Raw genomic sequence first — 72,089 nt, forward strand, 5'->3', positions numbered from 1 at the left:
TCAAAAGGGAGACACTACAGAGAATACAAAAAATTTGAAATGAGGACAATCAGAATGACACACTGTAAGAAACACTCTTCCTGTGTCTGGATTAGGAGATGTAAGAGGGCTACAAAACAAGACATATAAATGGTCACCATATACTGAAAAGGCAGGAAATCAGAATGTTTCTCTCCCCAGAAGGAACTGAAACTTGATGCCAGATTGATTTTAACTTATCAAAACTATGTGGATCTCGAGCACATAGAAAACAGTTTTTTAGCAATGACGATAATGTGTTATGACAACAATAAAGTCTAACACAAGCATGTTTTGTATGCTATGTAAGTGTATACATATGTAAACATATAAAGCAAGTAGGGTCAAAATTGGATATCATCTTCAAATGCTTCTCTAATTTATTTTTTGAGACAGGGTCTCAGTCACCCATGGTATGAGTCAGTGTTCTCTAGAGAAAAAAAAAAAACTTATAGGATAAGTATATGTGTGTGTGTGTGTGTGTTTATTTGTGTGTGTTAGTATATATGTATGTGTATAAAAGAGAGAGGGGGAGAGAGAGAGAGAGAGTAGTGGGAAATTAACCAGAGTGAAAAAGAGATCCCTTTGCAACTCAGAAAGCCAAGTCCCAGTTGCCAAAGAAGAAAATGGAAATGAAATGTTCTTCACGGGCTTTTGGGATCTGCACCAGTGTGAACAGCTGTGAAGGCCCAGTTGGTGAAAAGAAGGAGCCTGGAGGCAAGGCAGTGTGGCAGGTGTATAACACAGACCCAGTTCCCGAATATGAAAAGAGAAAGGAAAAGCTCTGGGCAGGCGTTTGGGATTTTCACCAGGTGTGTTAGCTTCAGCACTAATGAATATTGTCTTCATTTCTCCCCTTTGTATACATGGATGTTCACGAATAAACATTTGTGTGTATATACATATGATTGGAAAGAGAGAGTCATTCATAGGCATAGCCATAGAGAGTTGATAGCATCTGTGTGAGTGTGCATGTGTGTGCAAGGGTGTGTGTATGTGTGTATGTGTGTGTGTGTGTGAGAGAGAGAAAGAGACAGAGACAGAGAGAGAGACAGAGAGAAAGAGTGTGTTTGGGACAGAGAGAGACAGAGAAAGACAGAGAGAGCGCAGTAGGACAGAGTCGCCTATGCATGGAGATGGAGCCACGCAAGCTCTACAAAGCCCTGAAGAAACTCGCCTCCATGCCCAGCCTGTCTGAACGTCTGGCAGAGATAGGCTTCAGGCAGACCATCAAGATCTTGAGGAAACAGCAGCTGCTAGTGCCCTTCGCCAGGGACTTGGCGGCCAAATGGGGGGACAGTTCCCCGCTGGGTCCCAGGTCTGAGCGGGACCCACTCTCCCCTGACTCTGCCTTGGTGCTGAGCGAGAAGGCAGAGCAAGGAAGAACATCTCCGGCAGAGGAGACCCAAGCATCCACGTCTAGAGGAGCCCAAGACAAGCGGGCAGAGGCCTTGCAGCTGAGCAGCACAAGGCCAGGCCCGATCAGGAAGGGAAGCACATGCAAGACAACAGAGTCAAGTGACTCTTGCAGTGAAAGCCTGGACCCAGCAGCCCAGAAGATCCGAAGGTGCAGACAGGACGCCCTCCGCGGGTCCCAGGAGGATGGCCCTGCCTGCTCTTTGGGGGCTTGCCCCAACTCTGACTATGCCCGCTACCCCCTGGGTGTCCCGGAGCCCTCTTGGGGCCAGACTGACAGAGAAGTGCAGCTGGCGCCTGTCAGGGTGGATTCCAAGACGCCTGTCTACACAGGTGCCAGGAGGCCCGTTCTCCAGCAGGAATGGCCAGAAGGGCTCCTCCTTTCCCAAGATCTCGTGGGCATGTGGGAGGCTCACTGCCAAGCCAAGGAGGCCATTGCAGCCCATGCACCTGATGCCACCGAACAACCTGCTCTCCAAGGAATCTCCCAAGCCAAGGAGGCCTTTGAAGCCGCCACAGCCCAAGCAGCCCAAGAAGCAGAACATGGGCACGCAGGCGACGAGACTGAGACCCACAGCCAGACTGAGACCAAGACACAGCAGCAGATGGAAGAGGCAGACCAGGAGCTGAGGCTGCGAGCCGTCACAGCCCGCAACCGGAGCAGACAGGCCAAGAAGCTGCAAGGGCGCCGACAAACCAAGATGGTCACCTTCTTCACCCAGGCCAGGAGCCCAGGCCAGCCAGAGGTGCCTGGACCCCCGGCTCGGGGGCCCTCCTCCGAAGCGCACCTCCTCCCGCAGGCCTCTGGCCACGGCCCGACCCAGCGGGCTCTCTGCACCAAGACCCAGGCTAAGAAGGGACCCGCCCCTCACATGGCCAAGGCTCTCCGGGATTATCACAACCGGTTCTCTCACAGGTGAAACCCAGAAGGACACTCTCTGCTCAGGCATGTCTTGGGACGCCTCGGCGGCACTGGACACACCCACTCTTCTCTCACGGAAAACCCAGGCTTTCCAGAGCTTGCACCTGGGATCCCACTTGGAGCTCTGGAGACAATCTCTGGAGGCCTCTCGGCCTGATCTAAACACCCTTTGGGCGGGTTCCACCCACCCGTGAGAGCCTAGGCTGCAGCCATCTTCCCAGAGCAAGCACTGCGTCCTGCATCGGCCTACCAGACATCCACTACCCAAAGACTCTGGCCAAGGCTCAAGGTCTAGGCTTCAGGAAGAAAGACCAGCACCCACACCTCAACTCACACCTACGCCTTCACCTGCCCAACGGACTCACTGTCAGACACGCCCACCCACTGATGCACACCTGCGTGATTTGGAAGGGAAGGATGGATTTCCTGGAATTCTCACCCCCTCTTCTGGAGGGCTGTGCGGAAGCAATCATTGCCACTTCTCCAGTGCTTGGACAGATCTTCTTTCCAGAGTTAGTTTTCCTCGCCTTAGGTACACAACTGCCCGAGGGAGAACTGCTTAGGGTAAGTGTCAGGTGTGTTAGCTTCAGCACTAATGAATATTGTGTGCATTTCTCTCCTTTGTATACATAGATGTTCACGAATAAACATTTCTGTGTATATACATATGATTGGAAAGAGAGAGTCATTCATAGGCATAGTTAGAGAGACTTGATAGCCACTGTGTGAGTGTGCATGTGTGTGCAAGGGTGTGTATGTGTGTGTGTGTGTGTGTGTGTGTGTGAGTGTGTGTGTGTTTGAGACAAACAGAGAGAGAGAGAGAGAGAGAGAGAGACAGAGACAGAGACAGAGGCAGAGACAGAGAGTGCGCAGAGGGAAATTAACCAGATTGAAAAAGGGATCCTTTGGAACCCAGAAAGCTAAGACCCAGTTGCCCAGGATCAGAAGAGAAATGGAAAGCTGTGGGCCGGCTTTTGGGAACTGCACCAGTGTGAACACCTGTGAAAGCCTAGTTGGTTCAAAGATGGGCCCAGGCCGTCAAGGCGGTGTGGCAGGTGTGCAAGACAGGATTTCCAGGCTCCGAGCAGAAATCCACTTTCCCCGACAAGCTCAAATTGCTGGGGTGAAAGCGATGTGTCTCCCACCCACCCTCCATGCACTGTGCGAAATTGGAGCCCAGAGCAGATTCTCGGCTTATTTATTTATTTGTTTGTTTGTTTATTTACTTATTGATTGATTGATTGACTCGATTTTACTTCCCTCTGCTTTTGTGTGAGCATGTGCAGTCTCTGGCAGGCTCCCGAAGCTGGCGTCCTACAGCGGGGAGCAGACTATCCCGAGAGCCCCAGCAAAGACCTTGAGGAAGCCCCCATTTGCCAGAGCTCGCCTGGAAGCAAGGCAGGGCTGTGAACCCCCGGGATTTGGCCAGAGTGGGCTCTGGCGTCAGAGATCATGTTTCCTGAGCTGTGGATGGGGCGTGGCACAGGGAAGCAGAAGTCAGAAGGGGCGGGCCCAGAACCAGCAGCCTCGGCCGCTGACTGGGCAGATTTGAGCCAAGGCGTGGTCCAGCCCCTGTATATATATCTAGGGTAGGGATGCGCCCCTCCACAGTGAGGCAAAGAGAGGCAGCAGCTGGAAAACTCCCAGCAGCCTAGCCCAGAATCTGCTGCAGAGACACAGGTAGCCACCACCAGAGGAAGAGGAAAAGAGCAGTCCGACGTACTGTCTGCCCGGTGGGGCCCAGTCCTGTTCTCAGCCATGGACATGGAAGCTGGCTCTTCCCAGGCAGCCCTGCAGAAGCTGTGTGATCGCCTGTGCACGGAGACAGAGCCAAGCAAGCTCTACAAGGCCCTGAAGAAACTCGCCGCCGTGCCCAGCCTGTCTGAACGTCTGGCAGAGATAGGCTTCAGGCAGACCATCAAGATCTTGAGGAAACAGCAGCTGCTAGTGCCCTTCGCCAGGGACTTGGCGGCCAAATGGGGGGACAGTTCCCCGCTGGGTCCCAGGTCTGAGCGGGACCCACTCTCCCCTGACTCTGCCTTGGTGCTGAGCGAGAAGGCAGAGCAAGGAAGAACATCTCCGGCAGAGGAGACCCAAGCATCCACGTCCAGAGGAGCCCAAGAGAAGCGGGCAGTGGCCTTGCAGCTGAGCAGCAGCAGGCCAGTCCCGAGCAGGAAGCGAAGCACATGCCAGACGCCAGAGGCAAGTGACGCTTGCCGTGAAAGCCTGGAGCCAGCAGCCAAGAAGATCCGAAGGTGCAGACAGGATGCTCTCCGCGGGTCCCAGGATCATGGCCGCGCCTGCTCTTTGGGGGCTTGCCCCAACTCTGACCACGCCCGCTACCCCCTGGGTGTCCCGGAGCTCTCTTGGGGCCAGACTGACCGAGAAGTGCAGCTGGCGCCTGTCAGGGTGGATTCCAAGACGCCTGTCTACTCAGGTGCCAGGAAGCCCGTTCTCCAGCAGGAATGGCCAGAAGGGCTCCTCCTTTCCCAAGATCTCGTGGGCATGTGGGAGGCTCACTGCCACGCCAAGGAGGCCATTGCAGCCCATGCAGCTGATGCCACCGAACAACCTGCTCTCCAAGGAATCTCCCAAGCCAAGGAGGCCTTTGAAGCCGCCACAGCCCAAGCAGCCCAAGAAGCGGAACATGGGCACGCAGGCGACGAGACTGAGACCCACAGCCAGACTGAGACCAAGACACAGCAGCAGATGGAGGAGGCAGACCAGGAGCTGAGGCTGCAAGCAGTCACAGCCCGCATCCAGAGCAGACAGGCCAAGAAGCTGCAAGGGTGCCGACAAACCAAGATGGTCACCTTCTCCACCCAGGCCAGGAGCCCAGGCAGGCCAGAGGTGCCCGGACCCCCGCTGTGTGGGCCATCCTCCGAAGCGCACCTCCTCCCCCAGGCCTCTGGCCACGGCCCATCCTGGCGGGCTATCTTCAACAAGACCCAAGGTAAGAAGCGACCCACCCCCTCATGGCCAAGGCTCTCCGGGATTATCACAACCGGTTCTCTCACAGGTGAACCCCAGAAGGACACTCTCTGCTCAGGCATGTCTTGGGACACCCTGGCTGCACTGGACACACCCACTCTTCCCTCTCGGAAAACCCAGGCTTTTTAGAGCTTGCACCTGGAATCCTGCTTGGAGCTCTGAAGACACTCTCTGGAGGCCTCTCGGCCTGATCTCCACACCCTTTGGGCGGGTTCCACCCTCCCGTGACAGCCTAGGCTGCAGACTTCTTCCCAGAGCAAGCACTCTGTCCTGCATCGGCCCACCAGACACCCACTCCCCAACGACTCTGGCGAAGGCTCAAGGTCTAGGCTTCAGGAAGAAAGACCAGCACCCACACCTCAACTTACACCTACATCTTCACCTCCCCAACGGACTCACTGCCAGACACGCCCACCCATGCCAGTTCCTGATGCACACCTGCATGATTTGGAATGGGAAGGATGGATTTCCTGGAATTCTCACCCCCTCTTCTGGAGGGCTGTGTCCTTCTCTCTGCCTGCCAATCTGGATAAAGAACCTTCAGCTACTGTCCAACATTATATCTGCCTGCGTGTTCCCATGTCTCCCACTATGATAATGGACTAAACCTCTGAACTGTAACCAAGTTCTCGTTAAATGCTTTTCAAAAATAAGTGCTTCTGAGTCATAGCATCTCTTCATAGCAGTAGAACATTTGACTAAGAGCACATTTCTAAAGTTCTTTTAATTTCAGTTTTAATTATTTTTATAAATACATATTGATTACTTTCCTTTCACTTTTTCCAGATCTTCCCCACCAACTTTACATTCTCTTGCTTCCCCAAAAGCCCCACCAAACCCCAAAAATTAAAAAAAAATAAAGTACAAAACCACAAAAAAGAGAAACAAATCCAACAATCAAAACAACAATGAAACAATAAATGTCAAAACTGAACAAAAATGCTTCTTTGTTAAAGATGGGACCCTGGGGTGCACTTCCTCCTCTCAGTTGAGATCCTTCTCTGGCTTGAAAATACGCAGATCTTGTGCATGTCTGAGAACTTGAGAAGTTGTTTTTGAGTCAGGTTTGAATTGCAGAACCAATAACCTGATTTGAGAAGGATGATCCCAAGCAATTTGTCAATGGTTTCATTCTGGATGCTGCCTTAATGAGAAAATTAATGTTCTTTGGATAATGACAAAGAAAGATGGCACATACTGAATGCTTTCACTTACACTTGCAATTGATGTCCAACTAATACATTGCTTAGTGTCAACATAGAGACTTGCAAAATAAGGAAAAATACAAAACATAACTACTCCAGAAGTTTATACATTCTTAATAACTGATATTGAAAATAGTATAGGACCAAAATGTTAGGTATATAATTCAGTGAATGATTTTTTAAATGATCAATAAATGCAAGAAATGGGTATTGGTAGTTGCATGTATTAACTAATAAACTATAGGCTAATAAAGAACAATTGATTAAGTGATGAAGTTTCTGAACGAGAGAGAAACTCAAATCTTGGCAATGAAAATGTCAATAGACCATATGTAAAATTCAATAGAAATTTTAATCATATTCTAAATCTAATGAAAACAACAGTGTCAGGACTTGGAAAGCAATTGAAATGTCTCATGGTAAGGATTGCTTCTAAGAAGGCCCTTGCCAATATGAGGAAGGACAGCATCCTAGACTGCTCCCGTTGTGAGCAATGTGGGGGGAAATGGTGGACAAGTCTAGATACTATTTCAATGGAACCTACTTGGATACTGAACTGCCATGGGCTACATATGTGCAGGGGCCTTAGGTTATCTCCATGGATAGTGGTTGGGTGGAATAGCAGTTTCAGGAAAAACCCCTGTGCTCATATTTTTTTTTATTTTGTTTCTCTACTTATGGAGTTCCGATTGGACTGCTCTTTAATTACTTCCCCCTGAAGGTGAAGCAGCATTACCAGGCCACAGAAGAAGACAAGGCAGCCACTCCTGATGAGACCTAATTGACTAGGATCAGAAGGAAGGAAAAGAAGTCCTCCCCTCTCAGTGGACTTGGGGAGGGGCATGCAATCAGAGGGTGGAGGAAGGGATGGATTGGGAAGGGAGGAGAGAGGGAACCACCAGGTTATACAAAGTGAGTAAAGTCTAATTAATAAAGAAAAATAAATTAAAAAAGAAAAAAAAATTATGTTTTTTTTTGCAGTGTCCTCTAGTGGTGAATAGGGCTTCCTTTACTATGATCACAAGACACTTGTTTTATGAAGTTAAAGTTCAGGTAAAGGAACTGTCCACAGTCATTCCTCTCCAAGAACTTGATTTACAGGAAATATCACCCTGCATTTCACTTGGATCAGGAGGCTTCAGGACTTTTCACAGGATGGGGGATGAGCTGCTCTTTTGAGACACTTCATCGATTGACAATATATAACTGTACCATACCAAATATCCTGTCCATGCCATGCTTTTAAAATTCTCTATTTTGCTGCATTATTTAGGTAGTCATTAGAGAAAAATATTTAGTTAATGTCAAGTGGGTTGGTGTTTAATATTTGTTCAGTAAGTAAACAAACCGATTCCTAATGTAAATTTGTGTATATTGTACAAAGTTTATAGCTCTTACAATTTTATAAATAATAAAATCGCTGAATTTAGTTTGTAAACTTACTATTTTGAGTTAATATTCCAAGTTTGCTTAGCATTAAGAACACAGACTTCTAGAACTCAGAAGGCTGAAGCAGGTGAAACTTAGGTTTAAGTCCAGTCCAAGATACAAAACAGATTCTACTTCAACTTTTACAAAAGCAAAGCGATCAAAAGAGAGAAGAAACAAGTTTGACAACAAAGAAAAAAGTATTCAAAATAGTCTTACATACTAGACAAGCTCATGTTCATTGTACAGTGATTATAGTTATATGAAAATTTTAGGTATGTGAAAACAGTCAGTGAAGATTGACTTTCAAGCAACCTTTGACCTGATAAAGTTTTTATTATTATTATTACTTATATTTTATTATTTTTACAATTTGTTCACTTTCCATCATGATTGTAACCCCCTCCTTCATCTCCTCCCTGTCGCACCCTCCCTTCCTCTTCCCCCCATCCTCTTCCCCCAGTGCACTGAAAAGGGGGAGTCCTTCTCCCCTACTCTCTAACCCTAGCTTATCAAGTCTCATCAGGATGGCCTGGGTTCTCTTCCTTTGTGGCCTAGTAAGGCCATCCTCTTAGTCGGAAGTGATCAAAGAGCAGGCAACTGAGTTCATGTCAGAAACTGCCCCTGCTCCCTTTATTAGGAATCTGACTTGGATTCTGAACTGCTTATGGACTACATCTGAGCATGAGCTATAAGTTCTTTCCATGCTAGTCCTTGATTGGTGCATCAGTCTCTGCAGTCCTCCTGCAAAGAGCAATGATTTTAATGAAAATTCAAAAAGATGGATGAAATAAATACACCAATTCAAGACTCAGGTGAGAAATTCAGCAACTTAAACAACACATTCTGCAAAGGAAAAAACTGAAGATAATCAAATTAAAAGATTAGAACTTAAAAGTTCCACAAAACATATAATATCAGTGTAAAATATCTCCAGCAGTAAACACTATAAGAAAGAATGTTGAAGATAAAGCTGAAGAATTATTGCCTTTAGAGAGCACTAGTGAAAATATTAAGCAATAATGACCTTAACTTTCAAGAATTCTGGGGAAAAAAACTCAATACTAAATATATGATGAATAATACAGAACAAGGGATGCAGAGACGGCTCAGCAATTCAAAGTACATGCTGCTCATGCAGTGGACTGAAATTTTGTTTCTTGTGCGCATATGGGGGCTCACAACTTTTTGTAGTAACTCTTGTTTCAGGGGATTTCATGTCCTTTTCTTCCTCCAGGTTCTATCTGATAGGCACCGAAGCACATGTAAAATTCTCAAGCATACCTCTACACCAACTTTTCCAATTTCTTATGGATTAAACTCACAAACTCTTCACCTTCATTAAAATTATAAGTTGTAGTTCATCAATCTCTTCCTTTCCTTCCTTCTTTCCTTCCTTTTTCCTTTCTTTCCTCCTGTCTCCCTTTCTTCTTCTCTCCCTCTCTTCCTCTATCACTCTGTCCCTGACTCTCACTCACACACTCTCCTGCAATTTTGTTTATCTCTCTCCTCTCTCTCTCTCTTTCTTCCTTCCTTTCTTTTTTCTTTCCTGACAGCTTTTTTTTTTCCTAACAGCTTATCTTAGAGAATTCATGAATCAGTGCTCCATTCTAAAAACTTTGCATTTTATTGCCACAGGACTTGTAAATTCTGCAAAGAAAAAAGTCTATGTGTAGAGAGCTTTTTGGAATAGCACAGGATATGCAGCTTTGGGTAGAGATCAAGAAGTAAAATTCATAATGAAAAAAAATAAAATGTCAATGTGATCTGCTTTCTATATGGTCCTAACTGCATATTCATTGATGAAAATTATATAAGCGCTATCAAAATGTAAAATAATAATTGTAAAATAATGATTGTAATCAAAATGTAAAATAATAAATGTAAGATAATGATTGTAAATCAGTAATTCACCGAGGAATAGAAAAAAAGGAAATCAAATGGAAAAGAGGAGATACAGGTATAAGCATTATTACAAGGTTATACTTTCATATGTGTAACTTGAAATAGTATGGTAAAGCAGGCCTCAAATGAGACATATAGGAAAAGTACATTAAAATTTCAGAAGAATTTAACACAAAAAAACTTATTTTAGGTTATTGTAGATTTAGTATCCAGTAGATGGAAAAGCTATTTATACTAATTACTTTTTTGGGGGGGTCAGTTTGACAAGTCAGAATTACTGTGAAAAGGAAACCCAGAAGTCTTTCAGATGTCTTCTTAATTAATCTTTGGCACATCAGTAATAGCTCTGGGCAGGTGTGCTGAGCTGTAATAGTGGGCTGAGCAAATCATGAGGAGGAAGCCAGTAAGTAGCATTCCTCCATGGCTTCAGTGTCAGTTCCTACCCGGAAGTTCTTGCCTGCTTGAGTTCTTGTCCTGAGTTCTGTCCATAAAGGACTGTTACCTGTTTACTGTAAGATGATATAAATCCTTTCTTCACCAAGTTGCTTTTGGTCTTAGTGTTTATCATAGTGATGGAAACCCTAACTGAAGAACACTTTTAAGTGTATTGAAAGAGGAAGGATGGAGATATAGATAATATATATTAGAATATATCAGAGAGGCAAAGAAAAAAGCATATACAGAGACAATGTGGTAAAAAGATATTGGGAAAGGAAGGAAGGAAAGAAGGAATGAAGGAAGGGAGGAAGGAAGGAAGGAAGGAAGGAAGGAAGGAAGGAAGGAAGGAAGGAAAAGGGTAATGGAGGAAGATTTTAAGATATTATAGGGAATGATATGCTTTCTGCAAAGTGTGGAGTATCACTGATAAAAAAAGTTCATTTCACAAGGGTTTACCTTTATTCAGTAGCAGTTAGGCACATAAAAAGCTATAATTAAGTATTAAAATTAAATGTATCGACCTGTACATATGTGATTTTGCACTGGGCAACATACACATTTTTATGGAAGTATATTGTGTTATTAAAATTCCTCCATAATGGTACTTTTCTAAGTCACTAGATGTCAGCATCCAATAATTCTTCAGAAGAACTTACATTGTCTTTTTATTTTCCTCTGTAACAGTGTTTCTGTTTGGCCATTTTCATGTAAGACACAGGAACTAAAAATTGTATGGTGATAATAGTCTCAGACACCCGAGACAATCTTTTGATGTAACTGATTTTCTGATCATGAGTTTAACATTATGTTAGGCAGAGGTATCAATAACAATGTCAGTCTGACCCCACACACACACAAACACACACCCACACACACACACACACACACACACACACCCACACACACACACACCCCACAACAGGTTATGTATGTGTATGCATGCAAACAAATATAATTCAAATTTCCATGACAGCAGAAAACTGCCTAAATCGTGTTTTCCACTTAAATCTCTCAGCAAATGTTTCTGTATTTTATGACTTATTTCATATACTGTTTCATGAATAAAAATGAAGAGTGAACTTACCTTGCCACTTTTACTATATTGCAAATTTAATTCTTTCTACTTTTCCTGTGGCTATACTTAGATACTGGTCTGCTTCAGGATATCTATTAGTTCTTGTTCCCTAGAGAAATATCTTATGCATTGTATATGAAAGGTAAATTCATATCCTTGTTAATTGTATGGACTTGTTCATAATAAAAAAATATTTTTTGCATCAAATTTTTTCACTTAAGCTAAGTGTTGAGTTCTTGAGGAGCAATGGAGAATACCTACTATGTATATATTAAATATATTTATAATTCACAATATAATATGTATAATTAAATTTCCTTAGACAATAATTATTTAGGATACTTGAATAACAATTTTAAAATGTATATTTCCTTTCCTCTAATATCTTTACCAAGTACCCAGAGCCAAAGGGGATGAATGAAGGTAAGGAGTAATTCTATCTTTATCCTAACTAAGACACATACAATCAAAAGAGATCTTCTGAACACTTTGCCTACAGTTGGCAGTGGGAGGGTTTACACTCTCTGTATTGTGCAGGGTACAGAGAAAACTGGCTACTGTGGACACAAATGTCTTAAACTTTAGTTAGTCGATAATTTACTCTTTTGAACTGGCTGAAGTTTAGATTCATTTGTCTTTCAGGAATTTTGTGTGTTTTCTCTATCTCAGTTTTAAATACAGTCCTTTCTCTGGAAAAAGGTAGTTACAGACTGACTGTAAAATCTATCCCTTTAACAAAAATCATTTTATGCCATCTTTCTGTGAGGTGTTTTGCCAGGTTCTGTGGTGTACACAAAGATGTATTCAAAGGAATTCTTGTTCTAAGAGATTGAAATGGATCCTGCAAGTAAATCACAGTATCATATAGTCTTATATTCTATTAGTACTCCATACCCAGAAAGCACAGCTAGTTAAAAGACATTGAATCGCCTTGCAAATAACAAAATCTCACTGGTACATTTTTACATAAAGAGAAATCAAATCATACCGACAAGATTTCTGTTTTAGTTAAAGTACTTAAAATTCTTAGACTTAATGATTTGCTAAAGGCTATTGAAGAGACTGTGATTACATAACTAGTTTCAATAGCATCCTGGTAATATTCTGTACTAAGTCCTATAAAATCTTGATTGAAACCAATTGGTCAAACAACAGTAAAACACAAAATATGAATTAATGAGTATGTTTTCAATCAATATCACTGTTAGCATGTTAACAATGTGAGTTGGCTGCAGGGAATTTAATGTTTAGTGGAAGAGGCTTCATTTCAGCTTATCTCAGAAAATATGTAGGGTTTTCTTCTGCTTACACTTAACATTAATAGAATGGTGGTGAAGTTAACACTTTTTGCATTAATGTGTACCTGAATTTCTTTTCTCTCTCTTGGTGGTAAAATGAATGCTGAGAAACAGGTCTGTCACTCAGGCAGCATGAACAGATGGAATAAAATATTTTTATGTACAGACAGCTCTGAAGATCTCCTCAAAGAACATATTCAAAGGACAATTCAAACTCAATTTGCCTTAACATTATATTATGCCTTTATGGAAATGCCTCTTTCTTTACCTGAATCTTTTGTTGCACTACTCCATAACCTATTACATTAATTAGCTACTTGGTTTATCATAAGAAAAACTATCAAGGAGTTCTATCTCTTGCACATAATTTAAAGTACAATTTGGTAATGAAGTTTATTCTTCAAAAATTTTGAGATTATAATATACTTAAAATGTTTCTCTTTTCTTTCCTCCCTCCAAACCCTCCAATATACTCCTCCCCGAGGTCCAAATTAATTGCCTTGTTTTTCAATAATGGTTATTGCACAGACACACATACACACCTACCTATATACTTGGAAAGCACACACACACACACACACACACACACACACACATACACACACATATATATAATGGAACACACATACATATATATTCTTTAATTTAACTTGTTCAGTACACATACAGTTACTTGTATGTATTTTTTGCAGGTCTGGCATGGGACAACCAATTGCCATACTCTTCTCTGTGGAAAAAATCACCTTTCCTGCTCCAGCTTTTTTCAGTTGCCCACATTTCTATGTAGGGTTGAAGCCTTCTAGACTTTTCTCTATCCATGGTGGCCTGTCCCTTGGTGTTATCCAATTTCATCTCACATTTGGGCAGTCATGTTGATGAGAAATGATGGCTGTAGTCCCAGGTTTTATAAGGAAAAACAATTATAGAAAGCTCCCTGATCCTCTGGTTCTTACAGTCTTACAGTGTCCTCTTCTACAATGTTCCCTGAACCTTAAGTGCTGGATTGTTCTGTATAGGTATTCATTGGGACTGGGCTCCATACCGCTGCATTTTGATAGATCATGGTTTTCTGTAGTAGTCTGAATCTGCTTAAAGAAACATTTTCTCAATGAGAAGTGAATACTACACCGATTTCTGATAATAAGGACAAATATTTATAGTTTGCGCTATTGGTAAATTAATGACTGTAGATATTTTCCCAAAACCCACAACTTCACTAGAACTGGGACGTGAGCTAGGTTTTTAATATGAGGCATGGTATCCTTCTCATTGAGTGGGTTTTTAAGTCCAATTAGAAAGCTGTTGCTCACTGCCAAGGTATGAGTGCTATATTCCAGCCTTATGTTTACCTTGCCATGTTCATCGTTGATATGGTTCATAGGCACCAAAGCTATGAAGGAATGTTAGTTACTTCCCTCATTTGGAAGCTGGCATGGTGTCTTCTGGAAAGCTAATTCTCACAAAGGAAAATTTATTCAGGGCCAGATAATAGGTCTCTGGGTCCTATTTCTAAAGTAAGTGGTATCTTCAGGATGAAAGACTTATCTTTCACTTCTTAGCAGATGGCTAAGGGCAATAGTAGTAATCTGTTTTTGTTTTTGTTGTTGTTGTTGTTTTTTAACTTCCCTGGCCAACAACAAAGAAGAGTGTTTCTTATGTCTGATTTTTTGTTGTTGTTGTTAGGTGGCCTTTGAATCAAAGAGGGAACATCATGAGTACAGATGAAAAAAGTTGAACTTTTTTTACTCTTTGCATATTTCATAGCATGATATTAAACAGGAGCTTCAAAAGGAGAGCAACACAAGCAAAAAACCTGGACACAGGGGTCTTTTCTGAGACTGATACTCCAACCAAAGACCATTCATGATATAACATAGAACCCCTGCTCAGATGTAGCCTATGGCAGCTCAGTATCCAATTGGGTTCCCAGGGACTATCTCTGACATGAACTCAGTGGCTGGCCCCTTGATCACCTCCCCCTGAGGTGGGAGCAGCCTTACCAGACCACAGAGTAAGACAATGCAACCAGGCCTGATGAGACCTGGTAAGCTAGGATCAGATGCAAGAGGAGGAGGACCTCCCCTATCAGTGGACTTAGAAAGGGGCACAGAAGGAGATGAGAGAGGGGAGGTGGGACTTTAATGTTTATAGATAATGAAATAAAAAACGCTTTACCCTATGGAAATAGTAACATTTTTTTTTATTAATTACAGTTTATTCACTTTGTATCCCCCATAAGCCCCTCTCTCCTCCACTCCCAGGGTTTTGAATATGTATTTCAATACTTCAAGGACTTTCAAGCCTTGGTCATTATTTGGTTACTCTTATCTCTATTTTTCCATTTGGGATGGATTAAAGGGCATCATGTTTGCAAGTCTAGTGTCCTTGAGCTAGAGACTTCTTAAATTTTTTGTTGTTGTTGTTGTGAGAGAGAATCTTACTTATTTGTCCATGTTGGCCTTTAGCTCACTGTGTAGCCTAGCTGAGTCTTGAGTTTATGGTCCCGATGGAACATCCTGAGTAGCTTAGATTACAGGTCTGTGCCTCCAAATCTGGCTAGATCATGAGTCTTATTTCTTCCTATGCTTGCCAAGTTTTTCTGATCCAAGGATTTTTTTTTTTTTTTAGTGGAATCTGTTTAAGTAGCTCTGGATGTCTTGGAACTGGATATGTAGATCTGGTTGGTCTTGATCACAAAGATCCATCTGTCTCTGCCTCCAGAGTGGTGGGATTAAAGTTATGTGCAACTGCACCTCTTCGGGGATTATTTTTGATGTTTGTTTCAAATACACAACTTTCAGTTTTTCTTTTTTTTTTTTTTTTTGGCTGTCTATAAAAATAAAAAAAAAAAAACAACTTTTTTTCATGGATTCAAATTTATGCCTAAAACGAATTGGATTCAATATCTTATTCTCAGTTTTCAGACAAAAGTTAGAAACTACTTAAATAGTGATAGGATTGTCAGAGAAATCCGGTGAAATCTCTTGGAATTTTCTTCTTTTCCATGTTGAATATAATTGGCAGGAACCTATTCTTCTTCTGTGGACCCACTTGTTTTCAAACCAACACTTTTGGAAAGTTACCTTCCACTATCTTTTTTAGGATACCATGAAGCCAGTCTTCATATTTCCTTGAAAACATGTCACTTCCCCAACTTGTCATAAGCATGAAAATTTTACACTGCAGAAGAAGAAACAAGGCAAATTTAGGCAGGACATTGCTACTCTTTGAGAATAAAAATGGATTCTACATACTAAATACTAAAACATTAAGGACATGCTATTTAAATATTGTGGGAAAGGTACCATAAACTATCTGAGCTAATAATTATGAGTTTAAACTATGGAGGTAATTGAACGGCGGCAGAGTAAAGACACCTTCAAATGCAACTTTACACAGGAAACAGTTTCTGGAATGGCACTCAAGCCATTGGGTAGTAATGAACATAGCTCCCAAAGAAATACAGGCAAATAGAACCAAACAAGTAGAGGCACAATTAGCGGAATATAGAGAGGAAACAAACAAAAAAATAGAAGCCATCATTGAAAAGCAGGACCCTTGGGGTTGGGAGAGCTTCCCAGGATGGGCACATATTATTGGCTTGGTCTGGGATTTTGCCAATTTATATCGGGAAGAATTCCAGGGGCCAGGCTACTTGATTACTCCAAGAATAGCAGAGGTAGGGGGTCAAGACTACAAGTGCCAATGCATGCTGGCACAGAACAGGGAAGTAGCAATGCTTCCACCTACCCATATCAAGAATGAGATGTCCAAGGTATGAATGTCTCCACCTCACTCTAGCTCTATGCAACAATCCGTGGTGGCAATGTATGCATGCCTCACAACAAATTCTTCATTACCATTACAGCTACCATCTGTCTTTACCCTTTCCCTTTTCCCCACTTATATAAATTTTTAAAATTCTTTATTTATTACATTTTATTCCTCCCCAAGTCCACTGATAGAGGAGGTCTTCTTTTCCTTCCTTTTGATCCTAGTCAATTAGGTCTCATCAGGAGTGGCTGCATTGTCTTCTTGTGTGGCTTGGTAATGCTGCTTCCCCCTCAGGGGAGTTAATTAAAGGGCAGAAAAATCAGTTCATGTCAGAGACAGTCCCTTTTCCTATAACAATAGAACATACTTGAATACTGAACTGCCATGGGCTACATATATACAGGGATCTTAGGTTATCTCCATACATAGGCCTTGGTTGGAGTATCACTCTCAGGAAAGACCCTTGTGCTCAGCTTTTTTTTTTGGTTCTGTTGCTCTCCTTGTGGAGTTCCTGTCCTCTCCAGATCTTACTGTTTCCCATTTCTTTCCTAAGATTCCCTGCACTCTGCCCAAAGGTTTCCCATAAGTCTCAGCATCTGCATTGATAGTCTGCAGGGCAGAGACTTTAAGAGGTCCTCTGTGTCAGGCTCTTTCTTGACACAATTCAAAGTAGCCAAGCAATTATTACCTTGCAGTTCTCTTGCCCCAGAATTCTTGCCTGAGAAATGTCCTAAAAAATTAGTGTAAATTTTAAAAGGTAGGAAGTTCATGCTTAGAGGGCCCTTTGTGAAATGAATCTGATGGCTTTGAACAAAGATTGAGCAATAATACATAACTGGAATAAAATAAATTATTAAATGTAATACTCTTTCTAATTAAGATGCTATGAGAAACTTCAGTAATTGGTGGAGAAAGTGGTATGTGTTATATTCCTATTATAAGGTATGGGGAGTGGGAAAGGAAGTAAAACAAAAAGAAAAGTAAGAAGGAAGATAGAGGAAGAAGAGAAGAATTAAGGGGGGAAAAGAAAGAGTGCATCAAGCTAAAATGCAAATGCTAGGATATATACCTTTCAAAAATACAAACTCTTAGTATAAATGAAAAATATCAATGATACATTAAAATCATGAGTGAAAAATATTGTGGTATCTACAGCTACTCTGGGTAAAGCATAAAAATTTTTATTACATTTTAATGTGCTTGTGTGTGAGAGAGAGTGTGAAATTGCTTTAAATTGAAAGTATGTAAGGAAATCATGCATGCCTGAGTGGAGATGAGTATGTGGGATGACTCTGTGTATGTGTGTACAATTTGTGGAGCTTCCTTCGCTTCTCACACTATCTGTGACCTGGGTCATGGACTCAGTTGTCAGCAGGTAAAATTACCTGTCTAAGTGGAAAGAGATACAAATAATTTTTAAAAGCACTGAAAACTGTCAAAAAAAAAGGGAGGTATTAAACTTAAATGAAAGGAAAGTCTAAAATCCATGAGGTGTCAAAGGTATTTACAATGTCATTAGCTACGTGGGGAAGAGCCTAGAACTCATAGCCACAGGAAACAACTTCCTAAACAGAACACCAACAGCACAGGCTCTAAGATCAACAATCAATAAATGGGACCTCATGATTCTCAAAGCTTCTAAAAAGCAAAGGATACTGTCGTAAGAAAAAAATAACATGGCTGGATCTTGAGGAAGCAGTATTACTAGTTGTCTGAGAAAGTGCCAGATTGATTTACAGAGTGATTTTACAAGTTTACATTTCCACCAGCAGTGGAGGAGGGTTCCCCTATCTCCAGTATGTGTTGTCATTCAAGTTTTTCATCTTGACCATTCTGATTAGTATAAGGTGAAATCTCAGGGTCATTTTGATTTGCATTTTCCATATGGCTAATGATGTTGAGCATTTCTTTAAGTGTTTCTCTGCCATTCTGTATTCCTCTACTAAGAATTCTCTGTTTAGCTCTGTTCCCCATTTTTTAATTGGATTACTTTGTTTGCTGCTTTTCAACTTCTTTAGTTCTTTATATATGCTGGATATTAGCCCTCTGTCAGAAGAAGTTTTGTTGAAGATTTTTTTCCAATCTGTAGGTATTCCTTTTGTTTTGATGACACTGTCCTTGGCTTTACAGAAGCTTTTGAGTTTCATGAGGTCCCATTTATTAATTGTTGCTCTTAGAGCCTGTGCTGTTGGTGTTCTGTTCAGGAAGTTGTCTCCTGTACCAATGTGTTCTAGGGTCTTGCTCACTTTTTCTTCTAAGTGATTTAATGTCTGGATTTATGTTGAGGTCTTTGATCCACTTGGACTTCAGTTTTGTGCAGGGTGATAAGGATGGATCTATTTGCATTTTTCTACATGTAGACATCCAGTTAGACCAGAACCATTTGTTGAAGATGCCATATCTTTTCCATTATATGATCAGGTGTCCATAAGTGTGTGGGTTTATTTCTGGATCTTCTTTTTGGTTCCATTGATCCACCATTGTGTTTCTAAGCCAGTACCATGCAGTTTTTGTTACTGTTGCTCTATGATAGAGCTTAAGATAAGGGATGGAGATACCCCCAGAAGATCTTTTGTTGTAGAGGGTTGTTTTAGCAATTCTGGGTTTCTTGTTATTCTATATGATGTTGAGAATTTTTCTTTCAAAGTCGGTGAAGAATTGTGTTGGTAATTTGATGAGAATTGCATTCAATCTGGCGTTTGCTTTTGTTATCCAAAAAAAGGCTCAAGTACACATTAAAGACATTTTCACAACCGTGTTTTTAGCAGCCTTATTTGTAATAGCCAGAAGCTGGAAACAGCCCAGATGCCCCTCAACTGAAGAATGGAAGCAGAAATTCTGGTATAACTACACAATGGAATATTACTCATCAATGAAAAATAAGGAAATCTTGAAATTTGCAGGTAAATGGTGGAACCTGGAAAGGATCATCCTCAGTGAGCTGTCCCAGAAGCAGAAAGACACACACAGTATATACTCACTCATATAGACATGTAATATAGGATAAACCTACAGAAATCTGTACCTTTAAAGAAACTAATCAAGAGAGAAGACACTGACTAAAATGCTCAATCCCTATCCCAAAGGCAAAGAGGATGGACATCAGAAGAAGAAGAAAACAGGAATCAAGCTAGAAACCCGCCATGGAGGGCCTCTGTAAGGCTCTGCCCTGCAGACTGTCAAAGCAGATGCTGAGGCTTATGGCCAAACTGTTGGGCAATTAGCATGGAATCTTATGTAAGAAGTGGGAAATAGTAAGATCTGGAGAGGACAGGAACTCCACAAGGAGAAAAACAGAACAAGAAATTTGAACACAGGGGTCTTCCCAGAGTCCATACTCCAACCAAGTATCAGGGATGGAGATAACCTAGAACTCCAGCAAAGATGTAACCCATGGCAGTTTAGTGTCCAAGTGGGTTTCATAGTAATGGGAAGAGGGACTGCAACTGACATGATCTGATTGGACCGCACTTTGATCACCTCCCCCTGAGGGGGTAGCAGCCTTAGCAGGCAGCAGAAGCAGACAATGCAGCCAGTTCTGATGAGATCTGATAAACTAAGATCAGAAGGTAGGAAAGGAGGACCTCCCCTATCAGTGGACTTGGGGAGGGGCATGCATGAAGTAGGGGGTAGGGAGATTGGATCAGGAGGGGATGAGGGAGGGGCTAATGGGGGATACAAACTGAATAACATGTAATTAATAAAAATTAAAAAAAAGATACAGAAAAAAAGAACAAAACAACAGCATAGAGACTGGGAAAGTATCATCACCAACCCTACATTAAACATAGGCTAATATCTGGAATATATAAAGAATTGAAGAATTTAAACACTAACACACCAAGTAATCCAAATAAAAAATGAGGTACAGAGTTAAACAGAGAATTCTCTGTAGAGGAATATCTAATGGCAGAGAAAGACTTAAAGAAATGCTCTCCTAATTTCTTTCTCAGCCCTTTTGACTTTTGTATACAGAAGCACTATTTTTTTTTTTTTTTTTTTTTTTTTTGAGTTAATGTTGTAACTGGCCACGTTGCTGAAGGTGTTTATCAGCTATAGGAGTTCACTGGCAGAATTTTTGGGGTCACTCAGGTATGCTATCCTATCATCTACAAATAGTGACACTTTGGCTTCTTTCTTTTCAATATGTATCTGCTTGATCTTCAACTGTCATATTGCTCTAGCAAAGATTTCCAGAATAGATATGGAGAGAGTGGGCAGCCTTGCCTTGTCCCTGATTTCAGTGGGATTGTTTTAAGTTTCTCTACATAGAGTTTGATATTGGCTATAGGCTTGCTGTATATTGCCTTTACTATGTTCATTTATGTGTCTGGTATCCCTGATATCTCCAAGACTTTAAACATGAATGTATGTTGGATTTTGTCAAATGCCTTTTCAGCATCTAAGGAGATGATCATGTGGTTTTTCTCCTTCAGTTTGTTTATATGGTGGATCACACTGATGAATTTCTATATATTGAACCACCCCTGCATGCCTTCATTGAAGCAGACTTAGTCATAGTGGATGATATCTTTGATGTGTTCTTGTATTCGGTTTGCAAGTATTTTGTTGAGTATTTTTGCATCAATGTTCATAAGTGAGATTGGCCTGAAATTCTTTTTTCTTGTTGGGTCTTTGTAAGGGTTAGGTACCAAGGTGACTATGGCTTCATAGAATGAGTTTGGTAGTGTTCCTGCTGTTTCTATTTAGTTTGAAGAGAACTAGAGTTAACTCTTCTTTAAAGGTCTGGTAGAATTCTGTACTGAAACCATCTGGTCCTGGGCTTTTTTTGGATGGGAGAATTTTGATGACCACTTCTATTTTCTTAGGGCATGTAGGATTATTTAATTGATTTACCTGATCTTGATTCAGCTTTGGTAAGTGGAATCGATCGAGAAAATTGCCAATTTCATTTATATTTTCAAATTTTGTGGCATACAGACTTTGAAGTAAGTTCTAATGATTGTTTGGGTTTCCTTTGTATCTGTAGTAATGTCCCCTTTTCATTTCTGATTTTCTTGATTTGGATGGTGTCTCTCTGCCTTTTAGTTAGCTTGGCTAATGGGTTGTCTATCTTGTCGATTTTCTCGAAGAACAAGCTCTTGGTTTCATTGATTCTTTGAAGTGTTTTCTTTGTTTCTAATTTATTGATTTCAGCCATGATTTTCATTATTCCCAGCCATCTACATCTTCAAAATAGCCACAAACGACATAAAGTACCTTGGTGTAACCCTAACCAAGCAAGTCAAAGACTTGTATGAAAAAGATTTCAAGTCTCTGAAGAAAGAATTAGAAGATATCAGAAGATGGAAAGATCTCCCATGCCCATGGCTTGACAGAATTAACACAGTAAAAATCGCCATCTTACCAAAAGCAATCTACTCATTCAATGCAATTCCCATCAAATTACCAACACACTTCTTTACAGAGCTTGAAAGAAATATTCTCACCTTCATATGGAACAAGAAGAAACCCAGAATTTCTGAAACAGTCCTCTACAATAAAAGATCTTCTGGAGGCATCTCCATCCCTCATCTCAAGCTCAACTATAGAGCAACAATACTAAAAACTGCATGGTACTGGTATAGAAATAGACTGGTGGATCAATGGAATTGAATAGAAGATCCTGACATAAATACACAAACTTACGAAGATTTTTTTACAAAGATGCCAAAATCATTCAATGGAAAAAAGACAGTATCTTCAACAAATGGTGCTGGTCTAACTGGATGTCTACATGTAGAAAAATGCAAATCAATCCAGCCTTATCACCCTGCACAAAACTAAAGTCCAAATGGTTCGAAGACCTCAACATAAAACCAGATATACTAAAATGCTTAGAAGAAACAATGGGAAAGAGCCTTGAACTCATTGGCACATGAAATGACTTCCTGAAGAGAACACCAACAGCACAGGCTCTAAGAGCAACAATCAACAAATGGGACTGAAAATCTTCTGTAAAGCAAAGGGCACTGTCATCACAACAAAATGACAGCCTACAGATTGGGAAAGGATCTTCACCAACTCCATAACTGACAGAGGACTAATACCCAGTATATATAAAGGAGTAAAGAAGTTAAACAGCAAAAAATCTAGAAATCCAATTAAAAAATGGAGTACAGCACTAAACAGAGAATTCTCAATAGAGGAATATAGAATGGCAGAGAAACACTTAAAGAAATGCTCAATGTCATTAGCCATCAGGGAAATGCAAATCAAAACCATCCTAAGATTTCACCTTACAACCCTCAGAATGGCTAAGTTCAAAATCACAAGAGACAACACATGCTGCAGAGGTTGTGGAGAAAGGGGAACCCTCCTGCACTGCTGGTAGGAATGTAAACTTGTAAAACCACTCTGGAAAGCAACCTGACACTTTCTCAGACAACTAGGAATAGTGTTTCCTCAAGATCTAGCTATACCACTTCTAGGCATATAACCAAAAGAGTCTCAAGTACAAAATGAGGACATTTGCTCAACCATGTTTGTAGTAGCCATATTTTTAATAGCCAGTAGCTGGAAACAGTCCAGATGCCCCTCAGTGGAGGAATGAATGCACAAATTGTGGTATATCTACACAATGGAATATTACTCAGCAATAAAAAAAGGAAATCATGAAAATTGCAGGTAAATGCTGGAATCTGGAAAATATCATTCTGAGTGAGCTATCTCAGAAGCAGAAAGATGCACACTGTATATATTCACTCATATAGATATATGAGATAAACCTACTAAAATCTGTACACCTAAAGAAACTAATTAAGAGGGAGGACTCTTCCTAAACTGCTCAATTCCTATTCAGAAAGGCAAAGAAGATGGATATCAGAAGAAGGATAAAAGAGGTAACAAGTCAGGAGCCTGACACAGAGGACCTCTGAAAGACTCTGCCCTGCAGACTATCCATGCTTGTGTTGAGACTTATGGGCAACCTTTGGGCAGAGTGCAGGGAATCTTAGGAAAGAAGTGGGAAACAGTAAGATCTGGAGAGGACAGGAACCCCACAAAGACAGCAACAGAACAGAAATTCTGAGCACAGGGGTCTTTCCTGAGACTGATACTCCAACCAAGGACTATGCATGGAGATAACCTAAGACCCTTGCACAGATGTAGCCCATAGCAATTGAATATCCAAGTGGGTTTCATTTTATTAGGAACAGAGACTGTCTCTGACATGAACTGTTTGGCCTGCTCTTTAATTACCTCCCCCTGAGGGAGAAGCAGCATTACCAGGCCACACAAGAAGACAATGCAGCCACTCCTGGTGAGACCTAATTGACTAGTATCAGAAGGAAGGAAAAGAAGATCTTCCCTATCAGTAGACTTGGGGAGGGTCATGCATGCAGAGGGTGGAAGAAGGAAGCGATTGGGACTGGAGGAGGGAGGGAACCACAAGGGGGATACAAAGTAAATAAAGTGTAATTAATGAAGAATAAAGAAAAGTTTTAAAATGTCAAAAAAAAATTCTGAATGTGTTAGTTATCAGGGAAATGCAAATCAAAATGACCATGAGTTTTCATCTAACATCCATCAGAATGGATAAGAACAAAAAATCAAGTGACAACACATGCTGGAGAGGATGTGGAGAAAGGGGTAAAGTCCTCCATTGTTGGTGGGAATGTAAATAATTACAACCACTTTGGGAATCAATCTGCTGCTTTCTCAGAAATTTAGAAACATTGCCACTTCAAGATCCATCTACAACACTCCCAGTAATATATATCAAAAATATGAGCAAGGACATTTGCTCAAATATGTTCAAAACAGCTTTATTCATAATAACCAGAATATGGAAATAACCCAGATGTCCCTAAACTTAGGAATGGATACAGAAATGGTGGTACATTTACACAATGGAATACTACTCAGCAATTAAAAACAGGGAAATCATGAAATTTTGCAGGGCTATGGTGGGAACTAGAAAAGATGATCCTGAATGAGGTGACCTAGAAGCAGAAGGACACACATGGTATATATTCACTATAGGCATATATTACTCATATAATATGGGATAAACATCTAAAATCTATAATTCTAAAGAATCTAAATGAGAAGGAGGACCCTAGGGAGTTTGCTCAGTCCTCACTCAAAACAAATGAGATAGACATTGGGAGTAGGAGAAAACAGGGAATAGGACAGGAGCCTACCACAGAGGGCCTCTGAAGGATTCTAACTAGCAGGGTATCGAAGCAGATGCTGACACTATTTGCCAAACTTTGGGCAGATTTCAGGGAATCTTATGAAATAAAGAGGAAATAGAAAGACCTGGAAAGGATAGGAGCTCTACAAGGAGAGCAACAGAACCAAAATATCTGAGCCCATAGGTATTTGCCAAGTCTTATACTCCAACAAGGACCATGCATGCATGGTACCTAGACCTCTGGCACAGATGTTGCAAATGGCAGCTCAGCTTCCATGTGTGTTCCCAAGTAAGGGGAGTAGCAGGGGCTGTCTCTGATGTGAACTAAGTGTCTGGCTCTTTGATCACCTCACCCTAGAGGGAGTGCAACTGTACCAGACCACAGAGGAAAGCAATGCAGCCAGTCCTGATGACACCTGATAGGCTAGGGCCAGATGGAAGGGGAGGTGGACTTGGGAATTGGCATGAGAGGAGATAAGAGAGGTAGGGTGGAATTGAAGAGGACAAGGGAAGGGGTTACAACTGGGATATGAAGTGAATAAACTGTAATAATGAAAAGTAAATAAATAAAATTATAAAAGAGAAAAATCATAGGAAAAATAAGAGAAAGGAAATTGAAAGAGAGAAAGGAGAAAAAGAGAGACAGAGTCAGAGCCAAAACAAAAGAACTGTGGATTGTCTTCAGTTCTTCTGCTGTTAACCAACAAACAAACAAAATCTAAAAAAACAAATGTGGTAGAATGAACATTGTTTTTTAAAATATCTTCAGTTTGAAGCATGAAGAAATTGAAAAAAGAATAGAGGGAAGCATCCAAGATGTTATTGCCTACTATGCATGGTATCTGAACAACAGCTCAGCAGTGAAAGCAGAATGAATGGCAGGCCATACTGTAGAAAACCCAAACCACAACATCTCTCTGTTTCTCAGATGAGATGAGAATCCACAGGGATACTTGAGAGTCCATCTTTAGTCTAATACTGAGAAAAATAATTGGGCTCCTGTCCAGCACTGACACAGCCCCAGGCTACATGCGAAGCCCACTGTCTGTAGATACCTTCAGATACCAGTAGTTGGTATCTCCAACTTTGGGCACTCACTCTCACTGGTACTGGGGGTGAGGTTACAAACCCAGGTGCCCACTCTCACAGTCCTGTGGACACCTTCTGGGTACCAGTGGCTCCTAGCTTTAAACCCTGGAGCACACTTTCACCATCCAGTGGAACACCTTCCTGGTCACAGTAGCTAGTGGTGCTCACTCTCATGGTCTTATGGAGTGGATACCTCCTGTATTTGGGAAGGAGCATGGCTCCATTCTGCTTGCTCAATGGGCCATCTTCCTGGCCTACCTGGGTCAGAAACATGGAACCCAGCACAGTCAGTGAACCCAGTGAATCTGAACTATATGTGAGAACCACATCATATTGTACATGTTGAGGAAGCCTATGGAGCATTGGTGCAGCCCTAGACTTGGAGATCTTTCTGCCTGCACCACAGCTACCTGGCATACCTGGATCACAGACAGTGAGCCAGTAGAGAGCATGAACTCAGCAGAGAGAACTCCCTTCCTTAGCCACATCTGAATTTCCAGCATGCATTCTCAAGACCTTGGAATCTCCCAGCTTCCTGTATATTAGTGCAGACTTCAGACACAGGTGCACATGGCAGTACAGGCTCCAAGAAAAAAGAGTCAAGGTTACAGACATCCTGAAAACTAGAGGCTGGGGAAAGAATCTGATCAGCAAAAATCAGGACACTATGGATACACCAGAATCCCCCCAAACCAGTAGATATTCTAATGCAGAGGAAACATAGGAAAATTATCTTAATTCTGTGATTATGAAATTATTTGTGGATCATAAAGTCAAAATAAACAACAAAAAAAATAGAGGCCATCATGGACAGATATGAATCCACAATCAAACAGGTGAAGAAAATGAATAAAATCTTTCAAGACATGAAAACGGAATTAGAATCAATAAAGAAAACACAAACAGAGAAAAGCCTGGACTTGCTGAACTTAGAGAACAGATCAGGAACCACAAAAGTAAGCATCTTCAGCAGAATGCAGGAGACAGGAAAGAGACAGGGAAGAGACTATCAGGCACCAAAGATAGAATTGCAGAAATATATATGTCTCTAGAAGAAAACGTAAAAGTGGAAAAGTTCCTGATACAAAATGTTGAAGAAATCAAGGATACCATGAAAAGAAGAAACCTAAGAATAATAGGAATAGGTAAAAAAGAAAATTCCAGTTTCCAAAGTGCAGAAAATATTCTCAGTAATATCATAGTTGAAAATTTCCCCAACCTTAAGAAAGAGATGCCCTTTAACATACAAGATGCTTACAGAACACAAAATAGATTAGACCGGAAAAGGAATTCCTCCTGTCACATAATAATCAAATCACTAAATCTACAGAACAAAGAAACATATCAAGAGTGGCAAGGTAAGAAGGACAACTAAAACATAAAGACAGACCAATCACAACCACACCAGAATTCTCAACAGAAATTACGAGATCCAGAAAGGCCTGGGTGGATATCATGAAAAAGCTAAGAGACCACAGATACCTACCCAGACTACTATGCCCAGCAAAATTTTAAATCAACACAGATGGAAAAACAAAATATTCCATGACATAAATAAATTTAAACAATATATACACAACAACCCAGCCCTACAGCTGAAAAGGAAAAGGAAAACCCAATCAAACAAAATCAACAAGAACAAAGGAAATAGAGGAGAAAAAAATACCTTCACAATAAAACAAACAAAAAAAACCACGCAAACAAACAAACAAACAAAAACCAGGCACACAAACACACAAGCCCCACCAATTCCACAATAAAAGGAACTAGACATCATTGGTCACTAATATCTAACAACACCAATGGACTTGATTCTCCAATAAAAAAAAAAAAAAGAATAACAGGATGGTTGTGGAAACAGGAAACAACACTCTGCTGCATTCAGGAAACACAACTTTACAGCAAAAAAGGATGCTCCCTCAGAATAAAGGGAAGGAAAAGTGTTTCTTTAAGCAAGCAGATACAAGAAGCATGCTGAATTAGCCATCCTAATATCTAACAAAATAGACTTTCAACCAAAATTAACCAAAAGAGAGGGGGAGGAACACTTCACTCTCACTATAGGAAAAAAATCCATGAGGAGGATATCACAATAATGAACATTTATGTCCAAACACAAGCTCTTCTGCATTTATAAAATAAACATTATTAAAGCTTAAATCACACATCCATCCCAAGACCTTAATGATAGGAGGCTTCAATATTCAACTCTCACCAAGGGACAGAAGTCAGAAGCTAAGTTATCAAGTCAGAAGCTAAACAGAGAAATGATGTCACTTAAGAGATCCTAAATCAAATGGACCACATAGATGTCTACAGAACGTTTCACCCAAACTCAAAGAAGTATCTCTTTTTCTCAGCACCTCAGGGAACCTTCTCCAAAACTGACCATATAGTAAGGCACAAAGCAAGCCTCAAAAAAAGATACAGAAGAAAAGTTAAAATACTCCCTTGTATCATATGAGACCACCATGTTATACCTCAACAATAATAGAAATAGCAAAAAGCCTACACATGCATAGAAACTGAGCAACTTTATATTCAACAGCAGCTGGGACAGGGAAGAAAGTTAAGGACTTCCTAGAATTCAACAAAAATGAAGACACAACTTACCCAAACTTATGGGACACAATCAAAGCAGTGCTGAGGAAAGTTCATAGCACTACGTTTCTTCGTAGAAAAATACAAGATTTCACATACAAGCAACTTATTGGCACATCTGAAAGCACTAGGGAAAAAAAGCAGACATAACCAGGAGGAGTAGACAGCTGGAAATTATCAAACTAAGAAATCAATAAATTAGAAACAAAACAATTCAAAGAAACCAAGAGCTGTTTCTTTGAGAAAATCAACAAGACAGACAAACCCTTTGCAAAACTAACTAAAGGGAGGAGAGATACTATCCAAATCAACAAAATCAGAAATGAAATGGAGGTCATAACAACAGACACTGAGGAAATCCAAAGATTCATTATGTCCTACTTTAAAATACTATATGCCACAAAATTCGAAAATCTAAGTGAAATGGAAAATTTTCTTGGTAGCTTCCATTTAAAAACCTGAATCAAGATCCAAAAACTAAATTAAATAGTCCACTTCCCCTATAGAAAAAGAAGAGGTCATCAAAAGTCTCACATCAACATAAAGCCCAGGGCCAGATGGTTTCACTGCAGGATTATACCAGACATTCAAAGAAGACCTAGTTCCAATACTCTTCGAACTATTTCACAAAACACAAACAGAAGGAACATTACCAAATTTATTCTATGAGGACACAATCAACTTGATACCTAAACAACACAAAGACCCAACAAAGAAAGAGAATTTCAGACCAATCTCTCATACGAACACTGACACAAAAATATTCAATAAAATACTCGCTAACCGAATCCAAGAACACATCAAAGATATCATCCCCTATGAACAAGGAGGCATCATTCCAGGCATTTAAGGGTCGTTCAACATAAGGAAATACATCAATCTACCAAACAAACAAACAAAAAAAAACATAATCATCTCCTTAGATGCTGAAAAAGGCATTTGACAAAAATCTCACACCTGTTTATGTTTGAAATCTTGAGAAATCATGGACACAAGGCACATACCTAAACATAGAAAAGGCAATGCACAGCAAGCCTATAGCCAACATCAAATTAAATGGAGAATAACTTAAGTCAATTCCACTGAAATCAGGAGCAAGGCAATGCTGCCCACCCTCTCCATATTTCTTTGATACTGTACCAGAAGTCCTAGCAATAGCAATAAGACAACTAAAAGAGATAAAGGTACAAAATAGAAAGGAAGAAGTCAAAGTATCACTATTTGCAGATAATATGACACTATACATGAGTGACCCCAAAAATTCTACCAGGGAACTCCTACAGCTGATAAAAAACTTTAGTAAAGTGGCTGGGTACAAAATTAACTCAAAATATCAGGAGCCCTCCTGTATACAAAAGACAAATGGATTGAGAAAGAAATTAGGGAAACAACACCCTTCATAATAGCCACAAATAACATAAAACACCTCGTTGTAACTCTAACAAAGAAGGTGAAAGAACTGTTAAAAAAAAAACCTTCAAATCTTTGAAGAAAGAATTTGAAGAACATATCAGAAGATGGAAAGATCTACCATGCTCATTGATAAGACAGATTAGCAGAGTAAAAATAGCCATCCTACTAAAAGAAGTCTACAGGTTCAATGCAGTTTCATCAAAATACCAACATTATTCTTCACAGACTTTGAATGAAAAATTCTCAACTTTATATGGGGAAAAAGAAAAAAAAAACCAACTGGATAGCTAAAACCATCCTGAACGGATACCTTCTGAAGGCATCTTCATCACCGACCTCAAGTTGTATTTTTGAGCAACCATAATAAAAAATGGCATGGTGCTAAAATAGAAACAACAGACTGGAGAATCAATGCAATCAAATAGAAGACCCAGAAATAATTCCATACAACTGTGTACACCTGATTTTTGACAAAGAATCCAAAATCATACATTGGGAAAAAAGACAACACCTTCAACAAATAATGCTCTCCTAACTGGATATCTACATGTACAAAACTGAAAATAGATCCATATTTGTCACCCTGCACAAAGTAAGCTCCAAGTGGATCAAAGACCAAAACATAAAACTAGACACACTAAAACTGTTAGAAGAAAAATTTGTGAAGATCCTGGAACTCATTGGTACAGGAGGCAACTTCCTGAATAGAATGCCAACAGCACAGGCTCTAAGATAAACATTCAATAAATGGGATCTCATGAAATGGAAAAGCTACTGTTAAGCAAAGGACAGCCCTCACACTGGGAAAATATCTTCACCAACCCTATATCTGACAGAAGGCTAACATCTAGAATATATAAACAACTCAAGAAATTAAACACCAACAAATCAAATAATCAAAATAAAAATGAGGTACAGAACTAAACAGAGAATTCTCAAAGAAGGAATATCGAATGACAGAGAAGCACTTAGTACAATGCTCAACATCCTTAGTCATCAAGAAAATGCAGATCCAAATGTCTCTGAAATTCCATCTCAGAGCCATCATAATGGCTAAAATAAAAAACTTAAGCTACAACATATGCTGGAGAGGATGTGGAAAAAGGGTAACCCCCCCCCCTCAATTGATTTAGGGAATGTAAACTTGTACAACCACCTTGAAAATCAATCTGGAGCTTTCTCAAAAAAATTGGAATAGTGCCAGCTATACTACATGTGGGTATATACCCAAAAGATGCTCAACCATACAAGGTCATTTGCTCAACTATGTTCATGACCTCTTTACTCATTATAGCCATAACCTGTCCCTCAACTGAAGAATGCTACATTTACACAGTGGGACATTACTCAGTTATTAAAAACAAGGACACAATGAAATTTGCAGGCAAATGGTGGGAACTAGAAAAGATCATCTTGAGTGAGGTAACCCAGATACAGAAAGACACAGGTGGTGTATATTCACTCATACATATATATTAGCCACATAGTATAGGATAAACATACTAAAATCTGTACACCTAAAGCAGCCAAGCAAGAAGGAGGACCCTTCTTGAGTCCTCAAGATGCTCAATCCTCATTCAGAAAGGCAAACAAGATAGACATTGGAAGAGGGTGAAAACAAGGAACAAGACAGGAGCCTTCCACAAAGGGCCTCTGAAAGACTGGACTGAAAGACCTGGGGTCTCACAGCTCAGGAGTTCAAGATCACTCCCTTCCCAGAAACTCCCACAGACCACAACTCAATGGAAAAGCAAGAGGTTTAAATTAACCATTGTGCAATGGGGTCACCCCTGCCTGTCAGCAAAGAGTGGCACCAGGCGACAAAGGCCTTAGGTTTTTTAAAAGAAAAAGTGTGGGAAATTTGAAGTTGCAGTTTTGGCAATTTAGGATTGGATGAGGAAGCTATAAATTAAGATAATTGGTTAGTCTTAGGTGCTCAAGCTTGGCCAAGTGTGGATGCAGTTGCAATTGAAGGTGGGTTTGGTTAGCCCATCCTTGAAGATCAGGGTTGTGGGCTTTTGGCTGGAGGTCAGAAGCTACTCAGAAGAAAGATTGAGGTCATCTGGTTTGGTTGCTAAGAAACACTATCTCAAAAACAAGGGTCTGGTCATTCTTTTTGCTGAGTGAAGGTCATTGATTGTTGCTTTTTGTTGTTGTTGTTGTTTGTTTGTTTGTTTTTTGCTTAACCTAGACCTAAAACTCAAAACTATAGGCTTTAAAAGACATATAGGTTACAAAGTTAGTTTGACCCTTTCAGTACCAAGCAGGATATTAAAGTGAATGCTGAGACACATAGCCAAACTTGGGCAGAGTGCAGGGAATCTTATGAATAAGAGGGAGATAGAAAGACATGGAGGAGACAGGAGCCTTACACAGAGTCCAACAAAACAACAAAAACCTGGGCCCAGTGGGGGACTGTAGAGATTGATGCATCAACCAAAGGCTATGCATAGGGAGGACCTAGAACCCCTGCTCAGTCGTAGCCCATAGTTAGCTCAGTCTCCAAGCGAGTACCCTTACTTGGATAAGTAGAGAAGACAAAGTCTCTGTCATGAACTAGGTTGCCTTTTCCCTGAGCGCTTTTCCCTGCTTGGAAGACCTAGCTAGCCCACTGAGGAAGAGGATCCAGGCAGTCATGATGGGACCTAATATTCTAGGGTCAGACAGTAAAGGAGAAGGACTTCCCCTATCTGTGGACTAGGGAAGAGGGATAGCGAAGGAAGAGGGAGAGAGGGTGGGACCATAAGCAGAAGAGGGAAGGGGCTACATCTGGGATGTAAATAAATTGTAAATAATAATAGTAAGGATAAAAATATAAACAAGACATATCCACCTGTGCTTATTTCTGCATTTGGATCTGGAAGCATTTAGCTTACACTTAGGACACTGCATTACTAAAACTCCTTCTAGGCCTATATTTTCACCTCCACTAGATGTCAGCATTTTATAATTTTCTGGAAAAGGCTTAAAATTTACTTGTATTAATTACATTTGTTCTTTTTGTTTTGTGACAAAGAAAGAAAGGAAGGAAATATGAAAGAAACAGAAAGAAAGAGGGAAAAAAACAGAAAAAGAAAAAAAATACCTAACACAGGAAAAATAGAGGGTTAACAATACCTTTTCCTTCCACCTTCCCGATGGTGAGTGCTCTCTGTCACGAACAATTCCACATTTGGCTAAGGCTGAGGATTTGGCTTGCTTCCATGTATGTGGACCTATCTGCATTGCACACGTGGCACACCTGGGTTGGCTACCCAGAGGCTATTTAAGCTGTGGGCTGGCTTTCCCCAGGGTCAGATGATTGTTCAAGGTTCCTGAATAAACTGCATTGAAAAAAAAAAGAATAAAAAAAAAAAAAACAATACCTTTTGAGGATTGTTTTGTTATTGCATAGGAATGGTTACACTATGGGAATGGAATTTTTAAACTTGATCTTTAAGCGAATACTTTTTCCATCTGCTGGGTTGAGGTAAGGGAAAAATAGCACCAAGAATCTGTGATCTGCCTGGATTGGTTCAGATGCTCTGGTAATTGTTTAGGTGTGCATAGCAATTAAACTAGCCCTGATGACTACTCTCACACCCAGCAGAGCTCTTCCTTCTAACATCTCTATGCTCCCCATAAATTAATCTCTCCATCTCCATCTCTCTCTCTCTCTCTCTCTTTCTCTCCCATTCTTTCTCTCATATCTTTTGTGAGTTATGGAGTATGTGACGCTGAGTTTGAAGGTGTCCATTGATGAGTGTTTTAGCTTCCAGGATCAGACAAGATAAGGCACATTCTGGGTGGTATGAACATGGACTTGATGAGTGTTTTTTTTTTAAGTGTTTCTCAGCCATGTGTTTTTTTTTTTTCAATGCAGTTTATTCAGGAACCTTGAACAATCCTCGGACCCTGGGGATTGATGAGTGTTTTAAACTTCTCTTTATGACTCAGGTTTTGCCATTAAGCAGGAAATCATATGATGTTTACAATAATTCTGTAACTCATAAAAAAATAAGTAATTAATTTTCTGTAGCCTGTTTTCAGCCATTATTTCAATTATTACTTGCTATAGGAACAGAAATGTCATCCTATATGTTCTACATATATATACAGTCTGTGCTGTGTATATATATAACTGTGCATGTTTAGTATGTTCATGTATCAACTAGAAGATTGAAGTCCTTTTCTTCCAATATCACTTTTCTCACTTTTTGGTTGTGATTACAATAATAAACTCAAAACAGTTCTTCTAAAAACTGTGTAATGAACCACCAAAGTATATTACGACATTTTATAATCAATACTTGATCATTTAAAGGTGCTTAAAATCCATACAGGATAATCAGGTAACATTAAATCATTCTGAAAAGAAATCTTCACTGTCACCTGTAATATAGGAAAAAAAAATCAAATCTTATGTACTTTTTATAAATTTACGGAAATTCTTAGAAAAAAAATGTGTCTATAGAAATAGTTGAAACTGTATGGCCATGGTAATTTAGAGAATATTAGCATTCATCTTCAGTAAAGCATTAAAGGCCAGACAAGAGCTCAGATGCATCCTTCTGCATTCGGATAGTTTCTTTCTTGCTGATGAAGAACACAGGTCTCTGTGATTCATGCACAAATGATAAAATTCCATGAACTTCTATTTGCAGACAGTCCAAAGCTTAAAATGTATATGCAATGGACAACTCATTCAACTTTCATATTGTGTTGTGATTTTGAGGAAATGTCTATTTCTTTACCTGAATGTTTACTTCAGTTACATCAAATGTGCTGTAAGAGAATTACACATTTACATTCTCAGTTTACAAATAAAGCCCTAAAAGGAAAATTTATGTCCTATTAACTTGTCTTCATTCCTTCATGTCTGCCCACCTCCCTTTGTCTGTCTCTGTTCCTCTCTCTCCCTCATCTCTCTCTCACACACACTATTTGGAGGTATTTTGTTGTTCTTCATTTACTTTAATATTTATCCTCTATTACATTTACTTGTTTAATCTTTACTTATGTTGTCCACGGTCTGCATGATGCATGCTGAACTACCATTACATTTTAGTGTGTCAATTTTCATTGTATCTATCAAGCTATGTATTTATTTGTTTATTAATCTATATGTAAATATACATACAATGATATATCATCTGTCAATAAGTACAAGTACCAATTAAATAACTATGCATATTACTGTCAATTAATTTTGTGCAAATATATATCAACAGGTTTGAAGACAAAGTACAGAAAAGAAAACAATAGTGTTCAAACACACTCACACCAGGCATCTATGATAGGCATCCTCAGTGAAAGGGGTTTTCCTAAATGGGATTGGATATCATAACTTGCAAGCCTGCTTCACCACCTTGCTGGCTGATGCTCACCAACTCTTTCTTCCCACTGTTTGCACATAGCTAGGAGCCCATCCACAGAGAAGCAAAACCTCAAGCTCATCTATGGCTTTTCACTGCTTTTCTGATATTGGGACATTGGATCCTTGCTGCAGCTTATCCATGACATTTTAAGTCCCCCCATTCTTTTCCTCTCTCTTTCTCCTTTTGTAACTGTCAGTGTTTCACTATTATTTTATTTCTTCCATATCTTTCACCTCTTCACTGTCTGTCTGTGGACCCTCCCAACTTCCTTTATAAATTAAGGCATATTCCTCTGTTTTTCTCATCAGGTTTTCTCACCTGATCACTGTGGCCACGAAACACAGGGCATCCCAAAAGTGTGGGTTGTCATAGGTCTGGTCTATTTTGGCCTCATTTTTTTTCTGCATCAATTCCCCCACCTCTTTTAAAAAACAGACATATTCACACATTTTATTGTATGGTTTTTGGTTTTACCTTTAATTTTATTACAGATATCGAGAAGATGAACTTATTGAAACGTTATTCGGAACGGAATAGATGTTTGCATGCCAAAATTTGATCACATTTTGATGTGTTACTCCCCTATGCCTCTTTAATTACATGAATCCATAGGTTACTCTGTTAAATTATATGAACGCATGCTCATCATTCAAAAATATTGGAACGATATGTACAAATACAATGCAAATATCTCTGAATGGTTATCAAATTAAAATTTATCATTCTAAACATAATCATGCTTAAAAGACTGTGAATACAAAGAGGAAAATAAAAACATTAGTGTTCAAACACACACATCTGGCTCTTATCCTAAACAGTCCTCCCCCAGGCACTTGTGTACCTTGGCATGGGCAAAGCCCTAAGGGATGGAAAACTAACTCTGGGAAAAAGATCTGTCCAAGGACTACAGAGCTGGAAATGGGAAGTGAGGTCAATGATTGGTTTGGCACAGCCCTCCAGAAGAGGGGGTGAGAATTCCAGGAAATCCATCCTTACTTTACAATTCACGCAGGTGTGCATCAGGACGTGGCACTGGTGGGCTTATCTGCCAGTGAGTCCGTCGGGGAGGTGAAGGCCAAGGTGTGAGATGTTGGTGCTGGTGTTCCTTCCTGAAGCCTAGATCTTGAGCCTTCGCCAGAGTCCTTGGGTAGTGGGAGACTGGTGGGCCAATGGAAGACGGAATGCTTGATCTGGGAAGATGGCTGCAGCCTGGGCTCTCACGGGTGGGTGGAACCTGCCAAAACAGTATGGAGATCAGGCAGAGAGGCCTCCAAAGAGTGTCTCCAGAGCTCCAAGTGGGATGCCAGGTGCAAGCTCTGGAAAGCCTGACTTTTTTTGTGAGGGACAAGTGGGTGTGTACAGTCCCAGGGAATCTCAAGGCATGCCTGAGCAGACAGTGTCCTTCTGGGGTTCATCTGCAAGAGAACTGGGTGCAATTATCCCGGAGAGCCTTGGCCATGAGGGGGGCAGTTCTTTTTTTAGCCTGGGTCGAGGTGCAGAGAGCTCGCTGGATTGGGCCGTGGCCAGAGGCCTCCAGGAGGAGGTGCGTTTCGGAGGAGGGCCCCCGCACCGGGAGTCCGGGCTCCTCTGGCTCGCCTCGGCTCCTGGTCTGGGTGAAGAAGGTGGCCATCTGGGTTTGTCGGCTTCCGGATGCGGGCTGTGAGGGCTTGCAGCCTCAGCTCTTGGTCTGCCTCCTCCATCTGCCACTGTGTCTTGGTCACAGTCTGGCTGTGGGTCTCAGGCTCGTCCCCTGCTTGCCCATGTTCTGCTCCTTGGGCTGCTTGGGCTGTGTTGGCTTTGAAGGCATCCTTGGCTTGGGAGATTCCCTGGAGAGCAGATTGTTTGGCTGCATCAGCTGCATGGGCTGCAGTGGCTTCCGTGGCTTGGCACTGAGCATCCCACGTGCCCTTGGGATCTTTTGCAAGGAGGAGACCTCCTGGCGATTCCTGCTGGTGAACGGGACTCCTGGGACCTGAGTAGACCAGTGTCTTGGAATCCAACTTGACAGGCCACAGCTGCACTTCCCCATCATTTTGGCCCTAAGAGGGACCCGGGACACCCAGGGGGTAGCGGGCTTGGTCAGAGTTGAGGCAAGCCCCCAAAGAGTCAGCGCGACCATCCTCCTGGGCCAGAGGAGGGCCACTGTCTTCACCTTTGGATCCTCTTGGATGCTGGTCCCAGGCTTCCATGGCCTGTGTCACTTGCCTCTGGCCTCTGGCATGTGCTTCGCCTCTTGCTCGGGCTGGGCCTTCACCTGCTCAGCTGCAAGGCCTCTGTATGCTTGTCTTGGGCTTCGCTGGACGTGGATACTCGGTGCTCCTCTGCCAGAGATGTTCTTCCTTGCTCTGTCTTCATGCTCAGCACCAAGGCAGAGTCAGGGGAGTCCTGGTCTGAGCCAGACCAGGACAACAGCAGGGAACTCTCCCACAATCTGGCCTCCAGGTTCCTGGGTAGGGCACTAGGAGCTGCTGTTTCCTCAAGACTTTGATGGTCTGCCTGAAGCCTATCTCTGCCAGACGTTCAGACAGGATGGGTACGGAGGCGAGTTTCTTCAGGGCCTTGTAGAGCTTGAGTGGCTCTGTGTCCTTGCACAGGTGATCACACAGCTAATTCAGGGCTCCCTGGGAACAGCCAGCCTCCATCCTGAGGACAGGACTGGGCCCCACCTAGCAAACAGCATGTCAGACTGATCTTGTCCTCTTCCTCTGGCGGTGGCTACCAGTGTCTCTGCAGCAGATTCTGGGATAGGCTGCTGGCAGTCTTCCAGCCTGCAGCCTCACTTTGCCTCACTGTAGAGGGGCTCATCCCTCCCCTAGATATATATAGAGTTGCTGGACCACGCCTTGGGATCAAATCTGCCCAGTCAGCAGCTGAGGCTCCTGGATCTGAGTCAGCCCCTTCTGACTTCTGCTTCCCTGGGCCATGCCCCGTCCACAGCTCAGGAACCCTGTTCTCTGACCCCAGAGCCCACACTGGAGGTCTCCAGGGGATTCACAGCCCTGCTTGGCTTTTAAGCAAGCTCTGGCAAATGGGGGCTTCGGTAAAGTCTTTGCTGGCTCTCTCGGTATAGCCGGTTCCCCAGTGGGGGACACCAGCTTCGGGTGCCTGCCAGACACTGCTCATGCTCACACAACAGCAGGGGGAAGGGGAAAAAAAGCTTAGTAACTGCTCTGAGCTCCGATTTTAGTCAGTGCATTGTGGGGGGAGTTTGCAGGGGACAGATTTCTTTCACCCTAGTGAGTGGAGCCTCCTTGGGTCAAGTGGATTTCTGCTTGGTGCCTGGATGTCCTGTCTTGCACACCTATCACACCACCTTTCTGCCCTGGCTCCTTCAGCCCAGGAGCTAGGCATTCACAGGTGTTCACACTGGTGCAGATCCCAAAAGCCCGCCCAGAGCTTTTCATTTCCATTCTGATCCTGGGCAACTGGGCCTTGGTTTTCTGGGTTGCAAATGGATCCCTTTTTTTCTCTGGTTTATTTCCCACTACTCCCCCTCACACACACACATAAACACACTTGCACACACATGCATACTCACACAGAGGCTATCAGTTCTCTATGTCCATGCCCATGAATGACTCTCTCTTTCCAATCATATGTATATACACACAGATGATTATTCATGAACAGCTTGTTATACAGAGGAGAGAAATGAACACAATATTCATTAGTGCTGAAACGAACACACCTGGCACTTATCCTAAGTAGTCCTACCCCAGGAATTTCTGTAACTTGGCATGGACGAAGCCCTAAGGGATATAAAACTAACTCTGAAAAGATGATCTGTCCAAGCAGAGGAGAGCTGGAAATGGGAAGTGACGTCAATGATTGGTTCGGCACAACCCTCCAGAAGAGGGGTGAGAATTCCAGTAAATCCATCCTTCCTTTCCAGTTCAGACAGGTGTGCATCAGGAAGTAGCATGCATGGGCGGGTCTGCCAGTGAGTCCCTCAGGAAGGTGAAGGACATTTTGTGAGTTTTTGGTGCTGGTCTTTCTTCCTGAAGCCTAGACCTTGAGCCTTCGCCAGAGTCCTTGAGTAGTGGGAATCTGGTGGGCCAATGGAAGACACAGTGCTTGATCTGGGAAGATGGCTGGAGGAACGCGCCCAAAGAGTGTGGAGATCAGGCAGAGAGGCCTGCAGAGAGTGTCTCCAGAATGTTTGCCCATCAGGTAGTAGTGGGATCCCAAGTTAAAGTGCTGGAAAGCCATGCCTCCTCCATAGCTCATGAAGCCTGTTCTTGGAACCCAGAGCCCACTCTAGCTGACTCCATGGGGTTCACAGCCCTTCCTTGCCTCCAAATGTGCTCAGGTCAACTGTGTTTTTCTGCGTGGTCTTTTTGGTTACCCTGCTCACCACTGTGGTTCTCCAGCTTTGAGGTCATTAGAGGACCTTGTCTCTTCTTAGCCTGGATGATGGTTCTGTAGCCTTCCCAATAGTCAGGCAAGGATCCCTCTGGCATGTGCTGTGGGTAGAGGCTTCATGGAGGAAGTGCTTGTCAGAAAAGTCAACACCTCTCACCTGAGGTTCAGTCTCCTTTTCTGCATTGGTCTTTTTGCCTGGATTTGGAAAGTGACCAACTTGATTTGTCTGCATCCTTGCAGTTTCTTGGCTTGTGTGCTCTGTATGCAGGCTCTCAGGGTTTGCAGCCTCAGCTCTTGTGACTCCTTCATTTTCAAGTGTGTCTTGCTCTTAATCTGGCTCTGGGATAGTTTCCCAAGCTGGGACTTCTCTTCTGAGTGCCCAGGTTCAGGCTTCTCAACCATATATATATATATATATATATATATATATATATATATATATGTGATATACATTCATATATTTATATGTATATATAAATGTACCTTGATATATACATATATATTCTCAACCATATATATATGTGATATACATTCATATATTTAAATGTATATATAAATGTACCCATATATATATATATATATATATATATATATATATATATATCACAGGTTACTTGCACCTATGTGATGCCTGCTGTGATATATATATATATATATATATATATATATATATATATATATATATGTGTGTGTGTATATATATAATATTCTGTTTAAATTATCATAAATTATACATATATATATCCCTCTGTATGATGGCCACTGTATATGTGATCTCTGTTTGATATTCAATGTAGTCTTCCCTATCTGATGGAGACAATGTATGACCATGGGTTGATTTACACTATGAGATGGACTTGTCATGATATTCAACTTTGTGCTGTTCACTCTAATTTAATCCATGTGACGTTTGGGTGAGAACTCTGTTTAATTATCATTTTGTGAGGGCTACAATGTAATGGCCACTGTGAAATGGTCATAATTAATGGCTACTGTGTTGTGTTCACTGTGTGATGGTTACTCTGTGATGGTTACTGTGTTATGGCCACTTTTTGAGGGCCTCTGATTGACAGTAATGTGTTTTTTGACACTGTTGATGGTCACTGTATGCTGGCCACTTAATGATGGCCTGTGTGTGTTGGTCACTGAATTATAAATTCTGTGGGATCCCACTATGTGATGGTCAAAGTTTGATAGCCACTGTGATGGTCACCCTGTGATGGCCATTATCTGATGCTCACTGTTTGATATCCCACTATGTGATTTATATGGTGTGATGGTCACTGTGTAAATTTGACCTTGTGTTGGACAATGTGTGATTGACATTGAGTTTTGTTCACTGTGCAAAGATCAGTGCTTCATCACCAATACATGATTTTCACTACCATGGCCTGTGACTGACGGTTGTTTTGTAATGGCCATTCTGTGCTGGCTAATAATTGATGGTTAGCTGTATGATTTAATTGCATAATGGTCACTCTGTAATCACTGATATGTGATGAACATTTTGATTGATACTGTTTTATTGTCACTGTGTAATATTCATTATATGATGGCCACTGTGTGATAGTGATTATGTCATAAACATGGTGATGCCCAGAGTGTTAAAGACGGCATGTGATGGACACCGAGTGTTGGCCAATGTTAATGTACATGGTGATGGCCAACTCTCTGATGGTCACAGTGTGAGAGACACTGTGTGAAGGCCATGATGTGATGGTCACTGTGTTGGTCAACATATGCTTATCATTTTATACTCTCCACATTTTCATTATCATTGCAATATGAAAGTAGATTGATAGCTGTTGTTTTCTGGCTACAGCATAATGGTCACTCTGTAATGGCATCTCTGTGGTCATATCTGGGTGATGGATACTGTAAAATCCACTATGTTGTGACCAGCATGTGATGGCCACAAATGATGCCCAATTTGTGATAGTCATTGTGATGAACCGCTGTGAGTAATTCACTGAGTGATCATCATTTTGTGATGGACATAGTGTGATGGTCACTGTGTGATGGCCACCTTGGAGTGGAAAGTATGTAATGTTCTCTTTTTATCATCACTATGCGATGGCTTCCATATGGAGGTCACTAGTAATCAACATAATGTGTTGACCAAAGTTTTATATCCTCTGTGTGATGGTTGAGGATCATAACCCCTATAGGATGCCCAATGTGATATAGACACAATGAGATAGCCAACTCTCTGATGGTCACTCTGCAATGGCCACACTGTGAACACTGTCTGATCCCCAGTATTCGATGTTTGCTTTTTGACTGTCACTCTTTAATTGAAATATATGGTGAACACTAAGTGAGCATCACTATTTGATAGCCACTCTAATGGACTCTCTTCTATGGATACAATGGGAAGTCCAGTGACTGATGGCCATTGTGTGATGTCCACTGTTTAAGGGCCAACTCTGTGATTTATTCTCCATGATGGGCATTGTTTGATGCTCTCTGTGTGATAGCCTTAATGATGCTCAATTTATTAAAGGTCCTATGTTAATGTCCAGCTGTGTAATGATCATACTGAGGGACACTATGTGATCGGAATTATGTGATGGCCACTCTGTGATTGCTAATACATGATGGTTACTTTTGATGACTAAAAATATGATGGTCACAGTTTGATGGTCACTATGTGCTGCCCCACTTTAGGTGATGTCTGCAGATGTCCTGCTCCAGCATTGTTGTCTAACCATGGACATTTGTGTGCAGTTTGTGAGAATGAAGACACTAACCACCAGTTCTCATTCAAGCAAGGGGCCTGTAACAGCTTCAGCCATCATTATTTATACAAGATATAAAGCATTGAATCAGTCCTTAAACCATATACACACAATCAACAAAACCAAACTTAGCAGGTTGTCATCATGTATTACAACATACTTCTTCATACAGAAGAAGGAAGAAGTCTGAAGTGAAGGATTTGGAAGGCATGGATGGAAGACAAGAAAGGGGGAAAGTGATGTACTATATTTTAATCAAAGATTATAAAAGTCAATTTAAATTTAGAAAGTTGGTCTAGAAATGTCTCAGCAGTTAACAGCCTGGGGTGCTGTCCAGAGGGCCCTGGTTTTATTTCCAGAACACATATGTGCTGTAAGATCATTTGCTGGAATCTTCCACCCTGCTCTTGCCTCTGTGGGTACTTCACAGAGACACATGCAGGCAAACACCCATATAACTAAAATAAAAATAAAGGGTAAAACACAAAGTAGAACGAATTTTCTACAGTGATGTCACACTCCTGACACAGCAGCCAGGGCTACTGAAAATGAACTCTGTCTGGTCTTGCATGGAAGCAGCTGTGACCTTCTTCTGAGCCAGCCTGCTCAGTGGCAAAAGCATCTTTGTTCTGAGGACACACTGGCTCATCACAGCCATGCATTGTTGAACAATGTCTATGGTGCTAATTAATAGGTGACTATTCCTAGATGATTTTTGTATTTGTGGTTTTGGTTCTTCCTATTTGTGAAAATTGTGACATTGATATCTCTACATTTCGATCATAAGTCATGGTTAAGAAATAGCACTGGCTCAAAAGCAATCTACTGTCTCAGTGTCATTGACTTGTAAGGAATCTGTCTGTCTCCATTTTCAATACAGAAGATATGACCCCCGTATTTGTAAATATATGGTTACATTTATTGTATGAGCTGAGTTGCTGCTTTTAAGTCCATTTTCTGGAGCCATCCTTGCCCCAAATCTTGACCTTGACTTGTTTTTGAGAACACCCTGATTCCCCCTCATTACCCTTTAATCACATAGCAAAAAATTGGTGTTAATTTGAGATTTTACTGTATGACTTTACTGCCCCATTTTTTTCACTTTAGTAAACCTTTCTAAAAGTGAAATTTTTCACTTTTGTAACTATCTGTGATTTTACTCCTTAAAAGTGTCCCAGGAAATGAATCCATTGCTGCACTCTTAAACTGGAATTAGGAGCAGTCTTAGCCATCCTTTGGCTACAAACCAGTATAATCAAGCTTGCTTCAAATAATGTGCAAAATTGTGGTAGTGGCCTTATTCTTTCCTGAGGCGATTACTACTTGATCATCATTTAGATGTTACAGTACGAGACGAAAATGGCAGAGATATGTCTTTCTATCACCTTTATGCATGACTTTGAGTAAAATTTCCCCAAATACTAGCTTTTACATTGTGACCATGTTCAAATGTGGAACTGTAAACTTAGCATGTGTAGAAATAACTAGAACTCTACATGAAGGTACCCAGATTCTCAAAGTAAAATCACCACACTTGCGTTTTTTCAATTAATTTTTATTTCAATTAATATGAGTTATAGTTTATTAACTTTTTATCTCAGCTATACAATGCTCCCCCCACTTTCTTTTCTTTCTTTTTTTTTTTTTTTTTTTTGAGAAAAAGCATTTCTTTGGGAATGTCTCTATGCTTTTCTTGCTTATTTCAGGTAGGAAATGTCTCAGCTGTTCTGACTTGGCTCTTGTGATAGCCAAGCTTAGTAGTAAAACAGCCTACATCTGGAATTAACTCACACAGTTGGATATACCTGTGAGTGGTTTTAATTCTTTTAAATTTATATTCATTTTGCCTTCTTGTTGTAGACTCAAGCTAACTGACACACTGTTTTAAAGGCCTAGGTCCAATTCATTCATAATCCTTGATTGATGCTTCAGTCTCAGCAGGCACCTCTTGGCCTTAGTTAGTTGGCAGTGTTGGTCTTCTTGTGGAGTTCCTGTCCTTTCCAGGTCTTTTTCTCTTTCCTCCCTCTTTTCCACAAATGTCCCTATGCATCACCCAATGTTTGGTTTTGAGACTGCATGTGTTTTGAGGTGCTGCTGGTTAACACCTCTCAGAGGACAATGCTGTCAGGTTCCTGTCTGCAAGTTTAGCAGAGTATCATTCATAGTGTCATGTGTTGGCACTCTCTGGTAGGTTGGGTCTTTGTTTGGGCTAGGCATTGGTTGGGCATTCCCTCAGTCTCTGCTCTCTCTGCTTATCTTCTTTGCTGCACATATTATAGGCAGGGTAAATTTTTGTTCAACGTTTTTGTGAGTGGGTTGGTGTTCCCTTCACTCTGCTAGGAGACTAGTCTAGTTAGTGGGTGTCCTCTTTAGTCCCTATTGCCTCTGCCATTAGGAGTCTCTGCTTGTGTACCCCTCATATCCTCCCAGGAGCCTACCCTGACTTAGGTTTCCAGCTTGTCACAGACACATCCCATGCTCAGATTTTCTTTTCTCTACAGGCCTTCTTTACTCTCGCCTTTGCTCTTTCCAGGTCTGACCTCCTCCTCTTTTCACTGCGACCCCTCTGCCACCTTGTTCTTGTCTTTAGCCTATAACCTCTGTCGATTGCAAATAAATTCCTGAGTGGAATTTATGCATCCCTTCTTGAATCTTCTGTGCTACTTACTGTCTTTGGTTCAGTGCCTTACAGTATGCTTATCATGTACTCTATGGCTAAAATCCACCTGTAAGTGATTACATACCATGTATGTATTTCCAGATCTGACATATCTCACTGAGAATGATCTTTTCGAGTTCTATCCATTTCCCTGCAAATGTCATGGTTTCTTTTTTTTTTTATAGCTGAGTTGTATTCTATTGTGTAAACTTACCAATTTCTTTATCCATTGTTTGGTGGAGGCACACCTGGGTTGTTTCCAGATTCTGGATATTACACATAAAGTTGCTGTGAACATAGTTGAGCAAGTATCCTTGTCTGGTGGATTGTCTTTCAGGTATATATCCAGGAGTGCTATAGATGGGTCTTGAGGTAAAGCTATTCCCAGTTTTCTGAGAAATTGCCAGATTGATTTCCAAAGTGGTTTTACAAGTTTACACTCCCACCAGCAATGGAGCAGTGTTCCCCTTTCTCCACACTCTTGCTAGTATGTGCTGTTGCTTGAGAATTTGATCTTAGCCATTCTGACAGGTGTGAGAGGGAATCTCAGGGTCATTTTGATTTGCATTTCCCTGTTGACCAAGAATGTTGAACATTTCTTTAAGTGCTTTTCAGCCATGAGAATCCTCTGTTGAGAACTTTCTGATTAGTTCTGTACCCCATTTTTTAAATAGGTTATTTCTTTATTGGTGTTTGATTTCTTGAGTTTATTATGTATTGGATATTAACCCTTTGTAGGATGTAGGATTGGTGAAAATCCGTACCTAATCTACAGACTGTTGTTTCCTTTTATTGACAGTGTCCTTTGCCTCATAGAAGATTTCCAGTTTCAAGAAGTGCCAATTTTGAGTTATTGACCTTAGATTCTGTGCTGCTGATATTCTGATCAGGAAGTTGTCTCCTGTACCAATGAGTTCCGGGTGCTTCTCCACTTTCTCTTTTTATAGATTTATTGTATTTGGTGTTATATTGGGGTTTCAATCAACTTGAATTTGAGTTTTGTAGAGGGGCATAAATAAGAATCTATATTTGTTTTACCATATGAAGTTTAGAGTGTTCTTTCAAGGTCTATTAAAAATTGCGCTGGTATTTTGATGGGGATTGCATTGAATTTGTCGATTGCTTTTGATAAGATGGCCAATTTTACTATATTAATCCCACCAGTCTACAAGCATGTGATATCATTCTATCTTCTAATATCTTTTTCAGTTTCATACTTCAGACACCTAAAGTTCTTGTCAGACAGGCCTTTCATTTGCTTGGTTAGAGTTACACCAAGATAACTTATATTATTTGTTACTATTGTGAAGGGAGTAGTTGCCCTAATTTCTTTCTCCATCCGTTTGTTGCTTTTGTATAGGATGGCTACTGGTTTTTTTGATTTTTTTTTTTTATCCAGCCACTGTTTATCAGTTTTCAGTGTTGTTTGGTAGAATTTTTGGTGTCCCTTGCATACACTATCATGTCATCTTCAAATAGTGGTAGGAGAGCTCTACATGAATTTGTCAAGACTCCCCATGCTTCCTTTTTTTGAGTCAAACTGTTGCTTTAGAAATGATTCCAGGCTTTCCTTGCCTGTTTCATGAAAGAACTAAGTCTCAGCCCTTCTGTCTTGGCTGTTGTAATGGCAAAGTTTGCTAATTCAACTGACTCCATCTGGAAATAACTAACACCTTCACACGTAGGTACACTTGTTAGGGTAGTGTATTGTTTTCTTTCTTTCTTTCTTTCTTTCTTTGGATTCAGAACCCAATGTCTAGTGTACTAATAAGGGGCCTTGAGGCAAGAAGTCTTGGATCAGGCCCAGTCTCTAACAGATACTGTCTTGCTTAACCCATAATGTTAAAATTTGATTGAATGACCACACCACACAGCAAAATACCCCTCACCTTGAGGTATTCACCCTTCAATTATGCAACACATCATCTCCTCAGGGATGCTGTTTTGATCCCATGCAGACCACCTCCTTTTGCAGGCAGAAAATAAAGCCTACTTTTTCAAGTTTATGTCTCTGATGTGGGTTTTCTAGGCTTCCTCCTAGAAACCAACACCTACTGAGTACAAGAAGGCAGAAGGGCCAGCTATTGGAGTTCGGGTGCTAGTGCTACTGAAATGCAAGTCTCTGCAGATCTAGGAAAATACTGTGCCTGGGCCTGAAACCAGTGCCAGGAAACACTGTGCTATGTGCCTTTAGCAATCCTAAGGTAAGTGCTCTTGTTTCAGCCCTCACTAGCCAATCAGAATGTGTAGATGAACTGCCAGTCAGACAAGACGGCAGGATTTCCTGGACAACATCCTCCAAGGCTGGATTCTGTAGCTGAGTAAGTGCTTGTGATCCTGAGCTTCTGCCTGGAGCTGCAAGGGCTCTGAGTATGAGCTTGGAAACCTCAACATGGTAAGTGAGGGACCACCATGTGGGGAGGAGTGGGCTGATGAGCCTTGGGAGCTTCTGCGGTGGACCCTCCTAGTGGCTCCATGTGAAGTAGTGGCCCAATGTGGTCTGAGCAACTATCAGGACCCACAGGTTGTACTCTGAATAATTTCATTCTGTGCATTGCCTCTGTGTGTTGGCAACAGGGCTGTGTGTAGACATATCCTAGTACTCCACATTACAATGCTTGTGGTGTGACACACATGGCGGTTAGGTAGGCAGCAGCTGCAGCAGCAGGTGCCGCTGGGACTTGCAGGGGCATGTCCTGCCTGGTGTTGGGTGCTAACATCCTAGCTGGTGTTCCCCTCCAATAAGCAGCTGGCCTAGCCCAGGCAAACTGGAGAAGTTTGCAGTTGGCCACAGGAAGGAACACAGCAGGGGCGCCCAGCTTTCTGCTCTTGGCATCTGGGGCTCCTATGAGACCCACCTGTGAGAAGCTGTTGATTCCAAGCTCAGGTGATGGAGCATGGAGCTGAGGGCTGTGCAGTAGAGGCCCTAGCCAGGTGGTAGCCACAAGAACTTGAATTTGGCAGGACTGGGCAGGGGTGTTGATCCTCAATTGGCTGCAGCATTGGATCAGGCTGGCAAGCCATAGCCCTAGGAGGCTTCTTGTAACAGATACTTAAGTTTTGGTAACAGCAAGACCAAGAGCCAAGGCCCGACAACCCCAAGCAGAGGCACATGGGAGAGAAGCACAACTATCCTCCTCCCTAGGCCTTACAGCAGGGCTGATCCGCATCCTAGGCATCCTGAGGGTCCACTGGGGCCTGCTTCTCGGCATTGTCGGGATTTCTGCCCTAAGACAGCACAGTTGCAGCACGGGTATCCTATCCGTGCCTACCATGCTCAGATGAGGACCTGTACAATGGTGCTGGGCTCCTGACTGCACAAAATGTGCACCCTGTGCCATCTCAACTACTGCACTGGTGGCGTGGAGTCCTGTTAGGGGCAGCATGTCTTCACTACTGCTGCTGCTGCTGCTGCAAGGATCAGGGCTGCAGACCATCCACATCAGCGTCCTAGGCCCTGTGCTTGTGCTCATCCCACAATGCTCAGCACCTCTACTCTAGCAGCAGCAAATGGAAGCCCACTACCCCAGAAGTGGTGCACTACATATCCTGGTAGTACTAGCTTATCAAAGTGGCCTGAGTTCAGGCCCTTGGGGTGGGGACTGAGAGGTGTGAGCTGTGTTGGCTATAACTGGAGCCCAGTGACCTGCTGTTAGCTGCAGGGGAGAGCTGAGTGGGCTAGAAAGACAAGATGACCATAGCTGATGACTACTCAGATCCCTTTGATGCCAAAAATGAGCTGAAGAGCTAATCAGGAAAGGGGCAAAGTACTGGCAACAGGGAGCCCTATGTAGCCCAAAGGATTCTGACAGAATTCAAGAGGTAAGAGAGTGTATGGTCCCAACACAAAGGCATCCAGTTGTATGACTCCACTTGTGAGCCCAAAGGCCAGAGCATGGACTCTGACTCAGAGCACTGTGTGAGTTTTACCTGCAGATGAGCCAGCTGCCCCATTATGATGATAGGATGGCTAATGAGTATCATCAGCCATGGGAAAGGAAGCAGGTCACCATCTCCACCCTGGCATCCCTGTTCAACAGCAATGAAAAGAGGAATTCATCCCCCTCACCCTCCAAGGACCTATGTTGTCATGTCTTTGCTCCTGGAGAAGGGGGTGAGATCCATTTGGACTTCATTTTGTGGAGGTAGAAATCTTTACTACTAAGCTGTGATGTGCAAGATTAGAATTGATGATGGAAAGGATTTACCAATGCTTAGGGATAGTCACACAAAGGGGAAATTACCTAAAGGAGGGTTGCTTCTACAACACTCCAAAATATGTGGTAGGCTAACCAGGCTTGCTAAAGATTAGGTCCTAGAAAATATGTTCATTCACTAAGACTGCCCCAACCATAGGAAAAGCAGACAACTGATTTACAACCCACCACTAGCAAATCCCCATGTTAAATGAGAAGGAGACTCAACAAGCTTCTCAAAGGGGCATTACAGGGTCACAACCAACATTAAGACCTGGTGTGCCCTAAAGGTCAAATTTTCTTCCTGAGAAAAGCATAGATCTGCCAGGTAGTCAAGAAGATCCCAGGTGACAACTATTTGAGAAAGACGAACTTGATCTTGAACTCGCTTGATCAAGCAAGGCTTTCCCTGAGTCCTTCATGTGTAGAAAAGAAACAGCTCTTTCTCACACTTAGGAACCTGCTTTTCAGATCCAGTAACACCCTGGGGCCTAGGCCTAGGGAACTATTTGTAGGGCCCTGAGTTACAGCGAAATTAACAGAGCTCCTTCTCCAAAACCAGGAATATGTTTGGGAGAGTTGGACATGCTCTGGTGCCAGGACATTTGGGGTGGGGTCACTTCTGTTACTGAGACCTCCAACTCTTCCCTCTACATGGGGCTGTTGTTTTCAATTCCAAGGCTGCAATGGGCTACATCAGGAATGTATTTGAAATACCCTGCGTGTTCCCCTTAAGCAGCACTCTTTAACTTCCTTGCGTGATTATGCCACTGTATGATTGTTTCTGCTGTCTTCATAGATGTCCACCATTTCCTTCAACTTTTACCTGGAAGTAGTGGACACAATGTTCTTTCTTTCTTCTTTCTTTCTTTCTTTCTTTCTTTCTTTCTTTCTTTCTTTCTTTCTTTCTTTCTTTTTTCTTTCTTTCTTTCACTTTATTCACTTTTATGCCCCTTAAGCTCCCTCCACCCCACCACAATCCCTCCCTTTCTCCTCCCGCTGCAAGGATGCCCCTCCCCAAGTCCATTGATAGGGGAGGTCTTCTTTTTCTTCCTTCTGATTCTAGTCAATTAGGTCTCATCAGGAGTGGCTGAATTGTCTTCTGCGGCATTGTGATGCTGGTTCCCCTTCAGGGGGAGGGAATTAGAAAGCAGAAAATTCAGTTCATGTCAGAGACAGTCCCTGTTCCTATTACTATGGAACCAATTTGGACCCTGAACTGCCATGGAGTACATCTGTGCAGGGGTCTTAGGTTATCTCCATACATGGTCCTTGGTTGGAGTATCAGTCTCAGGAAAGACCCCTGTGCCTAGATTTTTTGATTGTGTTGGTCTCCTTGTGGAGTTCCTGTCCTCTCCATATCTTATTGTGTACCACTTCTTTTCCTAAGCTTACCTACACTCTGTCCAAAGGTTGGCCATAAGTCTCAACATCTGCTTTGATAGTCTGCAGGGCAGAGCCTTTCAGAGGTCCTCTGTGTCAGGCTCCTGACTTATTCCCTCTTTTCTCCTTCTACTGATGTCCATTCTCTTTGCCTTTCTGGATAGGGCTTGAGCAATTTATCAAGAGTCCTCCCTCTTGATTAGTTTCTTTAGATATACAGATTCTAGTAGGTTTATTCTATATTATATGTCTATATGAGTGAGTATATACCGTGTGTGTGTGTGTGTGTGTGTGTGTGTGTGTGTGTCTTACTGTTTGGGGGATAGCTCACTCAGGATGATCTTTTCTAGATCTCACCATTTACCTGAAAATTTCATGATTTCCTTCTTTTTTATTGCATAGTAATATTCCATTGTTTAGATGTACCACAATTTCTGTATCCATTCCTCCACTGAGGGGGATCTGGGATGTTTCCAGCTTCTGTCTATTACAAATAAAGCTGCTACAAACATGGTTGAGCAAATGTTCTTATTGTGTACTTGATCCTCTTTGTGTATATACTGAGGAGTGGTATAGCTGGATCTTGAGGAAGTACTATTCCTAGTTTTCTGAGGAAGTGCAAGATTGCTTTCCAGAGTGGTTGTACAATTTTACATTCCCAAGAGCAGTGGAGGAGGGTTCCCCTTTCTCCACAACCTCTGCAGCATGTGTTGTTATTTGAGTTTTTCCTCTTAACCATGTTGATGGGTGTAAGGTGAAGTGTTAGTGTCCTTTTGATTTGCCTTTCTCTGATGGCTAATGAGGTTAAGCATTTCATTAAGTTTTTCTCTGCCATTCGATAATCCTCACTTGAGAATTCTGTGTTTAGCTCTGTACTCCATTTTTTAATTGGATTACTTGATTTGTTCCTGTTCAACATCTTCTTTTTTTTTTTTAATTTCTTTTTTTTCTTATCAGTTACATTTTATTAACTCTGTATCCCAGCTGTGTCCTGTTCCCTCATACCTTCCCAATCCCACCCTCCCTCTCTCATCTCCACCATGCCCCTTTCCATGTCCACTGATAGGGGGGACCTCCTCCACATTCATCCTATCCAGTTTTTTTTTCAGGTATCGTCAGGACTGGCTGCAAAGACCTCCTCTATGGCCTAACAGGGCTACTCCTCCTGAAAAGAACACCAACAGCACAGGCTCTAAGAGCAACAATCAATAAATGGGACCTCATGAAACTGAAAAGCTTCTGTAAAGCAAAAGACACTGTCATCAAAACAAAATGACTGCCTACAGATTGGGAAAGAATCTTCACCAACCCTTTATCTGACAGAGGGCTAATATCCAGCATATATAAAGAACTAAAGAAGCAAAAAAACAACAAACCAAATAATCCCATTAAAAAAATGGAGAATGGAGCTAAACAGAGAATTCTCGAAAGAGGAACATTGAATGGCAGAGAAACAGTTAAAGAAATGCTCAACCTCATTAGCCATTATGGAAATGCAAATCAAAACGACCCTGAGATTTTACCTTACACGCATCAGAATGGCCAAGATGAAAAACTCAAGTGATAAAACATTCTGAAGAGGTTGTGGAGAAAGGGGAACCCTCCTCCACTGCTGGTGGCAATGTAAACTGGTTCAACCACTTTGGAAGTCAATCTGGTGCTTTCTCAGACAATTAGGAGTAGTGCAACCTCAAGAACCAGCTCTACCACTCCTAGGTATATACCCAAAATTTACTCAAGTACACAACAAGGACATTTGTTCAACAATGTTTGTAGCAGCTTTATTTGTAATAGCCAGAACTTGGAAACAACCCAGATGTCCATCAATGGAGGAATGGATAGAGAAATTGTGGTATTTTTACATGATGGAATACTACTCAGCAATCAAAAAGGAGGAAATCCTGTTTAACTTCTTGAGGTACTTATATATACTGGAAATTAGTCTTCTGTCAGATAAAGGGATAGTGAAGATCCTTTCCCAATCTGTAGGCAGTCATTTTGTTCTGAGGACATTGTCCTTTGCTTTACAGAAGCTTTTCTGTTTCATGAGGTCCCAGTTATTGATAGTTGCTCTTAGAGCCTGTGCTGTTGGTATTCTGTTCAGGAAGTTGTCTTCTGTGCCAATGAGGTCATTTTTGTCAAAAATCAGGTATCCGTAAATGTGTGAGTTTATTTCAGGGTCTTCTATTCAATTCAATTGATCCACCAGTCTGTTTCTGTGCCTGTACCATGCAGGTTTTATTATTGCTCTATAGTACAGCTTGAGATCAGGGATGGAGATACCTCCTGAAAATCTTTTATTGTAGAGAATTATTTTAGCAATTCTGGGATTCCTGTTGTTCCAAATGAAGGTGAGAATTTTTATTTTAAGGATGTAAAGAATTGTGTCGGTAATTTGATCGGAATTGCATTGAATCTGTAGATTGCTTTTGGTAAAATGGCCATTTTTAATATATTAATCCTGCCAAGCCATGAGTATGGGAGATCTTTCCATCTTCTGATATCTTCTTCCAATTCTTTCTTCAGAGACTGAAAATATTTTTCATACAAGTCTTTGACTTGCTTGGTTAGTTTCAGACCAAGGTACTTTATGTCCTTTGTGGCTATTGTGAAGGGTGTTGTTTCTCTAATTTCTTTCTCAGACCTTTTGTCTTTTGTATACAGGAAGGCTACTGATTTTTTTGAGTTAATTTTATATCCAGCCACTTCGCTGAAGCTGTGAATCAGCTGTAGGAGTTCCCTAGTAGAATTTTTGGAGTCACTCAGGTGTACTATCATATCATCTTGTATTTCCTTGTTCTCTTTTAATTGTCTAAATGCTCTAGGAAGGATTTTACAAACAATGTTGAAGGGATATGGAGAGAGTGGGCAGTCTTGCCTTGTCCTGGATTTCAGTGGGATTGATTTAAGTTTCTCTCCATTGAGTTTATTGTTGGCTATAGGCTTGCTGTGTGTTGTCTTTACTATGTTCAGGTATGTGCCTTGTATCCCTGATCTCTCCAAGACTTTCAACATGAATGGATGTGGGATTTTTTCAAATGCCTTTTCAGCATCTAAAGAGACTACCATGCATTTTTTTTTCTTTCAGTTTATTTGGTGGATCACATTGATGGATTTCCATATATTGAATCACCCCTGCATGCCTGGGATGAAGCCTACTTGGTCATAGTCGATGATGTTTGATGTGTTCATGGATTCGGTTTGCAAGTATTTTGTTGAGTATTTTTGCATCAATGTTCATGAGGGAGATTGGCCTGAAATTCTCTTTCTTTGTTGGGTCTTCAAGAGGTTTAGGTACCAAGGTGACTGTGGCTTCATAGAATAAGTTTGGTAGTGTTCCTTCTGTTTCTATTTTGTGGAATAGTTTGAAGAGTATTGGTGTTTGCTCTTCTTTGAAGGTCTGGAACCATCTTGCCCTGGGCTTTTTTTTTTTTTTTTTTTTTTTTTTTTTTTGCATGGGGGACTTCTGTTGACATTTTCTATTTCCTTAGGGGAAGGGCTATTCAACTGATTTACCTGGTCTTGATTCAGCTTTGGCATGTGGAATTGGTCAAGAAAATTGCACATTTCATTTAGATTTTCAAATTTTGTGGCATATAGGCTTTTGAAGTAAGACATAACTATTGTTTGGATTTCTTTGGTGTCTGTGGTTATGTCCCCCTTTTCATTTCTGATTTTGTTGATTTGGATAGTGTCTCTCTGCCTTTTAGTTAGCTTGGTTAAGGGTTTGTATATCTTTTTTTATTTTCTCAAAGGTACAGCTCTTGGTTTCATTGATTCTTTGAATTGTATTATTTGTTTCTAATTTATTGATTTCAACCATGTGTTTGATAATTTCCAGCCGTCTACTCCTCTTTGGTGTGTCTGCTTCTTTCTATTCTAGGGCTTTTACGTGAGCCATTAAGTTGCTTGAATGAGATGTTTTGAATTTCTTCTTAAAGGCACAGAGTGCTATGTACTTTCCTCTTGGCACTGCTTTCATTGTGTCCCATAAGTTTGAGTATGTTGTGCCTTCATTTTCATTGATTTCTAGGAAGTGTTTAATTTCTTTCTTTATTTCTTCTCTGACCCAACTGCCTGATCAAGCAAGGCTTTCCCTGAATCCTTCATATGTAGAGGAGGAACATAGCTCCTTCTCAAACTTAGGATCCTGCTTTTCTAGTAACAGCCTGGGGCCTAGGCCTTCGACACTTTTTGTAGGGCTCTGAGTTACAGTGAAATTAAGAGAGCTCCTTCTCCAAAACCAAGAATATGTTTGGGAGAATTGGTCATGCTCTGGTGCCAGGACATTTGGGGAGGGTTCACTTCTGTTCCTGAGACCTCCAACTCTTCTCTCCACATAGGGCTGTTGTTTTCAATTCCAAGGCTGCAGTGGGCTAGATCAGAAAGTTTTTGAAATACCCTGTGTGTTCCCCTTAAGCAGCACTGTTTAACTTCCTTGTGTGTTTATTCTACAGTATGCTTGTTTCTGCTGTCTTCATAAACATCCCCCATTTCCTTCTATTTTTTACCTGGAAGTAGTGGAGACAATGTTCTTCTTAAGAAGCTTGCATGGCATGAGACCTCTCTACCCAAGCTTTTATCTTTTCTTCCTTGTATTTTACCAGTCTTTCTCATCCCCTGGTACATTCCCTTCTGGACCCCGTCACTGAAGAATGATGTGCTGTTTCAGGACACTCATGTACTTAAGAAATAATTTTGGATATATATTTTGTTTATTTATTTAAAGTTTTCATTCTCTATAATATCTCTACAGCCCTAATTTCTCTCTCTGATTTCACATTCTGCTTCTATGATATAGGAAATAACTCCAAGTTTTAAGTTCTGTTTGCAGATGCCCTCTCTCCATTATTCATTTGTATATACTTTTATGTAGTGCTGTTTAAGTGTTATTGAGGCATTCTGATATGTTTTTAATTAATTAATTAATTAGTTAATTTTCTTTACATCCCAAGCACAGATTTTCTTTCTTCTTCAACTCTTAGTCCTTCTTTCTCACCTTTCCCCAGTAATTCCTCCTCTCCTATTCTTCAGAAAAGGGAAGGCCTCCTAATGACAACAAGCAACCTTGGCATTTCAAGTTGCAGTTGCCTAGGCACAGCTTCTCCTATTGAGGCCAGTCAATGTGATCCAGTTAGGTAAAGAGATTCAAAGGCAGGCAACAGAGTCAGAGACAGTTCCTGCTCTAACTATTAGGAGTCTGACATGAAGACCTTGCTACACAACTGTTGCATGTGTGCAGCGGGTCTTGGTCCTTCCAAGGCATACTCTCTTTGAGCTTTTATTGGCCCAGGTTAGTTGATTCTATAGGTTTTCTTGCGGTGTCTTTGACCCCTCTGCCTCCTACAATTCTTCTTCCTTTTTTTCCATAGGAATTCCCAACTCCACCTAATGTTTGTCTGCATGTTTTTGCATCTGTTTCCATGAGTTAGGGGGTGAAGCCACTCTGATGACAGTTATGCTAGGTTCTTGTCTCTGTACAGCTTATAGGCAGGATGACATCTTGCCTGCTTAGAGGAGATAGCTTGTTTAGGCTCCATAGGTCCTATCACAAGGGAATCTTAGCCAGAGTCACCCTCATAGATTCCCGGAATTTTCCACTGTACTAGATTACTGCCTGTGCCAGTGCTACTCCTCCATCCACAATCCACTAACTCCAGTTTTCTTTTCAGCCATCCTCCACACACTCTCTCCTATTCTCCTTTCAACCCCTTCTTCCACTGGATTCCCCATCCATATCCACCACAGATATCAGATGTCTCTTTTATTCTACCTTCTCAATGAGATTCAAGCTTCCTACCTTGAGTACTACTTGTTACTTAGCTTCAGTCCCAAGGACGAAAGGAGTTTCTCAGCTGCAGAGGTTCTGCAGGTGTTCGTGGAATTGAGAGAGTGGATAAGGCATTTTCCACAACTTGTGACATAGTTTTTGTGGCAGGAAGCAGACATTAAATTATTCTTCAATGTCATTTTGTGTGTGCACTTCACTGATTCTAGTTTTGCCAGAAACCAAAACGGAATATGAATGACTACAGAGCCAAGGCAGACCTTTCTGATCATATCCATTTGAGAGATAAATCTAGACCATGGGACTTCTTTGTTCAAAAGAAATATTAGTATCTGGTGGTTCAAAAACACTTACACTTGAGAGGTCACTTTGAGTTAATTTGGTGGGAGTTTTAAAGTTTGTCTATAATTTCTTTTTTTCCTTGTTCTTTATTCTTCCCTCTTACAATACATCTTGACTGATTCCTCCTTTTCTTCCTCTTTTTTCAACCCCCATCCCTTCTCTGCAATATTCATTGCTCCTCCATTTCCCTTGAGAAAAGAGCAAATCTTCAGTGATATTAGCTGAACAAGGCATACCAAAATTCTATAAGACTATGCATAAACCATCGTATCAAGGTTGGACAAAGCAACTCAGTTGGAGGAAAAAAATGTTGACATCCAAAAGAGTCAGAGATACCCTACTCCAACTCTTAGGAGTTCCACAAAAACCCCCAAATCAAACAACCACAGCATGTACACAGGAGACCAAGCTCAGACCCATGCAGGCTCCATGATGTTGCTTCAGTGTTGGTATAATGTTCTTTTAAAAAGTATATGCCTTACCCTTGTTAATTCAAATGCTGATTTCTCCACCCACAACTCTCTGGTTTCAATTTGGATATTGCATTGTGATACTCACTATAAGCATCCTGTCCCAGCTCTTGTGTAAACAGGACACAAATAAAGCAGCTGGATACAATGTTGTGCAATGGGAGGAGCCAGAGGACAGGAAAGAGGGGAGGAGCTAGAGAACGAGGAGGAGCTCGAGGAGAGGGGTGCACTAGGAGAGCAGAGTGGGAGGAGAGCTTGGAGGACTTGGAGCATGAACCAGACCTAAGATTTCACAAAAAGCAAGTATAATGTGGGAAATCTAAATGTTAGGAAACTGAGGGCATGGAGGTTTAGGAGGGAGTAAATATTGCCCAGCATTGTGTTCTAGGTTAACTAAAAACCCAGTCTCTGTGTGGTGATTTGGTTTTACAGCTGCTGAGGATTAACAGCAGCAATACCAGAAGTTAAACCCATAGTAAATATTAATAACTTTATACAACAAATGGCGCCCAACTAATCTAAGAATCCACACCCTTTAAATCATACTTTATCATAATTTGGTGGGGGGAATAAGCTCCCAGTGATGTAAACCAAACTTAAAATCTAAAAACTCTCAGGTCAGTTACTGTCTCTTTAAGAGAGACTCTTAAACAGGCCTTGGAGCAAAAGGCAGCCTACTGTGGGCAGACCTGAGACTTCCCTAACAAAACTAGCTGCCACTACAGTCTAACAGGATGGAAGAAACAATAAAACAGATTTCTTGGAGCTTGGCTGATAATCTATTCTATGGTTTTAAGACTGAAATAAAGGAAAGTCTAGAAATTGTAACTATGCTTACATTCATAGTCCTCAATTTAACCTTAATCATTGCATTAGCCTTTTATGTCTTCTCGAAGGCAAAGGCTTTAGAAAAGATACTGGAACAGCACAAAGAACAACTAGAACAACATAAAGGAAAAAATGAAGACTGGAAACAGGACCAAAAACAAGAGATACAAAAACTTACAGAACGCAATCAACTACAGGAAGATAGGGCAGAGGTTTTAGAAAAGATACTGGAACAGCACAAAGAACAACTAGAACAATATAAAGAAAAAATTAAAAGTTGGAAGAGAAGCATAAAACAAGAGATTCAAGAGATTATTGAACAAAACAAACAACAGGGAGATAGGTATGAAATATGGGTGCAGACCTTAAGAGAAGAGTTTAGAATACTAAGTAAAGAAAATACTCAGGTAGAGGCAAAAGACAAAAATAAAGAAAGCCAACCAAAGGTGTTTAGAAAACCAACGTTGGCTTATCCAGTCACTATACAGCAGAAACCAGCAGATGATGATCATCCACTGAATTATCATGAAGCTGAATGGCGCCCTGTGGAAGTGCTAGATCTGAGGAAATTTAAGGAAAGTGTTACTAATTTTGGAATGCATTCACCATTTGTAAAACAAATGTTGACTTCCTGGTCAATCAAAAGTAGAGTAATCCCCAAGGATTGGGAGGATATGGCAAAGGCAATATTAGAACCTGGGCCATATTTACAGTGGCTATCATGGTGGAGAGAAGAGGCTAGAGAGATAGCACCCAAAAATAGAGCCAGAGGTGTTGGTGTTTCTAAGGAACAGCTGCTTGGTGATGGCCAGTATGCTGACACAGAGATACAAGCTGTATATAACGAAGAAACCTTAGCATTATGTCGCTTAGCAGCCTGAAATGCTTGGGACAAGGTTGAGGAATCAGGAAAAAGGCTTGAGCCATTCTCCCAGGTCATACAAGGTCCAAGTGAAACATTTACTAACTTTTCACAAAGATTGACTTCAGCTGTGGATAGAAGTATATCAGATCCACTAGCTAGAAAAGCACTAATAGAATCTTTAGCTTTTGAAAATGCTAATACTGAATGCAAAGAGGCAATAAGGCCATTAAGAGCAAGATCTGCTCCAATAGACGAATGGATTAGAAATATGATTGATATTAGACCTCATTCACCCAATTTGACCTTGGTAAGAGAAGCTACCTCAAAAGACCTTGGGAGATGTTGTAATTGTGATGGGCGAGATTACTACAGAAGAAATTACCAGGAAAACCAATATAATTCAAGAAGGGAGCCTATGCTTCCTAGAATATGCAGAAGATGTGGCAAGGGTCGTCACTGGCCTAGTGAATAAGAGCATTCATAGATAAATGGGGTAATCCTTTATCAAAAAACGCCCAAGGGGGCCTCTTGCAGGCCCCAGAACAGGACAGGGATACTCCTCCACAAGAAAATTAAACACCACTGCTCTGGGAATAAACATTAAAAACTTGGACAGTGAGGCCAAACCAGATTCTATAGATAAATCAAAAAACCAGGAGAACAAAAAACAAATATATTGGCAAACCTCTATAAATGATCAAAGGCCAAAGTTAAAGATAATTTTAAATAATATTGAAATTGAAGGCTTGGTAGATACTGGGGCTGATGTCACAATTCTTACTTGTAAATCCTGGCCTCCAAATTGGCCACTTCAGGAGGTGGATATTCAATTCCAAGGAGTTGGGAATTTATCTAAAGTGAAACAAAGTGTTAGGTGTTAAACGGCTTAAATGTATAGGACCAGGAGGTCAAATAGGAAAACTAAAACGATACGTGGCTGAGATAGCCATAAACTTATGGGGAAGAGATCTGTTACAACAATGGAAGACCCAGATTAACATCCCCCCAAGTTCTTAGACAAGCCAAAAAAGAGGTAATACTCCTGATAAAGAAGCTAAAATTATTAAAAAAAATGTCATCAAAAACAGTTTCAGACTGTCCAGGCTGTCCATAAACAAAATACAGCAGAGGCCGTCTCTTCAACTGCCTGTTAGGAAGCCACTGCTAATAAAATTCCCACAGCCTTACCACTGAGGTGGTTGGCTAACCAACCTATATGGATTGAACAATGGTCTATGAGTAAAGAAAAATTACTGGCACTAGAACAGCTAGTCCTGGAACAGCTGGAGGCTCAACATGTAGAGGATTCCAACAGCCCTTGTAATTCTCCGGTATTTGTCATCAAAAAGAAATCTGACAAATGAAGGATGTTAACAGATCTAAGAGCAATTAACAAAATTATTCAGCCAATGGGATCGTTACAATCTGGAATCCCACTGCCTTCCTTGTTACCTAAAGAATGGCCTATTATAGTGATTGATTTAAAGGATTGCTTTTTCACAATTCCTTTACATGAACATGATAGGGAAAGGTTTGCTTTCTCAGTACCCACTTTGAATAGAAGATGTCCAATAAAGAGGTATCACTGGAGGATCTTACCACAGGGGATGTTAAACAGTCCTGCTTTGTGCCAATATTTTGTACAACAACCGTTGGAGGTAATTCGTAAGCAGTTTCCTCAATCCATAATTTACCACTATATGGATGATATTTTATTAGCTGATTCAGATATGAAAACCTTAGAAAATATTTTTGATAAAATAAATAGAACTTTGCCTTGTTGGGGATTACAGATTGCTCCCGAAAAAATACAAAGAGGAGATTCTATTAATTACCTAGGATATAAAATAGGTCTACAGAAAATTCGACCACAAAAAGTACAAATTAGAAAAAATCAGCTAAGAACTCTTAATGATTTTCAAAAATTGCTGGGAGATATTAACTGGCTACGGCCTACCCTTGCTTTAGCTACTCAAGAGATAAGTAACTTATTTCAAACCTTACAGGGTGATAAGGACTTAAATAGTCCAAGAACGTTACCAGCTGAAGCTGAAAAGGAATTGGCTCTGGTAGAAAGGAAATTACAAGATGCATGTATAGACCGTATTGATCCAAAGAGGGCCTGTATTTTGGTTATTTTGCCCTCCACTCATTCTCCCACAGGAATTCTTATGCAGAGGGAGGACTATATTTTAGAATGGATATTTTTGGCACACAAACAAAACACAAAACTAAAAACCTATATAGAAAAGGTTTCTGAATTGATCCTAAAAGGAAAAATGAGACTTCGTCAACTGGCTGGAATAGATCCAGCTGAAATTGTGGTGCCCTTTACCAATGCTGAGATTTTGTCATTATGGGCAGACAACGAATATTGGCAAAGAGCTTGGTGTGAATTTTTGGGAGAAATCAACAACAAATACCCAAAAAGCAAGCGACTTCAGTTTATAAAAAAAACAATTGGATTCTCCCTCATATAGTAAAAGGAACTCCAATTTCTGGAGCTCCCACATTTTATACAGATGCCAATAAATCAAAAAAGGCAGGTTATAAGTCAGAAAATCTGAGTAAAGTGGTGGAGAGTCCATATGATTCAGTTCAAAAATCAGAATGATATGCAATTCTCTTGGTGTTATCAGATTTTCAGGACTCTCTTAATATAGTCACTGACTCTCAATATGCAGAAAGAGTTGTTCTGCATATAGAAACTGCTGATCTAATTCAGGATAATTCAGACTTAACTTCACTCTTCCTTCAATTACAACCAGTAATCAGAAATAGAAATAATCAATTGTATATAACACATGTCAGATCTCATACAGGTTTACCAGGTCCTCTAGCACAAGGCAATGATGAAATTGATGAACTATTGATAGGAAGCGTGTTAGAGGCCTCAGAATTTCATAAAAAACACCATGTTAACAGCAAAGGTTTAAAAAGAGACTTTTCTATCACTTGGCAACAGGCCAAAGACATTGTGAGAAAATGCCCAGCTTGTTCTTTATATAGCCAAACTCCACTCCCTGCAGGAAGTAACCCTAAAGGTAACCAAAGAAATGAAATTTGGCACATGGACGTGCTTTATTTTACAGAGTTTGGTAAATTGAAATATGTGCACCATACTATAGACACATATTCAGGGTTTCAGTGGGCAACAGCCTTAAGCTCTGAAAAGGCTGATTCAGTTATTACCCATTTATTAGAAGTGATGGCAATTATGGGCATACCTAAACAATTTAAGACTGATAATGCTACAGCGTATGTCTCTAATAAAATGGAAGGATTTTTTACATATTACAAGATGAAGCATGTCACAGGTATACCTCACAATCCTACTGGTCAAGCAGTTATTGAAAGATCCAATCGTACTTTAAGGGACATGCTTAACAAACAGAGAGGGGTATTAAAAACCCCCAGAGACAGATTACATAATGCTTTGTTGAGCTTAAATTTCTTAAATGTTAATGAACAACAAACAACAGCTGCGGAGAGACACTGGGTTATAGAAAAAACTGCTGAATTATGTCAGCCTATATATTTCAAAGATACCCTAACTTCACAGTGGAGAGTGGGGAATGTGTTACGCTGGGGAAGAGGTTTTGCTTATGTTCATGCAGGAGAAGAGAAATTATGGGTTCCTTCAAAACTAATAAAAATCAGAAATGACAGTGGAAGACCACCGGAAGACCTTAGCCACTCAGAAGAGGAGAGAAATCAAGATCAAACAGAACAGGTAACATAAATTGATAATCCCTTTACCTGGAAATACCTCTGAAACGGACAGACATAAAAAATGTCTCCAGTCAGAACTCCATCAATACTTGGCCAGTAATTCTTGGCTATAATATCCTCAAAATGTATTATGCTAACCTTTTAATTTGCATAGATAAAATTGGCTTACATTTTAGTTTCATCCTGCACCTCTCATACATTTATAATTTTAGAACTCTATAATGCTTGTGAGAAATTATATGTTTGCAGAACAAAAGAACTAGACAACAGAGATGCTAGAGCAAACCTAACAGAATCATTCTTCAGCATGTTGAGAAACTGACACATCTGTTCCAGCATCTTGCACGTTCCAGCATTCTGCTTGTACCTGCCTCAACTTCTTCAACTGCCGTTTCACATCAAAGCCTGCTCCCAAAAGAACTTTGAAGAAAGCCACTAATTTTAACTGGTCCAGCATTGTGGACTGTTCCAAAAAAGACTTTTATTAAGCCTGAAATTTCTCAACATTCAAATGTTATTGGACCACAAATGTTATTACTTGCTTAATTAACCATTTTTATTTGGGCCCCCTATAGGATTTCTACATGTCCACAGTGTCAGCTAGAAGAAACTCATGAGAATGGCGTCCAATTTCCTTTAAAGGGGGTTGGGTATGTTTTTGGTTGTTTGATATGGCTACAAAATTTTATTGTCATTGGGAGATGTTTATTATTAATGGTCTTATTCCAAGTGAAACAAGGAATATACAGGGATATTTTATAGAAATAGAAAAAGGGTAGATTATTGAATCTACTCAACTTAAGGTTTTATTTGTTATTCACAAATAAGGTTAATTTTAACTCTGGTATAGGATTTTGCATATTGATGCAAAAATAAGTATTTTTAATACATTGGTATAAGCTTTAGTATATTGATAAAAAGTCAAGGTTACTTCCAATATTTTTAAACTACTATTAAAAGTTGGTTAGGATATTAGGTATACAAGTTAATTGTTATTTATTCAACTCAAAGTCATGTCAGACACTAGTTTAATTTGTCACAGGAGTATATCTTGTAGGTTTGACAGATAAATATGATTTTGTATACAAAGCGATTACATAAAGATAGGTAGTCTTCAAAAACTTCGGAGACCTACAGAATATGGCATTTAAAATGTTCTTATTATTTTAAAGATTCTTTGACAATGAGACAAGTCATTTCCTGGCAGCACCCCACCTACCTGAAAGAAGATAATGAGCATCAAAGAACCTCCATATGGAGATGGCTTCAAATGTGGAAAAAAGCCACTCGGGTAAAGAAAATACCCTCGCTTCACAACAGACAAATTCTGCCTAAAATGGGCAAGCTTAAATGCAGGACAAGTCAACTGCCAAACTCTGCCAAGACAGGGTAAGCAAGTCCTAAAAAGTTCCTGCTTCACGTATATGTCTGTCAAAATATTCTGAGCCAGAAGGCTGAAGATGATGCTCCAATGTTATAGAGAGTTATGGGTGACTAACTGTTCAGCAGCAAACTGTCTCTGTCAATTTTTTTATTTTTTGGAAGCTGCTAACATGCACTTCCTATTTACTCTCATAACTAATTTTATTCCGTCTCAAGTCTCTGATGGGGTTGAAGAACAAATAATTACAGTACCACATTTAAGCTTAAGTTGCTTAGAAATTAAGAAATCTTTATATATATTTAATACCAATAAGGATAAAAGTTAATTTAAGTATAGAATTTTAAACTTATCAAGATAGATAGGATAATCAGACACTTTCTCCTAAGATACCCTCTCCATGTGCTAACTACACATGGACTAGACATTGCATGTGTAGATCTTACCTAACAGTTTTCATAATTTCATAATTATTGTTGTATTGAAAGAAAAAGAGCCTTTATTGGACTTAAAGGGGAAATGTTGGTATAATGTTCTTTTAAAATGTATATGCCTTACCCTTGTTAATTCAAATGCTGATTTCCCCACCCACAACTCTCTGGTTTCAATTTGGATATTGCATTGTGATACTCACTATAAGCATCCTGTCCCAGCTCTTGTGTAAACAGGACACAAATAAAGCAGCTGGATACAATGTTGTGCAATGGGAGGAGCCAGAGGACAGGAAAGATGGGAGGAGCTAGAGAACGAGGAGGAGCTCGAGGAGAGGGGTGCACTAGGAGAGCAGAGCGGGAGGAGAGCTTGGAGGACTTGGAGCATGAACCAGACCTAAGATTTCACAAAAAGCAAGTAAAATGTGGGAAATCTAAATGTTAGGAAACTGAGGGCATGGAGGTTTAGGAGGGAGTAAATATTGCCCATCATTGTGTTCTAGGTTAACTAAAAACCCAGTCTCTGTGTGGTGATTTGGTTTTACAGCTGCTGAGGATTAACAGCAGCAATACCAGAAGTTAAACCCATAATAAATATTAATAACTTTATACAACACTTCAGTCTGTGTCTTTTGGAGTATTTCATTGCCCTCCTTATGAATTCTCCTTAGTTGACTTATTAGGCCATGTTCTCGTGGTGTCCTTGAACTTTTTGGCTCCAACAATCCTCCGTCCTCCTCCTCTTTCTCCCGGCTCCCTGAGTTAACCCTAATGTTTGGATGTAGATTACTGTATTTGCTCCCTTCACTATGGGGGCTCCCCCTCTGATCACTATTGAACTAGGCAGCATCTATGAATATAGCAGAATATTGTAAGCTATCATTTCATTGACTTTTTTATTTTATTATTATTTTTTTTATCAGTTACATTTTATTAACTCTGTATCCCAGCCGTGTCCTGATCCCTCATTCCCTCCCAGTCCCTCCCTCCCTCTCTCATCTCCACCGTGCCCCTTTCCAAGTCCACTGATAGGGGGGACCTCCTCCCCATTCATCTGATCCTGTTTTATCAGGTATCTTCAGGACTGGCTGCAAAGCCCTCCTCTGTGGCCTAACAGGACTGCTCCTCCCTTCGGGGGTGGGGAGACCAAAGAGCCAGTCATTGAGTTCCTGTTAGAAATAGTCCTTGTTCCCCTCACTTTGGGAAACCAATTTGTTACTGAGCTACCACAGGCTACATCTGAGTGGAGGTTCTAGGTTATATCCATACATGGTCCTTGGTTGAATGTCAGTCTCAGAAAAGACCCTGTGCCCAGATATATTTGGTCCTTGTGGAGCTCCTATCCTTTCCCCATCAGACTAACTCCCCTTCTTTCTTGTGATTCCCTGTACTCTGCCAAAGGTTTGGTCATGAGTCTTTTCTTTGAAAACATTGCTAGTTAGAGTCTTTCAGATGCGCTCAGTAGACTCCTGTCATACATTCAATGCACATCCCTTCTGTCTTTCTAAATGAGGATTGATCATCTTACCCCATGTCTGCTCAATTGATTATCTTTTTTAGGTGTATAGATTTCATTATGTTTATCATATCTTATAGGTCTAGATGAGTGAGTATATCCCATGTTTGTCTTTCTCCTTCTGGGATATTTCACTCAGAATGATCTTTTCTAGATCCCACCATTTGCCTGCAAATTTCATGATTTCCTCCTTTTTGATTGCTGAGCAGTATTCCATTGTGTAAAAATACCACAATTTCTGTACCCATTCCTCCGTTGATGGACATTTGGGATGTTTCCAGGTTCTGGCTATTACAAATAAAGCTGCTATAAACATGGTTGAGCAAGCATCCCTTTTGTGTACTTGAATGAATTTGGGTATATACCTAGCAGTGGTATAGCTGGGTCTTGAGGAAGCACTATTCCTAATTGTCTTAGAAAGTGCCAGATAGCTTTCCAGAGTGGTTGTAACAGTTAACATTCCCACCAGCAGTGGAGGAGGGTTCCCCTTTCTCCACAACCACTCCAGCATGTGTTATCGCTTGAGTTTTTCATCTTGGCCATTCTGATGGGTGTAAGGTGATATCTCAGGGTTGTTTTGATTTGCATTTCCCTGATGACTAATGAGGATGAGCATTTCTTTAAGTGTTTTTCTGCCATTCGATATTCCTCTGTCGAGAATTCTCTATTTAGCTCTGTTCCCCATTTTTTAAGTGGATTACTTGGTTTGCTGCTTTTCAGCTTCTTTAGTTCTTTGTATATACTGGATATTAGTCCTCTGTCAGATACAGGGTTAGTGAAGATTTTTGCCCAATCTGTAGGCAGTCATTTTGTTTTGATGACGGTATCCTTTGCTTTACAGAAACTTTTCAGTTTCATAAGGTCCCATTTATTGATTGTTGCTCTTAGAGCCTGTTCTGTTGGTGTTCTGTTCAGGAAGTTGTCTCCTGTGCCAATGAGTTCTAGGCTGTTCCCCACTTTTTTTTCCAATTGATTTAGGGTATCTGATTTTATGTTGAGGTCCTTCATCCACTTTGACTTTAGTTTTGTGCAGGGTGATAAATATGGATCTATTTTCATTTTTATGCATGTAGACATCCAGTTGGTCCAGCACCATTTGTTGAAGATGCTGTCTTTTTTCCATTGAATGGATTTGGCTTCTTTGTCAAATATCGAGTATTCATATGTATGTGGATTGATTTCTGGGTCTTCTATGTGGTTCCATTGATCCTCCTTTCTGTTTCTACGCCAATACCATGCAGTTTTTATTACTATTGCCCTGTAGTACAGCTTGAGATCAGGGATGGAGATACCTCCAGATGATCTGTTGTTGTACAGGATCGTTTTTGAGATTCTGGGTTTTTTATTTCTCCATATGAAGCTGAGAAACTTTTTTTCAAGGTCTGTAAAGAATTGAGTTGGTATTTTGATGGGAATTGCATTGAATCTGTAGACTGCTTTTGGCAGTATGGCCATTTTCACAATGTTAATCCTACCAATCCATGAGCACGGGAGATCTTTCCATCTTCTGATATCTTCTTCAATTTCTTTCTTCAGAGACTTGAAGATTTTCTCAAACAGGTCTTTCACTTGTTTGGTTACAGTCACACCAAGGTACTTTATGTTATTAGTGGCTATTGTGAAGGGTGTTGTTTCCCTAATTTCTTCCTCAGCCTTTTTGTTTTTGGTATATAGGAGGGCTTCTAATTTTTTTTGAGTTGATTTTGTATCCTGCCACTTTGCTGAAGGTGTTTATCAGCTGAAGGAGTTCTCTCATTGAATTATTGGGGTCGCTCATGTATACTATCCTATCATCTGCAAATAGTGACACTTTGCCCTCTTCCTTTCTGATTTGTATCCCCTTGATCTCCTTTAGTTGTCTTATTGCTCTGGCTAGGATTTCAAGTACTATGTTGAAGAGATATGGGGAAAATGGACAGCCTTTTCTTGTCCCCGATTTCAGTGGGATTGATTTAATTTTCTCTCCATTGAGTTTGATGTTGACTAGAGGCTTGCTGTATATTGCCTTTACTATGTTTAGGTATGTGCCTTGTATCGCTGATCTCTCCAAGACTTTAAACATGAATGGGTGTTGGAGTTTTTCAAATGCTTTTTCGACATCAAAGGAGATGATTATGTGTTTTTTTCTCCTTCAGTTTGTTTATGTAGTGGATTACATTGATGGATTTCCGTATGTTGAACCACCCTTGCATGCCTGGGATGAAGCCTACTAAGTCATGGTGGATGATATCTTTGATATGTTCTTGGATTCGGTTTGCAAGTATTTTATTGAGTATTTTTGCGTCAATGTTCATTATAGAGATAGGCCCGGAGTTCTCTTTTTTGTTGGGTCTTTGTGTGGTTTAGGTATTAAGGTGACTGTGCCTTCATAGAATGAGTTTGGTAGTGTTCCTTCTGTTTCTATTTTGTGGAATAGCTTGAGGAGAATTGGAGTTAGCACTTCTTTGAAGGTCTTGTAGAATTCTGCGCTGAAGCCATCTGGTCCAGGGCTTTTTTTGGAGGGGAGAATGTTAATGACTGCTTCGATTTCCTTGGGAGATATAGGGCTATTCCGTCTTTCTACCTGATCTTGATTTAGTTTTGGTAGATGGAATCTTTCAAGAAAATTATCCATTTCATTTAGATTCTCAAATTTTGTGGCATATAGGCTTTTGTAGTATGACCTAATAATTGTTTGGATTTCCTCAATGTCTGTGGTTATTTCCCCATTTTCATTTCTGATTTTGCTGATCTGGATAGTTTCTCTCTGCTTTTTAGTTAGTTTGGCTAAGGGTTTGTCTATCTTGTTGATTTTCTCAAAGAACCAGCTTTTTGTTTCATTGATTCTTTGGATAGTTTTATTTGTTTCTAGTTGATTGATTTCATCCCTTAGTTTGATTATTTCCAGCCTTCTGCTCCTCTTGGGTGTATCTGCTTCTTTTTTTTTTTTTTTCTAGGGTTTTCAGTTGGGCCATTAAGTTGTTTGTATGTGATGTTACGAATTTCTTCTTGCAGGCACTTAGTGCTAAAAATTTTCCTCTGAGCACTGCTTTCAATGTGTCCCATAAATTTGGGTATGTTGTGCCTTCCTTTTCATTAAATTCTAGGAAGTCTTTAATTTCTTTCTTTATTTCTTCCTTAACCCAGCTGTCATTGCGTAGTAAGTTGTTCAGTTTCCATGTGCGTGTCGGCTTTTTGTTGTTTCTCTTGTTGTTGATGTCTAGCTTTAGTCCATGGTGGTCAGATAGTATACAAGGGATTATTACAATCCTTTTGTATCTGTTGAGGTTGTGACCCACTATATGGTCTATTTTGGAAAAGGTTCCATGCGGTGTTGAAAAGAAGGTGTACTCTTTTGAGTTTGGGTGAAACGATCTGTAGACGTCTATTAGGTCCATTTGATTTAGGGATTCTGTGAGTGCTTTTATTTCCCTATTTGGTGTCTGTCTAGTTGATCTGTCCCTTGGTGAGAGTGGAGTGTTGCAGTCTCCCACTATTAAGGTATTAGGATCAATGTATGATTTAAGCTTTAATAATGTTTCATTTATGAATGTCGGTGCTCTTGTATTTGGGGCATAGATATTCAAGATTGTGATGTCCTCTTGGTGGATTTTTCCTTTGATGAGAATATAGTGGGCCTCCTTATCTTTTTTGATTAACTTGGGTTGAAAGTCTATTTTATTAGATAATAGGATGGCTACTCCAGCTTGTTTTCTGGAATCGTTTGCTTGAAAAGCAGTTTTCCAGCCCTTTACTCTGAGGTAGTGTTTGTCTTTGTTGCATAGGTGTGTTTCTTGGATGCAACAGAATGTTGGATCCTGTTTCCTTAACCATTCTGTTAGCCTGTGTCTTTTTATTGGTGAGTTGAGTCCACTGATATTGATAGATAATAGTGACCAATGCATGTTAGTTCCTTTTGTAAAGGAGTCCGTGATCTAACCCTGTTTCATTGCTTGTTTTCTTTTCATTTTTGTTGGGATATTATCTGTATGCCCTGTTTTCTTGGGTGAATTTGTTTTCATTGGATTGGAGTTTTCTTTCTAGTATCTTCTGTAGGGATGGTTTGCTGTGTAGATATTGTGTAAATTTAGTTTTGTCATGGAATATTTTGTTTTCTCCATTTATGTTGATTGAAAGCTTTGCAGGGTATAGTAGTCTGGGTTGACATTTGTGATCTCTTAGAGTCTCCATGATACTTGCCCAGGCCCTTCTGGCTTTCATAGTTTCTGATGAGAAGTCTGGTGTGATTCTGATAGGTCTACCTTCATATGTTACTTGGCCTTTTTCCCTTGCTGCTTTTAATATCTTTTCTTTGTTCTGTAGATTTAGTGTTTTGACTATGATGTGACGTGATGTGTTTCTTTTCTGGTCTAGTCTATTTGGAGTTCTGTAGGTGTCTTGTATATTTATAGACATCTATTTCTTTAAGTTGGGAAAATTTTCGTCTATGATTTTCTTGAAAATATTTTCTGGACCTTGGAGTCTGGAGTCTTCTTTTTCATGAATTCCTAATATTCTTAGATTTTGTCTTTTCATAGCATCCTTGATTTCTTGGATATTTTGTGATTGGAACTTTTCTGATTTTACTTTTTCTTTGAGAGAAGTATCCATTTCTGCTAGTGTGTCTTCACCTCCAGAGATTCTCTCTTCCATCTCTTGTATTCTGTTGGTGATGCTTACTTTTGTGGTTCCTGATCTTTTCTCCAAGTTCTCCAGCTGAAGGGTTTTCTCATTTTGTGTTTTCTTTATTGATTGTAATTCTGTTTTCATTTCTTGCACCATTTCTTTCATGTGTTTGAATTTGGATTCCTGTCTCTCTACAATGGCCTCTATTTCTTTTTTCATTTCCTTCTTATATGCCACTAATTTTTCCTCTACTTGTGTATCTATTTGTTTGGCTATGTTTGCCTGTGTTTCTTTAAGGATATTGTCTATTTCTTCTTTCTTTGCCTCCAATTGACTGGCCATCTCTTTGAAAGACTTGTTCATTTCCTCCTTATGAGCCTCAAATAATTGGGCAAGCATGGCTTTAAAATCATTTTCCTGTGCTTCTGCCGAATTGGAGTATCCATCAATTTGGGGGTTTGCTGGTGAAGTCATGATGTCCTGATTTATGTTGGAAGTGTTCTTTGCCTACCCTTGGCCATTGGCTTATCTGAAACCTTCCCTGTTTGTTTTTGGATTCTGCTTATCGGACTGGTGCTGTCTCTCTCTGGTGTCTGGAGAGTTCTTCAGGAAGCTGAGCACTCTCAGCGTGTGCTGAGGACTAGCTGTACCTGTGGGAGGAAAGTACGCAGGCACAAACGGGGCAAATGCAAGCGTGTGTGCACGCGCGTGTGTGTGTCTGTGTGTGTAAGTGTGCGTGGAAGTGTTTCTCGAGGGACAGAGTGATGGCTAATGTTGAACCCTTGAGTGTGTGGGAGGGGCTCTGCACTGTATATGTCGCAGGTGCTAAAGATGATAGCGGCGCAATTTCTGGCATTAACTGCCTAAACTCCTCAATCAGGCCCACAGGGCAGGAACTTCAATGTCCTTAGTGCCCCTCTGTTTCCCAAAGTGGGTATGTGGGTGGGAGGGGGGTTCGATGCCTGGCTTCTGATTTAGAAGGACCCAGGATCTGGGGAACTGCAGATTCTCAAGGGTGCACTCACTTACAGGCAGGTCTCTTGGCATAGATCCTGGTATCCTGGGCTCTCTGCTCTCTGGTTTGGCCCTGCTTCTTTGATGTGTTCCGCCAGTTCTGTGCTGCTGTCACTGCCAGGTTCTGAGGTCTTGCTGCAGCTGGAGATTTCAGGGTGGTCACTTCAGCAGGGATGGGTTAATCACGCTCTTTGTTCTCTGGTTTGGCCCTGGTTAGTCTTAAACTGGAGGGTTGTGGCGCCCCTCCAGTTCAGTGCTGCTCCACTGCCAAGTCCTGCTGTAACTGGAGACTGGGTCGCTAGTCCCAATGCTTTCTGGGAAGTCCTGGGGTCTCTTCACTGTGCTCTCCAAGACTGGGAGGCCCAGCGCCTGGTGTGTCCAGGTTGTATGATGTTTCTGCCTGGTTTTGGTGAGTATATAGTGTATTCTCTGTCACTGTGGGATTGGGCGGGCAGTACCGTCAGTGATGGCGATCCTGCAGAGCTAGTATGGTGTCTAGCAGATTCGCGCCCTGGGAGGATGGTGCAGCCGCTGCATGAATCTGGGACTCCGGGACACCTCATTGACTTTTTTTAAAAAATCAGTATTACATAGTTTAACACTAGATCTTTGAGGCATCTACCTTTGGGTTCCTGGTCATCCAGGAAGTTTCAGGCATGGGCACTCTCTTATGGCTTGGTCCTCAAGTTAGGCCAGTCATTGGTTACCCATA

Source organism: Meriones unguiculatus, chromosome 5 (assembly GCF_030254825.1).
Source record: "Meriones unguiculatus strain TT.TT164.6M chromosome 5, Bangor_MerUng_6.1, whole genome shotgun sequence".
Taxonomy (NCBI): Eukaryota; Metazoa; Chordata; class Mammalia; order Rodentia; family Muridae; genus Meriones; species Meriones unguiculatus.